The sequence below is a fragment of the Lytechinus variegatus genome, chromosome 4, assembly GCF_018143015.1.
Source record: "Lytechinus variegatus isolate NC3 chromosome 4, Lvar_3.0, whole genome shotgun sequence".
NCBI classification, from domain to species: domain Eukaryota; kingdom Metazoa; phylum Echinodermata; class Echinoidea; order Temnopleuroida; family Toxopneustidae; genus Lytechinus; species Lytechinus variegatus.
Genome location: NC_054743.1, coordinates 4,701,248 through 4,773,336, shown reverse-complemented (window position 1 = coordinate 4,773,336; position 72,089 = coordinate 4,701,248). Strand labels below are relative to the sequence as shown.

Genomic DNA, 72,089 nt, shown 5'->3' with positions numbered 1-72,089 from the left:
AATGTCATCTTCCTCTTACAGCTACATGAAGATACATTCATCTTCGTTTAACACCTACATGAAGATACATTCATCTTCGTTTAACAGCTACATGAGGATAATTTCATCTTCCTCTTACAGCTACATGAAGATACATTCATATTCGTTTAACAGCTACATGAGGATAAATCATCTTCCTCTTACAGCTACATGAAGATAATTTCATCTTCGTTTAACACCTACATAAAAGATAATTTCATCTTCGTTAAACAGTTACATGAAGATAATTTCATCTTCCTCTTACAGCTGCATGAAGATAATTTCATCTTCGTTTAACACCAACATAAAGATTCTTCTTACAGCTACATGAAGATAATTTCATCTTCGTTTAACACCTACATGAGGATAATTTCATCTTCCTCTTACAGCTACATGAAGATACATTCATATTCGTTTAACAGCTACATGAGGATAATGTCATCTTCTCTTACAGCTACATGAAGATAATTTCATCCTCGTTTAACACCTACATAAAGATAATTTCATCTTCGTTAAACAGTTACATGAAGATAATTTCATCTTCCTCTTACAGCTGCATGAAGATAATTTCATCTTCGTTAAACACCAACATAAAGATTCTTCTTACAGCTACATGAAGATAATTTCATCTTCGTGAAACAGTTACATGAAGATAATTTCATCTTCCTCTTACAGCTACATGAAGATAATTTCATCGTCGTTAAACAGTTACATGAAGATAATTTCATCTTCCTCTTACAGCTGCATGAAGATAATTTCAGCTTCGTTTAACACCAACATAAGATAATTTCATCTTCGTTTAACACCTACATGAAGATAATTTCATCTTCGTTACACAGCTTCATGAAGATAATTTCATCTTCGTTTAACAGCTACATGAAGAAATTTCATCTTCCTCTTACAGCTACATGAAGATAATTTCATCTTCCTTTAACAGCTACATGAGGATAATTTCATCTTCGTTTAACACCTACATAAAGATAATTTCATCTTCGTTTAACACCTACATAAATATAATTTCATCTTCGTTTAACACCTACATGAGGATAATTTCATCTTCTCTTACAGCTACATGAGGATAATTTCATCTTCCTCTTACAGCTACATGAAGATAATTTCATCTTCGTTTAACACCTACATGAGGATAATTTCATCTCCTCTTACAGCTGCATGAAGATAATTTCATCTTCGTGAAACACCAACATAAAGATAATTTCATCTTCGTTTAACACCTACATGAAGATAATTTTATCTTCGTTTAACAGCTACATGAAGATAAATTCATCTTCCTCTTACAGCTACATGAAGATAATTTCACCTTCCTCTTACAGCTACATGAAGATAATTTCATCTTCGTTAAACAGTACATGAAGATAATTTCATCTTCCTCTTACAGCTGCATGAAGATAATTTCATCTCCGTTTAACACCTACATGAAGATAATTTTATCTTCGTTTAACACCTACATGAAGATACATTCATCTTCGTTTAACAGCTACATGAGGATAATGTCATCTTCCTCTTACAGCTACATGAAGATACATTCATCTTCGTTTAACACCTACATGAAGATACATTCATCTTCGTTTAACAGCTACATGAGGATAATGTCATCTTCCTCTTACAGCTACATGAAGATACATTCATATTCGTTTAACAGCTACATGAGGATAATGCCATCTTCCTCTTACAGCTACATGAAGATAATTTCATCTTCGTTTAACACCTACATAAAGATAATTTCATCTTCGTTAAACAGTTACATGAAGATAATTTCATCTTCCTCTTACAGCTGCATGAAGATAATTTCATCTTCGTTAAACACCAACATAAAGATTCTTCTTACAGCTACATGAAGATAATTTCATCTTCGTTTAACACCTACATGAGGATAATTTCATCTTCCTCTTACAGCTACTGAAGATAATTTCATCTTCGTTTAACACCTACATAAAGATAATTTCATCTTCGTTTAACACCTACATGAGATAATTTCATCTTCCTCTTACAGCTACATGAAGATAATTTCATCTTCGTGAAACAGTTACATGAAGATAATTTCATCTTCCTCTTACAGCTACATGAAGATAATTTCATCTTCGTTTAAACAGTTACATGAAGATAATTTCATCTTCCTCTTACAGCTGCATGAAGATAATTTCATCTTCGTTTAAACACAAACATAAAGATAATTTCATCTTCGTTTAACACCTACATGAAGATAATTTCATCTTCGTTACACAGCTACATGAAGATAATTTCATCTTCGTTTAACAGCTACATGAAGATAATTTCATCTTCCTCTTACAGCTACATGAAGATAATTTCATCTTCCTTTAACAGCTACATGAGGATAATTTCATCTTCGTTTAACACCTACATAAAGATAATTTCATCTTCGTTTAACACCTACATAAAGATAATTTCATCTTCGTTTAACACCTACATGAGGATAATTTCATCTTCCTCTTACAGCTACATGAAGATAATTTCATCTTCGTTTAACACCTACATGAGGATAATTTCATCTTCCTCTTACAGCTACATGAGGATAATTTCATCTTCGTTTAACACCTACATAAAGATAATTTCATCTTCGTTTAACACCTACATAAAGATAATTTCATCTTCGTTTAACACCTACATGAGGATAATTTCATCTTCCTCTTACAGCTACATGAAGATAATTTCATCTTCCTCTTACAGCTACATGAAGATAATTTCATCTTCCTCATACATGAATTTCATCTTCGTTTAACAGCTACATGAAGATAATTTCATCTTTGCTTAACAGCTACATGAAGATAATTTCATCTTCGTTACACAGCTACATGAAGATAATTTCATCTTCATTTAACAGCTACATGAAGATAATTTCATCTTCGTTACTCAGCTACATGAAGATAATTTCATCTTCGTTAACTGCTACATGAAGATAATTTCATCTTGGTTTAACAGTTACATGAAGATAATTTCATCTTCTTTACAGCTACATGAAGATAATTTCATCTTCCTTTAACAGCTACATGAGGGTAATTTCATTTTCGTTTAACACCTACACAAAGATAATTTCATCTTCGTTTAACACCTACATAAAGATAATTTATCTTCGTTTAACACTACATGAAGATAATTTCATCTTCGTGAAACACCAACATAAGAGAAATTTCATCTTCGTTTAACACCTACATGAAGATAATTTCATCTTCGTTACTCAGCTACATGAAGATAATTTCATCTTCGTTTAACACCTACATAAAGATAATTTCATCTTCGTTTAACACCTACATAAAGATAATTTATCTTCGTTTAACACCTACATGAAGATAATTTCATCTTCGTGAAACACCAACATAAAGATAATTTCATCTTCGTTTAACACCTACATGAAGATAATTTTATCTTCGTTTAACAGCTACATGAAGATAATTTCATCTTCTCTTACAGCTACATGAAGATAATTTCATCTTCCTCTTACAGCTACATGAAGATAATTTCATCTTCGTTAAACAGTTACATGAAGATAATTTCATCTTCTCTTACAGCTGCATGAAGATAATTTCATCTTCGTTAAACATCAACATAAAGATAATATCATCTCCGTTTAACACCTACATCAAGAAAATTTTATCTTCGTTTAACACCTACATGAAGATACATTCATCTTCGTTTAACAGCTACATGAGGATAATTTCATCTTCCTCTTACAGCTACATGAAGATACATTCATCTTCGTTTAACACCTACATGAAGATACATTCATCTTCGTTTAACAGCTACATATGAGGATAATGTCATCTCTTCCTCTTACAGCTACATGAAGATACATTCATTTCGTTTAACAGCTACATGAGGATAATTTCATCTTCCTCTTACAGCTACATGAAGATAATTTCATCTTCGTTTAACACCTACATAAAGATAATTTCATCTTCGTTAAACAGTTACATGAAGATAATTTCATCTTCCTCTTACAGCTGCATGAAGATAATTTCATCTTCGTTAAACACCAACATAAAGATTCTTCTTACAGCTACATGAAGATAATTTCTTTTCATTCTTAGTTGAAAAATATTACGTTACATGAAGATAATATTCATTTCACTCTTACAGCTGCATGAAGATAATTTCATCTTCGTTAAACACCAACATAAAGATAATTTCATCTTCGTTTAACACCTACATGAAGATAATTTCATCTTCGTTACACAGCTACATGAAGATAATTTCATCTTCGTTTAACAGCTACATGAAGATAATTTCATCTTCGTTACTCAGCTACATGAAGATAATTTCATCTTCGTTTAACACCTACATAAAATAATTTCATCTTCCTCTTACAGCTACATGAAGATAATGTCATCTTCCTCTTACAGCTACATGAAGATACATTCATCTTCGTTTAACACCTACATGAAGATACATTCATCTTCGTTTAACAGCTACATGAGATAATGTCATCTTCCTCTTACAGCTGCATGAAGATAATTTCATCTTCGTTAAACACCAACATAAAGATTCTTCTTACAGCTACATGAAGATAATTTCATCTTCGTGAACAGTTACATGAAGATAATTTCATCTTCCTCTTACAGCTGCATGAAGATAATTTCATCTTCGTTAAACACCAACATAAAGATAATTTCATCTTCGTTTAACACCTACATGAAGATAATTTCATCTTCGTTACACAGCTACATGAAGATAATTTCATCTTCGTTTAACAGCTACATGAAGATAATTTCATCTTCGTTACTCAGCTACATGAGGATAATTTCATCTTCCTCTTACAGCTACATGAAGATAATTTCATCTTCGTTTAACACCTACATGAGGATAATTTCATCTTCCTCTTACAGCTTCATGAGGATAATTTCATCTTCGTTTAACACCTACATAAAGATAATTTCATCTTCGTTTAACACCTACATAAAGATAATTTCATCTTCGTTTAACACCTACATGAGGATAATTTCATCTTCCTCTTACAGCTACATGAAGATAATTTCATCTTCCTCTTACAGCTACATGAAGATAATTTCATCTTCCTCATACATGAATTTCATCTTCGTTTAACAGCTACATGAAGATAATTTCATCTTTGCTTAACAGCTACATGAAGATAATTTCATCTTCGTTAACAGCTACATGAAGATAATTTCATCTTCGTTTAACTGCTACATGAAGATAATTTCATCTTCCTCTTACAGCTGCATGAAGATAATTTCATCTTCTTCTTACAGCTACATGAAGATAATTTCATCTCCGTTTAACACCTACATGAAGATAATTTTATCTTCGTTTAACACCTACATGAAGATACATTCATCTTCGTTTAACAGCTACATGAGGATAATGTCATCTTCCTCTTACAGCTACATGAAGATACATTCATCTTCGTTTAACACCTACAGGAAGATACATTCATCTTCGTTTAACAGCTACATGAGGATAATGTCATCTTCCTCTTACAGCTACATGAAGATACATTCATATTCGTTTAACAGCTACATGAGGATAATGTCATCTTCCTCTTACAGCTACATGAAGATAATTTCATCTTCGTTTAACACCTACATAAAGATAATTTCATCTTCGTTAAACAGTTACATGAAGATAATTTCATCTTCCTCTTACAGCTGCATGAAGATAATTTCATCTTCGTTAAACACCAACATAAAGATTCTTCTTACAGCTACATGAAGATAATTTCATCTTCGTGAAACAGTTACATGAAGATAATTTCATCTTCCTCTTACAGCTGCATGAAGATAATTTCATCTTCGTTAAACACCAACATAAGATAATTTCATCTTCGTTTAACACCTACATGAAGATAATTTCATCTTCGTTACACAGCTACATGAAGATAATTTCATCTTCGTTTAACAGCTACATGAAGATAATTTCATCTTCTCTTACAGCTACATGAAGATAATTTCATCTTTCTTTAACAGCTACATGAGGATAATTTCATCTTCGTTTAACACCTACATAAAGATAATTTCATCTTCGTTTAACACCTACATAAATATAATTTCATCTTCGTTTAACACCTACATGAGGATAATTTCATCTTCCTCTTACAGCTACATGAAGATAATTTCATCTTCGTTTAACACCTACATGAGGATAATTTCATCTTCCTCTTACAGCTACATGAGGATAATTTCATCTTCCTCTTACAGCTGCATGAAGATAATTTCATCTTCGTGAAACACCAACATAAAGATAATTTCATCTTCGTTTAACACCTACATGAAGATAATTTTATCTTCGTTTAACAGCTACATGAAGATAAATTCATCTTCCTCTTACAGCTACATGAAGATAATTTCATCTTCCTCTTACAGCTACATGAAGATAATTTCATCTTCGTTAAACAGTTACATGAAGATAATTTCATCTTCCTCTTACAGCTACATGAAGATAATTTCATCTTCGTTAAACACCAACATAAAGATAATTTCATCTCCGTTTAACACCTACATCAAGAAAATTTTATCTTCGTTTAACACCTACATGAAGATAATTCATCTTCGTTTAACAGCTAGATGAGGATAATGTCATCTTCCTCTTACAGCTACATGAAGATACATTCATCTTCGTTTAACACCTACATGAAGATAACATTCATCTTCGTTTAACAGCTACATGAGGATAATTTCATCTTCCTCTTACAGCTACATGAAGATACATTCATCTTCGTTTAACAGCTACATGAGGATAATGTCATCTTCCTCTTACAGCTACATGAAGATAATTTCATCTTCGTTTAACACCTACATAAAGATAATTTCATCTTCGTTAAACAGTTACATGAAGATAATTTCATCTTCTTCTTACAGCTACATGAAGATAATTTCATCTCCGTTTAACACCTACATGAAGATAATTTTATCTTCGTTTAACACCTACATGAAGATACATTCATCTTCGTTTAACAGCTACATGAGGATAATGTCATCTTCCTCTTACAGCTACATGAAGATAATTCATCTTCGTTTAACACCTACATGAAGATACATTCATCTTCGTTTAACAGCTACATGAGGATAATGTCATCTTCCTCTTACAGCTACATGAAGATACATTCATATTCGTTTAACAGCTACATGAGGATAATGTCATCTTCCTCTTACAGCTACATGAAGATAATTTCATCTTCGTTTAACACCTACATAAAGATAATTTCATCTTCGTTAAACAGTTACATGAAGATAATTTCATCTTCCTCTTACAGCTGCATGAAGATAATTTCATCTTCGTTAAACACCAACATAAAGATTCTTCTTACAGCTACATGAAGATAATTTCATCTTCGTGAAACAGTTACATGAAGATAATTTCATCTTCCTCTTACAGCTACATGAAGATAATTTCATCTTCGTTAAACAGTACATGAAGATAATTTCATCTTCCTCTTACAGCTGCATGAAGATAATTTCATCTTCGTTTAAACACCAACATAAAGATAATTTCATCTTCGTTTAACACCTACATGAAGATAATTTCATCTTCGTTACACAGCTACATGAAGATAATTTCATCTTCGTTTAACAGCTACATGAAGATAATTTCATCTTCCTCTTAGCTACATGAAGATAATTTCATCTTTCTTTAACAGCTACATGAGGATAATTTCATCTTCGTTTAACACCTACATAAAGATAATTTCATCTTCGTTTAACACCTACATAAATATAATTTCATCTTCGTTTAACACCTACATGAGGATAATTTCATCTTCCTCTTACAGCTACATGAAGATAATTTCATCTTCGTTTAACACCTACATGAAGATAATTTCATCTTCCTCTTACAGCTACATGAGGATAATTTCATCTTCCTCTTACAGCTGCATGAAGATAATTTCATCTTCGTGAAACACCAACATAAAGATAATTTCATCTTCGTTTAACACCTACATGAAGATAATTTATCTTCGTTTAACAGCTACATGAAGATAAATTCATCTTCCTCTTACAGCTACATGAAGATAATTTCATCTTCCTCTTACAGCTACATGAAGATAATTTCATCTTCGTTAAACAGTTACATGAAGATAATTTCATCTTCCTCTTACAGCTGCATGAAGATAATTTCATCTTCGTTAAACACGAACATAAAGATAATTTCATCTCCGTTTAACACCTACATCAAGAAAATTTTATCTTCGTTTAACACCTACATGAAGATACATTCATCTTCGTTTAACAGCTACATGAGGATAATGTCATCTTCCTCTTACAGCTACATGAAGATACATTCATCTTCGTTTAACACCTACATGAAGATACATTCATCTTCGTTTAACAGCTACATGAGGATAATGTCATCTTCCTCTTACAGCTACATGAAGATACATTCATATTCGTTTAACAGCTACATGAGGATAATGTCATCTTCCTCTTACAGCTACATGAAGATAATTTCATCTTCGTTTAACACCTACATAAAGATAATTTCATCTTCGTTTAACAGTTACATGAAGATAATTTCATCTTCCTCTTACAGCTGCATGAAGATAATTTCATCTTCGTTAAACACCAACATAAAGATTCTTCTTACAGCTACATGAAGATAATTTCATCTTCGTGAAACAGTTACAAGAAGATAATTTCATCTTCCTCTTACAGCTGCATGAAGATAATTTCATCTTCGTTAAACACCTACATAAAGATAATTTCATCTTCGTTTAACACCTACATGAAGATAATTTCATCTTCGTTACACAGCTACATGAAGATAATTTCATCTTCGTTTAACAGCTACATGAAGATAATTTCATCTTCCTCTGACAGCTACATGAAGATAATTTCATCTTCCTTTAACAGCTACATGAAGATAATTTCATCTTCGTTTAACACCTACATAAAGATAATTTCATCTTCGTTTAACACCTACATAAAGATAATTTCATCTTCGTTTAACACCTACATGAGGATAATTTCATCTTCCTCTTACAGCTACATGAAGATAATTTCATCTTCGTTTAACACCTACATGAGGATAATTTCATCTTCCTCTTACAGCTACATGAGGATAATTTCATCTTCGTTTAACACCTACATAAAGATAATTTCATCTTCGTTTAACACCTACATGAGGATAATTTCATCTTCTCTTACAGCTACATGAAGATAATTTCATCTTCGTTTAACACCTACATGAGGATAATTTCATCTTCCTCTTACAGCTACATGAAGATAATTTCATCTTCCTCTTACAGCTACATGAAGATAATTTCATCTTCCTCATACATGAATTTCATCTTCGTTTAACAGCTACATGAAGATAATTTCATCTTTGCTTAACAGCTACATGAAGATAATTTCATCTTCGTTACACAGCTACATGAAGATAATTTCATCTTTATTTAACAGCTACATGAAGATAATTTCATCTTCGTTACTCAGCTACATGAAGATAATTTCATCTTCGTTTAACTGCTACATGAAGATAATTTCATCTTGGTTTAACAGTTACATGAAGATAATTTCATCTTCTTCTTACAGCTACATGAAGATAATTTCATCTTCGTTTAACAGCTACATGATGATAATTTCATCTTCGTTAAACAGCTACATAAAGATAATTTCATCTTCGTTTAACACCTACATGAAGATAATTTTATCTTCGTTTAACAGCTACATGAAGATAATTTCATCTTCGTTACACAGCTACATGAAGATAATTTCATCTTCGTTTAACAGCTACATGGGATAATTTCATCTTCCTCTTACAGCTACATGAAGATAATTTCATCTTCCTTTAACAGCTACATGAGGATAATTTCATCTTCGTTTAACACCTACATAAAGATAATTTCATCTTCGTTTAACTCCTACATAAAGATAATTTATCTTCGTTTAACACCTACATGAAGATAATTTCATCTTCGTGAAACACCAACATAAAGATAATTTCATCTTCGTTTAACACCTACATGAAGATAATTTCATCTTCGTTACTCAGCTACATGAAGATAATTTCATCTTCGTTTAACACCTACATAAAGATAATTTCATCTTCGTTTAACACCTACATAAAGATAATTTATCTTCGTTTAACACCTACATGAAGATAATTTCATCTTCGTGAAACACCAACATAAAGATAATTTCATCTTCGTTTAACACCTACATGAAGATAATTTTATCTTCGTTTAACAGCTACATGAAGATAAATTCATCTTCCTCTTACAGCTACATGAAGATAATTTCATCTTCCTCATACATGAAGATAATTTCATCTTCGTTTAACAGCTACATGAAGATAATTTCATCTTTGCTTAACAGCTGCATGAAGATAATTTCATCTTCGTTACTCAGCTACATGAAGATAATTTCATCTTCGTTTAACTGCTACATGAAGATAATTTCATCTTCGTTTAACAGTTACATGAAGATAATTTCATCTTCTTCTTACAGCTACATGAAGATAATTTCATCTTCGTTTAACAGCTACATGATGATAATTTCATCTTCGTTAAACAGCTACATAAGATAATTTCATCTTCGTTTAACACCTACATGAAGATAATTTTATCTTCGTTTAACAGCTACATGAAGATAATTTCATCTTCGTTACACAGCTACATGAAGATAATTTCATCTTCGTTTAACAGCTACATGGGGATAATTTCATCTTCCTCTTACAGCTACATGAAGATAATTTCATCTTCCTTTAACAGCTACATGAGGGTAATTTCATCTTCGTTTAACACCTACATAAAGATAATTTCATCTTCGTTTAACACCTACATAAAGATAATTTATCTTCGTTTAACACCTACATGAAGATAATTTCATCTTCGTGAAACACCAACATAAAGATAATTTCATCTTCGTTTAACACTACATGAAGATAATTTCATCTTCGTTACTCAGCTACATGAAGATAATTTCATCTTCGTTTAACACCTACATAAAGATAATTTCATCTTCGTTTAACACCTACATAAAGATAATTTATCTTCGTTTAACACCTACATGAAGATAATTTCATCTTCGTGAAACACCAACATAAAGATAATTTCATCTTCGTTTAACAGCTACATGAAGATAATTTCATCTTTGCTTAACAGCTACATGAAGATAATTTTATCTTCGTTACACAGCTACATGAAGATAATTTCATCTTCATTTAACAGCTACATGAAGATAATTTCATCTTCGTTACTCAGCTACATGAAGATAATTTCATCTTCGTTTAACTGCTACATGAAGATAATTTCATCTTGGTTTAACAGTTACATGAAGATAATTTCATCTTCTTCTTACAGCTACATGAAGATAATTTCATCTTCCTTTAACAGCTACATGAGGGTAATTTCATCTTCGTTTAACACCTACACAAAGATAATTTCATCTTCGTTTAACACCTACATAAAGATAATTTATCTTCGTTTAACACCTACATGAAGATAATTTCATCTTCGTTAAACAGTTACATGAAGATAATTTCATCTTCCTCTTACAGCTACATGAAGATAATTTCATCTTCTTTAAACACCAACATAAAGATAATTTCATCTCGTTTAACACCTACATCAAGAATTTTATCTTCGTTTAACACCTACATGAAGATACATTCATCTTCGTTTAACAGCTACATGAGGATAATGTCATCTTCCTCTTACAGCTACATGAAGATACATTCATCTTCGTTTAACACCTACATGAAGATACATTCATCTTCGTTTAACAGCTACATGAGGATAATGTCATCTTCCTCTTACAGCTACATGAAGATACATTCATATTCGTTTAACAGCTACATGAGATAATGTCATCTTCCTCTTACAGCTACATGAAGATAATTTCATCTTCGTTTAACACCTACATAAAGATAATTTCATCTTCGTTAAACAGTTACATGAAGATAATTTCATCTTCCTCTTACAGCTGCATGAAGATAATTTCATCTTCGTTAAACACCAACATAAGGATTCTTCTTACAGCTACATGAAGATAATTTCATCTTCGTGAAACAGTTACATGAAGATAATTTCATCTTCCTCTTACAGCTGCATGAAGATAATTTCATCTTCGTTAAACACCAACATAAAGATAATTTCATCTTCGTTTAACACCTACATGAAGATAATTTCATCTTCGTTACACAGCTACATGAAGATAATTTCATCTTCGTTTAACAGCTACATGAAGATAATTTCATCTTCCTCTTACAGCTACATGAAGATAATTTCATCTTCCTTTAACAGCTACATGAGGATAATTTCATCTTCGTTTAACACCTACATAAAGATAATTTCATCTTCGTTTAACACCTACATAAAGATAATTTCATCTTCGTTTAACACCTACTGAGGATAATTTCATCTTCCTCTTACAGCTACATGAAGATAATTTCATCTTCGTTTAACACCTACATGAGGATAATTTCATCTTCCTCTTACAGCTACATGAGGATAATTTCATCTTCGTTTAACACCTACATAAAGATAATTTCATCTTCGTTTAACACCTACATAAAGATAATTTCATCTTCGTTTAACACCTACATGAGGATAATTTCATCTTCCTCTTACAGCTACATGAAGATAATTTCATCTTCCTCTTACAGCTACATGAAGATAATTTCATCTTCCTCATACATGAATTTCATCTTCGTTTAACAGCTACATGAAGATAATTTCATCTTTGCTTAACAGCTACATGAAGATAATTTCATCTTCGTTACACAGCTACATGAAGATAATTTCATCTTCATTTAACAGCTACATGAAGATAATTTCATCTTCGTTACTCAGCTACATGAAGATAATTTCATCTTCGTTTAACTGCTACATGAAGATAATTTCATCTTGGTTTAACAGTTACATGAAGATAATTTCATCTTCTTCTTACAGCTACATGAAGATAATTTCATCTTCGTTTAACAGCTACATGATGATAATTTCATCTTCGTTAAACAGCTACATAAAGATAATTTCATCTTCGTTTAACACCTACATGAAGATAATTTTATCTTCGTTTAACAGCTACATGAAGATAATTTCATCTTCGTTACACAGCTACATGAAGATAATTTCATCTTCGTTTAACAGCTACATTGGGATAATTTCATCTTCCTCTTACAGCTACATGAAGATAATTTCATCTTCCTTTAACAGCTACATGAGGATAATTTCATCTTCGTTTAACACCTACATAAAGATAATTTCATCTTCGTTTAACACCTACATAAAGATAATTTATCTTCGTTTAACACCTACATGAAGATAATTTCATCTTCGTGAAACACCAACATAAAGATAATTTCATCTTCGTTTAACACCTACATGAAGATAATTTCATCTTCGTTACTCAGCTACATGAAGATAATTTCATCTTCGTTTAACACCTACATAAAGATAATTTCATCTTCGTTTAACACCTACATAAAGATAATTTATCTTCGTTTAACACCTACATGAAGATAATTTCATCTTCGTGAAACACCAACATAAAGATAATTTCATCTTCGTTTAACACCTACATGAAGATAATTTTATCTTCGTTTAACAGCTACATGAAGATAAATTCATCTTCCTCTTACAGCTACATGAAGATAATTTCATCTTCCTCTTACAGCTACATGAAGATAATTTCATCTTCGTGAAACACCAACATAAAGATAATTTCATCTTCGTTTAACACCTACATGAAGATAATTTTATCTTCGTTTAACAGCTACATGAAGATAAATTCATCTTCCTCTTACAGCTACATGAAGATAATTTCATCTTCCTCATACATGAAGATAATTTCATCTTCGTTTAACAGCTACATGAAGATAATTTCATCTTTGCTTAACAGCTGCATGAAGATAATTTCATCTTCGTTACTCAGCTACATGAAGATAATTTCATCTTCGTTTAACTGCTACATGAAGATAATTTCATCTTGGTTTAACAGTTACATGAAGATAATTTCATCTTCTTCTTACAGCTACATGAAGATAATTTCATCTTCGTTTAACAGCTACATGATGATAATTTCATCTTCGTTAAACAGCTACATAAAGATAATTTCATCTTCGTTTAACACCTACATGAAGATAATTTTATCTTCGTTTAACAGCTACATGAAGATAATTTCATCTTCGTTACACAGCTACATGAAGATAATTTCATCTTCGTTTAACAGCTACATGGGGATAATTTCATCTTCCTCTTACAGCTACATGAAGATAATTTCATCTTCCTTTAACAGCTACATGAGGATAATTTCATCTTCGTTTAACACCTACATGAAGATAATTTCATCTTCGTTAAACAGTTACATGAAGATAATTTCATCTTCCTCTTACAGCTGCATGAAGATAATTTCATCTTCTTTAAACACCAACATAAAGATAATTTCATCTCCGTTTAACACCTACATCAAGAAAATTTTATCTTCGTTTAACACCTACATGAAGATAATTCATCTTCGTTTAACAGCTACATGAGGATAATGTCATCTTCCTCTTACAGCTACATGAAGATACATTCATCTTCGTTTAACACCTACATGAAGATACATTCATCTTCGTTTAACAGCTACATGAGGATAATGTCATCTTCCTCTTACAGCTACATGAAGATACATTCATATTCGTTTAACAGCTACATGAGGATAATGTCATCTTCCTCTTACAGCTACATGAAGATAATTTCATCTTCGTTTAACACCTACATAAAGATAATTTCATCTTCGTTAAACAGTTACATGAAGATAATTTCATCTTCCTCTTACAGCTGCATGAAGATAATTTCATCTTCGTTAAACACCAACATAAGGATTCTTCTTACAGCTACATGAAGATAATTTCATCTTCGTGAAACAGTTACATGAAGATAATTTCATCTTCCTCTTACAGCTGCATGAAGATAATTTCATCTTCGTTAAACACCAACATAAAGATAATTTCATCTTCGTTTAACACCTACATGAAGATAATTTCATCTTCGTTACACAGCTACATGAAGATAATTTCATCTTCGTTTAACAGCTACATGAAGATAATTTCATCTTCCTCTTACAGCTACATGAAGATAATTTCATCTTCCTTTAACAGCTACATGAGGATAATTTCATCTTCGTTTAACACCTACATAAAGATAATTTCATCTTCGTTTAACACCTACATAAAGATAATTTCATCTTCGTTTAACACCTACCTGAGGATAATTTCATCTTCCTCTTACAGCTACATGAAGATAATTTCATCTTCGTTTAACACCTACATGAGGATAATTTCATCTTCCTCTTACAGCTACATGAGGATAATTTCATCTTCGTTTAACACCTACATAAAGATAATTTCATCTTCGTTTAACACCTACATAAAGATAATTTCATCTTCGTTTAACACCTACATGAGGATAATTTCATCTTCCTCTTACAGCTACATGAAGATAATTTCATCTTCCTCTTACAGCTACATGAAGATAATTTCATCTTCCTCATACATGAATTTCATCTTCGTTTAACAGCTACATGAAGATAATTTCATCTTTGCTTAACAGCTACATGAAGATAATTTCATCTTCGTTACACAGCTACATGAAGATAATTTCATCTTCATTTAACAGCTACATGAAGATAATTTCATCTTCGTTACTCAGCTACATGAAGATAATTTCATCTTCGTTTAACTGCTACATGAAGATAATTTCATCTTGGTTTAACAGTTACATGAAGATAATTTCATCTTCTTCTTACAGCTACATGAAGATAATTTCATCTTCGTTTAACAGCTACATGATGATAATTTCATCTTCGTTAAACAGCTACATAAAGATAATTTCATCTTCGTTTAACACCTACATGAAGATAATTTTATCTTCGTTTAACAGCTACATGAAGATAATTTCATCTTCGTTACACAGCTACATGAAGATAATTTCATCTTCGTTTAACAGCTACATTGGATAATTTCATCTTCCTCTTACAGCTACATGAAGATAATTTCATCTTCCTTTAACAGCTACATGAGGATAATTTCATCTTCGTTTAACACCTACATAAAGATAATTTCATCTTCGTTTAACACCTACATAAAGATAATTTATCTTCGTTTAACACCTACATGAAGATAATTTCATCTTCGTGAAACACCAACATAAAGATAATTTCATCTTCGTTTAACACCTACATGAAGATAATTTCATCTTCGTTACTCAGCTACATGAAGATAATTTCATCTTCGTTTAACACCTACATAAAGATAATTTCATCTTCGTTTAACACCTACATAAAGATAATTTATCTTCGTTTAACACCTACATGAAGATAATTTCATCTTCGTGAAACACCAACATAAAGATAATTTCATCTTCGTTTAACACCTACATGAAGATAATTTTATCTTCGTTTAACAGCTACATGAAGATAAATTCATCTTCCTCTTACAGCTACATGAAGATAATTTCATCTTCCTCTTACAGCTACATGAAGATAATTTCATCTTCGTGAAACACCAACATAAAGATAATTTCATCTTCGTTTAACACCTACATGAAGATAATTTTATCTTCGTTTAACAGCTACATGAAGATAAATTCATCTTCCTCTTACAGCTACATGAAGATAATTTCATCTTCCTCATACATGAAGATAATTTCATCTTCGTTTAACAGCTACATGAAGATAATTTCATCTTTGCTTAACAGCTGCATGAAGATAATTTCATCTTCGTTACTCAGCTACATGAAGATAATTTCATCTTCGTTTAACTGCTACATGAAGATAATTTCATCTTGGTTTAACAGTTACATGAAGATAATTTCATCTTCTTCTTACAGCTACATGAAGATAATTTCATCTTCGTTTAACAGCTACATGATGATAATTTCATCTTCGTTAAACAGCTACATAAAGATAATTTCATCTTCGTTTAACACCTACATGAAGATAATTTTATCTTCGTTTAACAGCTACATGAAGATAATTTCATCTTCGTTACACAGCTACATGAAGATAATTTCATCTTCGTTTAACAGCTACATGGGGATAATTTCATCTTCCTCTTACAGCTACATGAAGATAATTTCATCTTCCTTTAACAGCTACATGAGGGTAATTTCATCTTCGTTTAACACCTACATAAAGATAATTTCATCTTCGTTTAACACCTACATAAAGATAATTTATCTTCGTTTAACACCTACATGAAGATAATTTCATCTTCGTGAAACACCAACATAAAGATAATTTCATCTTCGTTTAACACCTACATGAAGATAATTTCATCTTCGTTACTCAGCTACATGAAGATAATTTCATCTTCGTTTAACACCTACATAAAGATAATTTCATCTTCGTTTAACACCTACATAAAGATAATTTATCTTCGTTTAACACCTACATGAAGATAATTTCATCTTCGTGAAACACCAACATAAAGATAATTTCATCTTCGTTTAACAGCTACATGAAGATAATTTCATCTTTGCTTAACAGCTACATGAAGATAATTTTATCTTCGTTACACAGCTACATGAAGATAATTTCATCTTCATTTAACAGCTACATGAAGATAATTTCATCTTCGTTACTCAGCTACATGAAGATAATTTCATCTTCGTTTAACTGCTACATGAAGATAATTTCATCTTGGTTTAACAGTTACATGAAGATAATTTCATCTTCTTCTTACAGCTACATGAAGATAATTTCATCTTCCTTTAACAGCTACATGAGGGTAATTTCATCTTCGTTTAACACCTACACAAAGATAATTTCATCTTCGTTTAACACCTACATAAAGATAATTTATCTTCGTTTAACACCTACATGAAGATAATTTCATCTTCGTGAAACACCAACATAAAGATAATTTCATCTTCGTTTAACACCTACATGAAGATAATTTCATCTTCGTTACTCAGCTACATGAAGATAATTTCATCTTCGTTTAACACCTACATAAAGATAATTTCATCTTCGTTTAACACCTACATAAAGATAATTTATCTTCGTTTAACACCTACATGAAGATAATTTCATCTTCGTGAAACACCAACATAAAGATAATTTCATCTTCGTTTAACACCTACATGAAGATAATTTTATCTTCGTTTAACAGCTACATGAAGATAAATTCATCTTCCTCTTACAGCTACATGAAGATAATTTCATCTTCCTCTTACAGCTACATGAAGATAATTTCATCTTCGTTAAACAGTTACATGAAGATAATTTCATCTTCCTCTTACAGCTGCATGAAGATAATTTCATCTTCGTTAAACACCAACATAAAGATAATTTCATCTCCGTTTAACACCTACATCAAGAAAATTTTATCTTCGTTTAACACCTACATGAAGATACATTCATCTTCGTTTAACAGCTACATGAGGATAATGTCATCTTCCTCTTACAGCTACATGAAGATACATTCATCTTCGTTTAACACCTACATGAAGATACATTCATCTTCGTTTAACAGCTACATGAGGATAATGTCATCTTCCTCTTACAGCTACATGAAGATACATTCATATTCGTTTAACAGCTACATGAGGATAATGTCATCTTCCTCTTACAGCTACATGAAGATAATTTCATCTTCGTTTAACACCTACATAAAGATAATTTCATCTTCGTTAAACAGTTACATGAAGATAATTTCATCTTCCTCTTACAGCTGCATGAAGATAATTTCATCTTCGTTAAACACCAACATAAGGATTCTTCTTACAGCTACATGAAGATAATTTCATCTTCGTGAAACAGTTACATGAAGATAATTTCATCTTCCTCTTACAGCTGCATGAAGATAATTTCATCTTCGTTAAACACCAACATAAAGATAATTTCATCTTCGTTTAACACCTACATGAAGATAATTTCATCTTCGTTACACAGCTACATGAAGATAATTTCATCTTCGTTTAACAGCTACATGAAGATAATTTCATCTTCCTCTTACAGCTACATGAAGATAATTTCATCTTCCTTTAACAGCTACATGAGGATAATTTCATCTTCGTTTAACACCTACATAAAGATAATTTCATCTTCGTTTAACACCTACATAAAGATAATTTCATCTTCGTTTAACACCTACCTGAGGATAATTTCATCTTCCTCTTACAGCTACATGAAGATAATTTCATCTTCGTTTAACACCTACATGAGGATAATTTCATCTTCCTCTTACAGCTACATGAGGATAATTTCATCTTCGTTTAACACCTACATAAAGATAATTTCATCTTCGTTTAACACCTACATAAAGATAATTTCATCTTCGTTTAACACCTACATGAGGATAATTTCATCTTCCTCTTACAGCTACATGAAGATAATTTCATCTTCCTCTTACAGCTACATGAAGATAATTTCATCTTCCTCATACATGAATTTCATCTTCGTTTAACAGCTACATGAAGATAATTTCATCTTTGCTTAACAGCTACATGAAGATAATTTCATCTTCGTTACACAGCTACATGAAGATAATTTCATCTTCATTTAACAGCTACATGAAGATAATTTCATCTTCGTTACTCAGCTACATGAAGATAATTTCATCTTCGTTTAACTGCTACATGAAGATAATTTCATCTTGGTTTAACAGTTACATGAAGATAATTTCATCTTCTTCTTACAGCTACATGAAGATAATTTCATCTTCGTTTAACAGCTACATGATGATAATTTCATCTTCGTTAAACAGCTACATAAAGATAATTTCATCTTCGTTTAACACCTACATGAAGATAATTTTATCTTCGTTTAACAGCTACATGAAGATAATTTCATCTTCGTTACACAGCTACATGAAGATAATTTCATCTTCGTTTAACAGCTACATTGGGATAATTTCATCTTCCTCTTACAGCTACATGAAGATAATTTCATCTTCCTTTAACAGCTACATGAGGATAATTTCATCTTCGTTTAACACCTACATAAAGATAATTTCATCTTCGTTTAACACCTACATAAAGATAATTTATCTTCGTTTAACACCTACATGAAGATAATTTCATCTTCGTGAAACACCAACATAAAGATAATTTCATCTTCGTTTAACACCTACATGAAGATAATTTCATCTTCGTTACTCAGCTACATGAAGATAATTTCATCTTCGTTTAACACCTACATAAAGATAATTTCATCTTCGTTTAACACCTACATAAAGATAATTTATCTTCGTTTAACACCTACATGAAGATAATTTCATCTTCGTGAAACACCAACATAAAGATAATTTCATCTTCGTTTAACACCTACATGAAGATAATTTTATCTTCGTTTAACAGCTACATGAAGATAAATTCATCTTCCTCTTACAGCTACATGAAGATAATTTCATCTTCCTCTTACAGCTACATGAAGATAATTTCATCTTCGTTAAACAGTTACATGAAGATAATTTCATCTTCCTCTTACAGCTGCATGAAGATAATTTCATCTTCGTTAAACACCAACATAAAGATAATTTCATCTCCGTTTAACACCTACATGAAGATAATTTTATCTTCGTTTAACACCTACATGAAGATACATTCATCTTCGTTTAACAGCTACATGAGGATAATGTCATCTTCCTCTTACAGCTACATGAAGATACATTCATCTTCGTTTAACACCTACATGAAGATACATTCACCTTCGTTTAACAGCTACATGAGGATAATGTCATCTTCCTCTTACAGCTACATGAAGATACATTCATATTCGTTTAACAGCTACATGCAGATAATGTCATCTTCCTCTTACAGCTACATGAAGATAATTTCATCTTCGTTTAACACCTACATAAAGATAATTTCATCTTCGTTAAACAGTTACATGAAGATAATTTCATCTTCCTCTTACAGCTGCATGAAGATAATTTCATCTTCGTTAAACACCAACATAAGGATTCTTCTTACAGCTACATGAAGATAATTTCATCTTCGTGAAACAGTTACATGAAGATAATTTCATCTTCCTCTTACAGCTGCATGAAGATAATTTCATCTTCGTTAAACACCAACATAAAGATAATTTCATCTTCGTTTAACACCTACATGAAGATAATTTCATCTTCGTTACACAGCTACATGAAGATAATTTCATCTTCGTTTAACAGCTACATGAAGATAATTTCATCTTCCTCTTACAGCTACATGAAGATAATTTCATCTTCCTTTAACAGCTACATGAGGATAATTTCATCTTCGTTTAACACCTACATAAAGATAATTTCATCTTCGTTTAACACCTACATAAAGATAATTTCATCTTCGTTTAACACCTACCTGAGGATAATTTCATCTTCCTCTTACAGCTACATGAAGATAATTTCATCTTCGTTTAACACCTACATAAGGATAATTTCATCTTCCTCTTACAGCTACATGAGGATAATTTCATCTTCGTTTAACACCTACATAAAGATAATTTCATCTTCGTTTAACACCTACATAAAGATAATTTCATCTTCGTTTAACACCTACATGAGGATAATTTCATCTTCCTCTTACAGCTACATGAAGATAATTTCATCTTCCTCTTACAGCTACATGAAGATAATTTCATCTTCCTCATACATGAATTTCATCTTCGTTTAACAGCTACATGAAGATAATTTCATCTTTGCTTAACAGCTACATGAAGATAATTTCATCTTCGTTACACAGCTACATGAAGATAATTTCATCTTCATTTAACAGCTACATGAAGATAATTTCATCTTCGTTACTCAGCTACATGAAGATAATTTCATCTTCGTTTAACTGCTACATGAAGATAATTTCATCTTGGTTTAACAGTTACATGAAGATAATTTCATCTTCTTCTTACAGCTACATGAAGATAATTTCATCTTCGTTTAACAGCTACATGATGATAATTTCATCTTCGTTAAACAGCTACATAAAGATAATTTCATCTTCGTTTAACACCTACATGAAGATAATTTTATCTTCGTTTAACAGCTACATGAAGATAATTTCATCTTCGTTACACAGCTACATGAAGATAATTTCATCTTCGTTTAACAGCTACATTGGGATAATTTCATCTTCCTCTTACAGCTACATGAAGATAATTTCATCTTCCTTTAACAGCTACATGAGGATAATTTCATCTTCGTTTAACACCTACATAAAGATAATTTCATCTTCGTTTAACACCTACATAAAGATAATTTATCTTCGTTTAACACCTACATGAAGATAATTTCATCTTCGTGAAACACCAACATAAAGATAATTTCATCTTCGTTTAACACCTACATGAAGATAATTTCATCTTCGTTACTCAGCTACATGAAGATAATTTCATCTTCGTTTAACACCTACATAAAGATAATTTCATCTTCGTTTAACACCTACATAAAGATAATTTATCTTCGTTTAACACCTACATGAAGATAATTTCATCTTCGTGAAACACCAACATAAAGATAATTTCATCTTCGTTTAACACCTACATGAAGATAATTTTATCTTCGTTTAACAGCTACATGAAGATAAATTCATCTTCCTCTTACAGCTACATGAAGATAATTTCATCTTCCTCTTACAGCTACATGAAGATAATTTCATCTTCGTTAAACAGTTACATGAAGATAATTTCATCTTCCTCTTACAGCTGCATGAAGATAATTTCATCTTCGTTAAACACCAACATAAAGATAATTTCATCTCCGTTTAACACCTACATGAAGATAATTTTATCTTCGTTTAACACCTACATGAAGATACATTCATCTTCGTTTAACAGCTACATGAGGATAATGTCATCTTCCTCTTACAGCTACATGAAGATACATTCATCTTCGTTTAACACCTACATGAAGATACATTCACCTTCGTTTAACAGCTACATGAGGATAATGTCATCTTCCTCTTACAGCTACATGAAGATACATTCATATTCGTTTAACAGCTACATGCAGATAATGTCATCTTCCTCTTACAGCTACATGAAGATAATTTCATCTTCGTTTAACACCTACATAAAGATAATTTCATCTTCGTTAAACAGTTACATGAAGATAATTTCATCTTCCTCTTACAGCTGCATGAAGATAATTTCATCTTCGTTAAACACCAACATAAGGATTCTTCTTACAGCTACATGAAGATAATTTCATCTTCGTGAAACAGTTACATGAAGATAATTTCATCTTCCTCTTACAGCTACATGAAGATAATTTCATCTTCGTTAAACAGTTACATGAAGATAATTTCATCTTCCTCTTACAGCTGCATGAAGATAATTTCATCTTCGTTAAACACCAACATAAAGATAATTTCATCTTCGTTTAACACCTACATGAAGATAATTTCATCTTCGTTACTCAGCTACATGAAGATAATCTCATCTTCGTTTAACACCTACATAAAGATAATTTTATCTTCGCTTAACAGCTACATGAAGATAATTTCATCTTTCTCTTACAGCTACTTGAAGATAATTTCATTTTCGTTTAACAGCTACATGAAGATAAATTCATCTTCCTCTTACAGCTACATGAAGATAATTTCATCTTCGTTTAACAGCTACATAAAGATAATTTCATCTTCGTTTAAGAGCTACGTGAATATAATTTCATCTTCATTTAACACCTACATGAAGATAATTTCATCTTTCTCTTACAGCTACTTGAAGATAATTTCATTTTCGTTTAACAGCTACATGAAGATAAATTCATCTTCCTCTTACAGCTACGTGAAGATAATCTCATCTTCGTTTAACACCTACATGAAGATAATTTCATCTTCGTAAATCGGCTACATGAAGATAATTTCATCTTCGTTTAACACCTACATAAAGATAATTTTATCTTCGTTTAACAGCTACATGAAGATAATTTCATCTTTCTCTTACAGCTACTTGAAGATAATTTCATTTTCGTTTAACAGCTACATGAAGATAAATTCATCTTCCTCTTACAGCTACATGAAGATAATTTCATCTTCGTTAAACAGTTACATGAAGATAATTTCATCTTCCTCTTACAGCTGCATGAAGATAATTTCATCTTCGTTAAACACCAACATAAAGATAATTTCATCTCCGTTTAACACCTACATGAAGATAATTTTATCTTCGTTTAACACCTACATGAAGATACATTCATCTTCGTTTAACAGCTACATGAGGATAATGTCATCTTCCTCTTACAGCTACATGAAGATACATTCATCTTCGTTTAACACCTACATGAAGATACATTCATCTTCGTTTAACAGCTACATGAGGATAATGTCATCTTCCTCTTACAGCTACATGAAGATACATTCATATTCGTTTAACAGCTACATGCAGATAATGTCATCTTCCTCTTACAGCTACATGAAGATAATTTCATCTTCGTTTAACACCTACATAAAGATAATTTCATCTTCGTTAAACAGTTACATGAAGATAATTTCATCTTCCTCTTACAGCTGCATGAAGATAATTTCATCTTCGTTAAACACCAACATAAAGATTCTTCTTACAGCTACATGAAGATAATTTCATCTTCGTTAAACAGTTACATGAAGATAATTTCATCTTCCTCTTACAGCTGCATGAAGATAATTTCATCTTCGTTAAACACCAACATAAAGATAATTTCATCTTCGTTTAACACCTACATGAAGATAATTTCATCTTCGTTACTCAGCTACATGAAGATAATTTCATCTTCGTTTAACACCTACATAAAGATAATTTTATCTTCGTTTAACAGCTACATGAAGATAATTTCATCTTTCTCTTACAGCTACTTGAAGATAATTTCATTTTCGTTTAACAGCTACATGAAGATAAATTCATCTTCCTCTTACAGCTACATGAAGATAATTTCATCTTCGTTTAACAGCTACATGAAGATAATTTCATCTTCGTTTAAGAGCTACGTGAAGATAATTTCATCTTCATTTAACACCTACATGAAGATAATTTCATCTTTCTCTTACAGCTACTTGAAGATAATTTCATTTTCGTTTAACAGCTACATGAAGATAAATTCATCTTCCTCTTACAGCTACGTGAAGATAATCTCATCTTCGTTTAACACCTACATGAAGATAATTTCATCTTCGTTACTCAGCTACATGAAGATAATTTCATCTTCGTTTAACACCTACATAAAGATAATTTTATCTTCGTTTAACAGCTACATGAAGACAATTTCATCTTTCTCTTACAGCTACTTGAAGATAATTTCATTTTCGTTTAACAGCTACATGAAGATAAATTCATCTTCCCCTTACAGCTACATGAAGATAATTTCATCTTCGTTTAACAGCTACATGAAGATAATTTCATCTTCGTTTAAGAGCTACGTGAAGATAATTTCATCTTCATTTAACACCTACATGAAGATAATTTCATCTTCGTGAAACAGTTACATGAAGATAATTTCATCTTCCTCTTACAGCTACATGAAGATAATTTCATCTTCGTTAAACAGTTACATGAAGATAATTTCATCTTCCTCTTACAGCTGCATGAAGATAATTTCATCTTCGTTAAACACCAACATAAAGATAATTTCATCTTCGTTTAACACCTACATGAAGATAATTTTATCTTCGTTTAACAGCTACATGAAGATAATTTTATCTTCCTCTTACAGCTACATGAAGATAATTTCATCTTCGTTTAACACCTACATGAGGATAATTTCATCTTCGTTTAACACCTACATGAAGATACATTCATCTTCGTTTAACAGCTACATGAGGATAATGTCATCTTCCTCTTACAGCTACATGAAGATAATTTCATCTTCGTTTAACACCTACATAAAGATATTTTTTATCTTCGTTTAACACCTACATGAAGATAATTTTATCTTCGTTTAACAGCTACATGAGGATAATTTCATCTTCGTTTAACACCTACATGAAGATAATTTTATCTTCGTTTAACAGCTACATGAAGATAATTTCATCTCCCTCTTACAGCTACATGAAGATAATTTCATCTTCGTTACTCAGCTACGTGAAGATAATTTCATCTTCGTTTAACACCTACATGAGGATAATTTCATCTTCCTCTTACAGCTACATGAAGATAATTTCATCTTCGTTTAACAGCTACATGAAGATAATTTCATCTTTGTTTAACAGCTACATGAAGATAATTTCATCTTCGTTTAACAGCTGCAGGAGGATAATTTTTTCTTTGTTAAACAGCTACGTGAAGATAATTTCATCTTCGTTTAACCCTATCTAAGTTGAGTTGGGTCATCATCTTGCGGTGGATTTATTGTCAACCCGATCCTTCCTTCTTGGCGAATGAGTGTGATTGGCCGGCCCAAACTTTCTGCTTCATTTCTCAGCTCTGCAATTAGAAGTAAGAGAGGGAACACATAAAAAAACATCTGACCTACATCTTAAGAAGAAAAATCACAATCTTGATCCCCGATTCGCTCATTTTATTGTGGATGGTTTGAAGAGGAGGTGAGCTGAGCAGATAACCTCCTCCCCCCCTCAACTTAAGATCTTGGCACTTTATCTGAGTGATCAAGATGGAATATTAAATATGCTAACTAATGCATAAATAGATTTTGGGTCAACTTAGCAAGTAAAATTTCGAAATACTTCTGTTCAAACATTCTTTTAAAAACATCCAAAATTTTAAAGTATTTCCTTTATGTCCTTTATTGTGCCTCATTTTCTTTTCCTTTATAATATTTCTCCATTTCAACATATTTTCTTTGTTTTTCACATTTCTAATTATATTCTCAAATTATTTTTCAGTGAAATTTGCCTGCAATCAAAAGATATAATATCAAGCCCTAACTTTAGCATGCACAAATGCATCTAGACCTTTGCTTATAGAGAATGTAATTTAAATTGCAATTTATCATTACAAAAATCTCTGAATACCAAAGGATATGTTCAACCCCTAAAACTCAGAACCGAATAGTATTTCAGGATTAGTCACATTCAATGACAACTAAATCTAAATGAAATAAGACTTCAAAATGAAAATAGAAGAAATATTTGATTTTTTACACAAAATAAAAGGCTATATAATATGAGTCGTAGAATGTTTCTCATTGATCAGAAACATCAGATGCACTTTCCTTTAATAGCGCAATTGGTTATACGGCATGAAATGGCCTGTCCAGTGGATATAACAACGATTTTTAACATGCTTTTTAGTACGAAGTCCCATAGGTCCATGCAGGTGTCAACAAAGTTACCAATGAAATGACATCAGCTCACATTACTGCAATGCTCGCATTGCAAATAATATTGGACTGCCTTTGTGATGGACCAATGAAGCACTTTATTATAACGATGGATACTTTAAACGGAATGATTTGTTGATCTCCCACAAGTAATTACCAATCTTACACAACACACAAAGCATGCTTATTACCTTTTAATGTAACAAAATGTGCATTCATTGCTATAACATTTTTCTTGTAATATATATCTTATCTCCACCAACAGCCTTGGTAATAGACAATCCACTTGAGAAATTCTAAATTTAGTGCTACATTTACACTGGATTCTGAATTTGCCTGCAAGACTACTACAGAGCTTCCATCCCGCTAAAAGCTGAATCAAACGCATTTACAGTGGGCAATGAAACACTGCATCAACAGCGCATCTAATTGCCATGGCGTATTAACACTGCATTTAATAACTCTGCAGCAAATGACACATTTCTTTCACATCACCTCATAACTTTTATATCTGAAAATAATACACATGACTATTGTTGGCCAGGCTAAAAAGTGCAAAAACAAACCCAAGTTTTGATGCACTGTTGGTGCGGTATTGCTGCTAGACATATTTATACTGGCAAAACTTTGAATCAGCTGCCAAGCTGATGCTAGGCAACAGTGATTTATTTTTCAGTGGCTTTTATACAAGGCAGTATTTCCCTGGAGTAGTCTAACGCAAGATGGCCTACTGACTGTCTGCCGTCTCACAGCAAATCTGCAGCAGCTCCGGAGCAGCTGCAAAGTTGCCATGAGAAAAGACCTCACTATAAATGCAGTATATGAATACCTATATATTCAACTCCAGAGCATGCACTACTTGTTTGACATGATTTTGTTACATGTGACAGAGAAGTATAATTTGAAAGGCAACAAGGAAGTCTGAGAGTGGGGTAGTTTTGAAAAGAGTAAGATGCTGAAGCTTTCTTGGGGACCAGAAAGTCAATATGACAAGGTGCTGAAATATTGTACATAAGGAAAAATATCTCTTATTTACCTTTGTTTTCTCCATAAACTCCTACATTTTCACCTTCCTGAGAATACGCCTCTAGAACCGCTCGGTAGGCGTCATCATCATAAAGAATCTTTGGTAACTCTGGCTTATCAGTTCCATTTGTTGCAGTGATCAGATGACAAACTGTAAGCAGAAAAAGATTTTGGGGAAATAAAACACTGTTTTCAACCAGCCGATCCATGGGCAGAAAGCCCAGGTTCTTGTCCCCCCCCCCCCCTCCAAAGAAAGTGTAAAACTAAGTTTAGGAGAATAAAAAAATTATTCCCTGCCCACCCCTCCCCAAGTCAAGGGGAGATGATGATTGGACTGAGGACTTTTTTATGCTTGTCAGAAAATATTTTGACTGGGAAGGGCTTTCGAAAATGATGGTAACCTTACAAGTACACCTCTTTATTTGGAGTTGAAATTGCTTCTGAAAATGGTGGTGACCTTTGACCTTTAGGCCCGGGGGCCACTTACATTGATGAGCGGATACCATGCGCGACCAAAAAAAAACATGTAAAAAGAATGTCTTTTTCAAGATAAGGGTGTAAAAAACACTAAAATAATAAAAAAGGCTATCTATTTCACTAGGAAAGCTACGTGATTAGGGTCAAATTTGCGAAGGTATAAAAATCAAGACTAAAATGTTTTATAAAGGATGTACTTCAGGAGTCTACATTATGTGTTTAGAGTACGATTTGCGCGAGTTGGATGTACTAAACCCAATGATGTAGGTAAAGGTAAAACCGACGACCGACGTCCCTGATATAACATTGAAATATCCCTGTACTTGTTTAGGGGTTCAATTCAGGAAGTACTTGCCAAGAGTATCATTTGTTTCCAATACATGGGAAGGGTAGGGTTTCACATGCCAATACTTAGGGGTGCATTTTCAGAATATGGAAAATACGTGTTTAGGGTGCTTTTTGAGATCTCATGGTCGTGCATGGTATCCACTCATGAATGGAAGTGCCCCCCCCCCCTGGGCCTTTAAGGCTTTTAAAAAATCCCCTTGGGCCCCCTTCCCCCCCACACACATAAACAATCCGCTAATCCTGGATCTTCTGCTATCGTTGTGTAATACAATACTGACAGTATATTGCACTACTTACATGTATACATGCAGCCAAAAGCTACATGCTACCATTCTAAACATGACAAGGTAAGTGGATTTATACTACTCTTTGAGCTTTTTGGCAGGTATTTTCAGCCATCATTGAAATGATTTAAAACTACAGGGCAATTGCATGTACATGCAATCAAAAATACTTATGAAAACACTTCGGACCCTTACTGGAATATTTATGTATTTTCATACCAGTTCAGGTTATCGCTTGAAGCTAAATGCCAGTTGTTGGGGTAAACAATATTTCAATGGGAGAGACTTCAAAATCTAAGTTAATTGTCACAATATCAGAGCTAGATCTGGTACATTTATATAAACCTACATGTAACTCTGTGAAATAATGAAATCTTAGGTGAAAAATGATCACACTGAAGATCCTCAACACGAATAAGCAGAGTGGGGCAGTGTATTATTATTGCTTGGTAAAAAGACCCGCCACTGGGCAAAAATGCCAGCTATTTTGAAGTTTCTCAACAACTACATATTTTTTTAATCAAAACGTTGCCATATATCTTTTATTCATGCATACAAGCACTTGGGTGGACATTTCATTCTGTTAAAACACATTTTGAAATCATTATCATAACTTGCATTTACATTGAAATAATTCAAGAACAGAGGTTGAATTTGAGAAAATGGCCATAAGATTATGAAAAAAATGACTTTTTCTTAAAAATTGCCTTACAGTATTTAAAAAACTGAGCCCTATAAAAACTGAGCTTTCCAAATCTTTAAAAGATTGGGGAGGAAAGGGGATTTTTGACCAATTAAAAACGTTATCCTATCTTATAAAAACTTGTATGCGCAACAGGCGTATTATGCAAATTTGCAAGCCGTTGATGTCACACAATCAGTATTTTTTTAGTATATTATATAAAATATATAATATTCTAAATTTTGCAGTTTTGTCAGTAAAGAAACTCTTCAGTGAATCAGAATATGTTACAAAACTGCATTTTCTACATGTTCAGGGAGAAACCAAACCATGTTTTAAATGATAATGAAGGAAAAATTAAAATATTTCATATGAAATACAATAAATATATAATAAAATACAAACAAAAATAGTGAATGGGTGAAGTCATCGATCTCCTCATTTCGACACTGACTGGTACGTGCTAAATCAAGGGAGAACTTAAAATGTCATGATTTTTTTATTCATATCTGATTTCGGTGAAAATTTTCAGCATTATGCTTGTTTATTTTTTTTCTCTGTATTCAAATTAACATTTGCTGGGGTGGAATTGCCCTTAAACCCATGACTCCTAAATTCTCTTATAGACCATGAACAGGGACATAGACTCCTGATTAAATTATGTTAGTGAAGTATGAAAGCTCATGCAGTAGAATCTCAGATCTTTGTCAGGAAATGAAATTTTGGAAAGCAAGAGCTTCGCAAAAGTCTATTTCATAAATGTGATAAGGTAAACAAGATTAAAAATATTATAAATTTACAGGGACAAATTATACAAACCATGAGTATCTTTGATGATAACAGTCTCCTGCAGAAGATGGAAACCATGCTTGTGTATTGCATTCTGCCATGAAGCAGCCAGATCCAATCCCTCAGCAATGACTGCCAGATGAGTTGTTCCATTTTGCAAGTTCTTAAGGATACATTTCTGAACTTCCTTGGAATCCTAGAAACAGAGAATGATTAAAGAGAAGATCGTCAAATATAACTGAAATACCTGGATAACAATTTACAGAGATTTAAATTTGCCAACAAGTTGCCAATGAACAGAATAACGTGTTTGGTTAGCATAAATAATTGAGACCAAATAAAATATTCTGCATAGAAATTGTATGCACCTCATTAAACTCTCCCAGGTAAATCTAATTGACAAATTAAAGAGTCATACATGTATTGAGCGGTATTTGGCTGTAATTTGCATAAATTGGTATCATAATTTCGCATAAATAATCTTGAAAGAAACCTTCAACATTCGGTTGGAAGTTCTCTGTCCACAGTAATCGCAACAGTCTTGATGTAGTTTAACAATTATTTGCTCATTGAATTCATTTAAATTCATGAAGTGGTACATTTACTAATAATAAATCAATAAGCAATAATTAATATTGAGCGGTAATTTGCATAATTTGGTATCATAATTTCGCATAAATAATCTTGAAAGAAACCTTCAACATTCAGTTGGAAGTTCTCTGTGCACAGTAATCGCAACAGTCTTGGTGTAGTTTAACAATTATTTGCTCATTGAATTCATTTAAATTCATGAAATAGTACATTTACATGTACTAATAATAAATCAATAAGCAATAATGAAAATGCTTGGGCTTAAAATCCAGTTGAAACGTTGCATAATTCTATGGCAGGAATTGCTGAATATTTGAAAGTGGTATGCATAGAAGCAATTCTGAAGATCTTCTGAAGTAAAGTGCGCAGTTAAATGAGCTTACCTGTCTTTATTGCAACAACATTTGTGTTCATATGTGCATGATAAAACAGCAAAATTTTAACAAAGATAGTTTACTTCTAAAAATATGAAAAACTAGATGGATTTTCGACTGCATCACAGTCTAAATTTTTGCCTTTACCATGCCAGATCAGTAATTCAAACTTACGAAATTTCAAAATAATGACTTAAAGGGCCTTTAATCATTGACGTTGTGACCCCAAATCTACTTGGATCATTTTCACTTCAATATACATACATAAGCTATTAGTTGACACCTAATATGATTATTTGGTTATCATGAGAAAACAAATATACTTTCATTTGTGTGAAGACCTCTATGACTGCTGCCCTCGTGACTCCCAAAATTGAATATGATCATCTGACTCACATATGCACACTTGAGCCAAGTTTGAAGTTGATCTTTTAAATTGCTCTTAACCCAAATAATCCTGGGGTATTTTTTATCATTTCATTACCATGATTACCTGGGGGCCATTATGGCCCCCTCTCGCAGATTGCGTGCTTGCGATGAAAAATGGCACATAAGTCACCCATGATGTAATCTACAAGGTTAGGTAAATGTCACTGAATCTTTTTATTTTATTATATATAAATCAATCATGCTAATTAACATGTTTATGAGAAATTACAATTTGGCTGTAGATTGCTAAACAAGTGGAATGCCTCTGGCCATCTCACCTGCATCACGCAGTTCAATATAGCAGCAGTGCTGACTTTGAAAACTACTCTAACTCGCACAAGCAGTTCAGTGATACATGGTTACTCTTATGTCCACTTTTTATGAACTAGACCAATAAACTTAGAGATTTGATGGTTATTCAACAAAAAACCCGAACATGGCCAAAGTTCATTGACCTCACATAACCTTTGACCTTGATCATGTGACCTGAAACTCGCCAAGGATGTTCAGTGATACTTGATTACTCTTATGTCCAAGTTACATGAATCAGATCCATAAACTTTCAAAGTTATGATGGTAATTCAACAGATACACCGAATTCGGCCAAAGTTCATTGACCTTTGACCTTGGTCATGTGACCTGAAATGCGCACAGGATGTTCAGTGATACTTGATTACTCTAATGTTCAGGTTTAATGAACTAGACCAATAAACTTTCAAAGTTATGATAGGAATTCAACAAATACCCCCAATTTGGCCAAAGTTCACTGACCCTAAATGACCTTTGACCTTGGTCATGTGATGTGAAACTCATGCAGGATGTTCAGTGATACTTAATTAACCTTATGTCCAAGTTTCATGAACTAGGTCCATATATTTTCTAAGTTATGATGACATTTCAAAAACTTAACCTCAGGTTAAGATTTTGATGTTGATTCCTCCAAAATGGTCTAAGTTCATTGACCCTCAATGACCTTTGACCTTAGTCATGTGACATGAAACTCTAGATGGATGTTCAGTAATACTTGATTAACCTTATGGCCAAGTTTCATGAAATAGGTCCATATACTTTCGAAGTTATGATGTCATTTCAAAAACTTAACCTCAGGTTAAGATTTGATGTTGACGATGCCGCCGCCATCGGAAAAGCAGCGCCTATAGTCTCAACTCTGCTATGCAGGTGAGACAAAAATGCCACAAACTTCAATTTTTTTTGTTTAGAAACGCTTTTGGGGATTCTGATTAAACGTAGGTCATGATAATATCACTATCCAATCTTGTTTCTTATTTATTTTATTTTTCTGAATTTCTTATTTCTATGTTTTTTTTACATTTTGTTTTTCATTGTTTTTCTTTAATGAAAATCATGGTAGATACTATGTTAATAATTATCAACATGAAATTAATTATCTTCAGCCAAGAAAAGTCAAACTATGGATACGTTTATGGATTTCGACAACACAAATTATTTCCAATGGATATGTACATGAAATCAAGTTTTTGAGCAATTTTGGGCCTGACATGTACTTAGATGTTAAGTAACTTCACAACAATGAACCTCTGTGTTGTAAATTTGATCTCAAAAGTTGGGCAAGACTTGAAATAAGATAGTCATGAAAATAAGTTGTGGACATATTGCGCAATATGTCGAGGGGGGCCATTATGACCTTCCATCGTGATACACCAAAATCTAAACACATCATCATCTTTCTCATGCACACTTGGTTCAAATTCAAAGTTGATCTATGAATTGATTATTTAGTTTTATTGCAAGAAATATAAGACTGAAAACAGTAGAGATATAAGACTGAAAACATAATGCCCTAGCACACACCTACACCTAGTGGTGGGTAGAAGCAATAAAAAAAAAATATCTGGCAAAATGTGGTGGAACTCTTGCTCTGTTACACAAGAACAGTATTTTTCAAATAGGCAAATCCATTCACCCAAGTCCAATATTCAAGTAATTTTCAATCATGAGTTAATTCCTGACTTATATTTTATACTAATGCCACTTACCACTTGCAAAATTGCCAAACGCACAGGATTTACTTCGAGATTTTCAAATGAACCAGACCCACTTTCTGCATAATGCTGTGCCTCTTTGACATAATTTATGAATTCCACTGGAACACTTCGCTTGAAGTCCATATCTACAGATTTAAGACACAGATAGAGTCAAAACAGTTAATGTCTAATAATGAGATTTTTTAACAGGTGAAGCATCATTAGTATCTAGTGTTATTTTCCACTAATCTATGCATTTTTATCTTATCATATCTTTTAATTATGGTGTACTAAAATACAATTAACAATGATACAATTAACTTTGCCCAAGTCATATCACTTGGGACCACTGAACTCTGTTCAACTATTGCAAACTACGATTAAGAATAAGGAACTAAGTTAAACACATATTCTGAAAACTCTAGGGCCGTATTCAGAAAATTATTCAAATCAACTTTTTGTTTACGGTGGACTTGCCCTTTAAGACACAATTTGTTGTAACTCCAGTGTCAAGATAAAATCTGTATTCGAAAATTATCTAACTTTTCTCATATCTTTTCTTTCTCTCACACTGAGCGCATACAATGTCAGAGCCATATCTGCGTAAAGCTGAAAATTGCGCTTATATATCTCTGCACGCAAGATAATACCTTGAGATAATAGGTATTCTGAAAATTAATTTATCTTTTTTTATCTCAACATCCTTGGAAACAAAGACAAAACGTAATACAAGAGGCAGGGGGCTATCTTATCTTTAAATAAGGTAAAATGCGATTTTCCTTTTGCAACAGGGGTTATTCCTTGCTGAATCAGGCAAGGAGATTTTGTTTTACAAAGGTCATTCCAAAGTTATTGCAGTCTAGGATTTGCTTATTTTTAAGTCATTTATGATCCAATTTTAAATGATGATTATTTTCAAAGATGTCATGGCAAGGAGAATTGCCACGTGTAGTTCAAGCATACGAAAGTGCACAAGGGGGGCAAAGTAGATTGCGCCTTTTGTCAATGATGCGTTAATATTTTCACATACATGTAAGAGACGTTGCTATTGGTTGATCATAGCAAATAAAACATTTTAATGATTGGTCAATGATAAAATATGAGACATTCTTTACAGAGATAAGATAATTTTCAGAATACCAATTTAAGGTTATATTAGCTTCATGTAGCTATTATCTTAATACTGAGATACGATAAAAGATAATAGAAAAATTAAGACAGTTTTCAGAATACCGCCCCTACACAACAAAATTGCTCTGAATTTTGCAATCTTTCGACATACATATTTTATATTTAGGCAAATTTGTCATTATTTCTTACTAATACTCATTATAAAAGAAAATGAGAATAGTCTCTTTGCATTTTCAAGTGATTATAAGTCATTATTCCTCTATTATTCCTTCTGAAAAGGGGCAAGAATTCTCATCGATACATTCAACCTGCTAACTCTTTCTCATTCAGAAAGTATTAAATCAAACATGTTTAGCCAAAACAATAATGGGTTTTTCAACAGTTTCATAACTGAATATAAAGTTGCCCAACCTGCTCTACAGTCAGCAGGCTATAGAATACCCAGCATTCATCCAAAAATGTTGACCTCTTTTCTCGTTTAAGTTTTCATGTAAAAGCCTTTTCACAATGAATTGTGAGTACTACAATTCACATGAATTATCACCTTTCATTTACAGTTATTTGTGCACATAAGCGACCTTAGTGGCACAAGAAACAAAAGTATAGCATTAAAAATTAGCTTTATTTTGTCTCCAGTGAAAATTAAATGCAGGAAAGATGACAAGCACCAGCAAGAGATATACCCCCCCCCCCACAATCAACACAGCCATTAACGTAAACAGGGCATGACACATACATGTGCACACATGAAATGTTGCTGGGCAGGTTTTGCATCTGACACATAAATTTAGCGATATCATCAATATCACTTTAAATATATTTTTGTTAATGAGTTTGCCGAAATTTAACTAAATGTAACAATTGGGGAAAACAATGTTGAACTTCATTCACAATTGATTACTCACATCACAGGAATATCATCTCACATTGATGCAAATTTTCTTCACACATCTAAATTTCAACCTAAAAGTACATACAAATTTATATAGTATTGGCAATATCCTCTCACACATTGGTAAAGTTACTTCACATTAAGCTTCCTAATTTAATTAACCCTTTCTCTGTAAAAGTAATCAGTACCACATCTTCTCCATTCTTCCAAAACATACCTAAGAAATGGTCGAAAAATGATGATTTTGTGTGTTCCGGGAATTCGGTGCAGCATTCCTCCCAAGATTCGTTGTTTGTCAATGACATGAAAGCGTGCCTAATTGCATTCTGCCTCTTCAACCTTGCTGCTTCAAGTTTTACCTGGTCTAACTTGATGGTGCCGTTAACAACTTTGCTCAATAAGTTGAATTTGTCATCTTCAGATAAGCCCTGCAAGAATACAAACATCTGAAAGAAAAATAAAGATATATTATTTATAACTGATGAAAATAAAAAATATAGAAACAATACCACATATGATGAAAAGTCACTCAAAAACAGGATAGGAGAAAACCAACATTGATGCAACCACAGGTCTAGATGTATTCTAGACCCTGGGGGGGGGGGAGGCACTTCCACTGACAAGTGGATACCATTTGCGATCAAGGGGTCTCGAAAAGCACCCTAAACACATATTTTCCAAATTCTGAAAATGCACCCCTTAACAAGTATCGGCGTCTGTAACCCTACCCTTAACAAGTATTGGAAACAAAACGATACTCTTGGCAAGTATTCCCTGAAATGAATCCCTAAAGAAGTACAGCGATATTTTATTGTTATGTCACAGGTCCGTCGGTCGTCGGTTTTACCTTCCAGTTTACAAACCATTTGGTTAAGTACGGCCCCAGCCTCCAGACCTCGCGCAAAATTGGACTCTAAACACATAGTGTTGGGGCAAAAAAAAGACATCATTTATAAAACATTTTAATTTTGTTTTATCATCCCCGCAAATTTGACCCTAAACACGTTACTTTCCTAGCGAAATAGATACCTTTTTTCGTTTTTTTTTTGTGTTTTTGACACCCTTATCACGTTACATATGTAACTTGCCCTATCTTGAAAAAGACATCCCTTTTACGTGTTTTTTTGGTCGCGCATGGTATCCACTCGTCAATGTAAGTGCCCCCCCCCCACCCGGATTCTAGACTAGTGCTGTCTAACTTTCTGCCTCAATTATTGCCAGATCTGATATATAGTTCACATCCAAAATCTTCAAAAAGTTTTATCATGTAATTAGATGTAGTCACTTTTACATTATGTGTACTCACAAAACAAGATTGCTTCTAATTTGTCCAGTGGTTAAAGTTATTTGAAAATGAGCAATGAACTCTACAACCTTTGACCCTGTGACCCCAGAATCAGATCAGTTACTGTAATATGCATAAATGAATCTCTTTTTGAATTTGATCCATTAAATGGTTCCGTAATTTATCTTAAGAAAAATTTTCATGCACACAATGATCTATGGGATCTCTTACCTTTGACATCATTATTCTCAAATATGATCAGATAATTGTCACCCCATGATATGAAAGCCAAATTTCAAACTGAAATAATATAATAGCCAAATGTGAAATTGAACTGTCACACAATTCTTAGCAAATTTCATGTACACAATGACCTCTGTGACCTTTGAACTTGTGACCCACAAATCTAATCAGACCATTTTCACTGCAATAAGCAGACATGTAGCAAGTTTGAAGTTGTCACTAGTACATCAATGGTTCTTTGGTTATTGAGAGAAGTTATTTTCACAAGTAAAATGACCTGTGACCTTTAACCCTATATAGCCCGGGCTATTTTGAAATTGCATAGCGGGGGGGGGCCTATTAGGCCCCCCTCAGATCTCGGCCGTTTATCGACCGATTGCGACAAAATTTGGTGTGTGGGTGTCTCATTATGTATTTTACAAGAATGTGTTGTCAAATTTGTGATATTTATTATCATTTTTTATTTATCTAATTAATTATGCAAATATTCAAATTTTTTCAAGGAATTTCCATTTTTTGTAGTTTTCCATCCATTTTTTAAGAAAATGCAATGGAATCAAGCATATTAGTAGCCAGTCATGTAATCTAAAAGACAGCTCACTCAACTGTATTGAAATTGTATAATTATTAGATTATAATAGTAATTAATTATGCGCATATGCTAATTTTTCTCGATAATATTCTTGCTTCTTTCTGTGTTTCCGAATTCTTATGTATTTCTTTGTTTTTAATTCATTATGTATTTCTTTGTTTTGAAATCTCTATTTTTTTATTGTTTTTTAAATCTAGAATAGTTGGTGATAGCCCAAAAGAAAGTTATGTGAGGAAAAACAGAAAAAAACATTCATCTGACAACACTTCTTGTAAAACCCATAAATTGTACACACAAAAGTCAATGGAAATTGCCATTTTCTGTGACATTGGTCACGAATATGTGCTATATCTCCGCAAGTGTACCCCCGATTTTCGCAAACAGGGTCTCAAATTGTGCGGGAGATGTGAAAGAAAAAAATCATGAAATTTCAGCGTATTATTTTTTTGCATTTAGAAATTATCGCGAAAAATGTCGAGGGGGGGCCTTTTAGGGCTATATAGGGTGGGATAAGCCCGTCAGTCATAAGGACCATAAGTCATAATACTAACTGGTCATAAGGACCGCTAGTCATAACGTGTAAAATCCTATACCCAAAAGCTCGCTAGTCATAATAGGCAAAAGGGGTCGCTAGTCATAAGGTCATAAGGACCATGGGTCATAAGGTCCGATTTTCATAATGCAAGATAAGGGTTGCTATTCATAATGGACCATAAGGGTAATTGATCATAAGGATCGCAAGTCATAATCAACAATGAGGGTCGGAATTCATAATACTAGATGAGGGTCGCTAGTCATAAAAAGGAAGAGGCTACATTGATCATAAGGGTCGCCAGTCATAATAGGGGATGAGGGTCGCCAGTCATAATGGTAGAAGGGGATCGCCAGTCATAATAATGGATGAGGGTCGCCAGTCATAATAATGGATGAGGGTCGCCAGTCATAATAGGAGAAGGGGTTCGCCAGTCATAATGATAGATGAGGGTCGCCAGTCATAATAGTAGAAGGGGTTCGCCAGTCATAATGGTAGATAAGGGTCGCTATTCATAATAGTAGAAAGGGTTCGCCAGTCATAATGATAGATGAGGGTCGCCAGTCATAATAGTGGATGAGGGTCGCTATTCATAATAGTAGAAGGGGTTCGCCAGTCATAATAATGGATGAGGGTCGCTAGTAATAATAATAGATGAGGTTCGCCAGTCATAATAGTGGATGAGGGTCGCTATTCATAATAGTAGCAGGGGTTCGCCAGTCATAATGATAGATGAGGGTCGCCAGTCATAATAGTAGAAGGGGTTCGCCAGTCATAATGGTAGATGAGGGTCCCTATTCATAATAGTAGAAAGGGTTCGCCAGTCATAATGATAGATGAGGGTCGCCAGTCATAATAGTAGAAGGGGTTCGCCAGTCATAATAATGGATGAGGGTCGCCAGTCATAATAGTAGATGGGGTTCGCCAGTCATAATACTGGATGAGGGTCGCCAGTCATAATAGTAGAAGGGGTTCGCCAGTCATAATAATGGGTGAGGGTCGCTATTCATAATAATGGATGAGGGTCGCCAGTCATAATAGTGGAAGAGGGTCGCCAGTCATAATAGTAGAAGGGGTTCGCCAGTCATAATAATGGATGAGGGTCGTCAGTCATAATAATGGATGAGGGTCGCCAGTCATAATGGTAGAAGGGGTTCGCCAGTCATAATAGTGGATGAAGGTCGCTATTCATAATAGAACAAAGGGTTCGCCAGTCATAATAATGGATGAGGGTCGCCAGTCATAATAGTAGAAGGGGTTCGCCAGTCATAATGGTAGATAAGGGTCGCTATTCATAATAGTAGAAAGGGTTCGCCAGTCATAATGATAGATGAGGGTCGCCAGTCATAATAGCAGAAGGGGTTCGCCAGTCATAATGGTAGATGAGGGTCGCTATTCATAATAGTAGAAAGGGTTCGCCAGTCATAATATGGATGAGGGTCGCCAGTCATAATAGTAGAAGGGGTTCGCCAGTCATAATAATGGATGAGGGTCGCTAGTCATAATAATAGATGAGGATCGCCAGTCATAATAGTGGATGAGGGTCGCTATTCATAATAGTAGCAGGGGTTCGCCAGTCATAATGATAGATGAGGGTCGCCAGTCATAATAGTAGAAGGGGTTCGCCAGTCATAATGGTAGATGAGGGTCGCTAGTCATAATAATGGATAAAGTTCGCCAGTCATAATAGTGGATGAGGGTCGCTAGTCATAATAGTAGATAGGGTTCGCCAGCCATAATAATGGATGAGGGTCGCTATTCATAATGATGGATGAGGGTCGCCAGTCATAATAGTGGAAGAGGGTCGCCAGTCATAATAGTAGAAGGGGTTCGCCAGTCATAATGATAGATGAGGGTCGCCAGTCATAATAGTGGATGAGGGTCGCTATTCATAATAGTAGAAAGGGTTCGCCAGTCATAACAATGGATGAGGGTCGCTAGTCATAATAATAGATGAGGTTCGCCAGTCATAATAGTGGATGAGGGTCGCTATTCATACTAGTAGCAGGGGTTCGCCAGTCATAATGATAGATGAGGGTCGCCAGTCATAATAGTAGAAGGGGTTCGCCAGTCATAATGGTAGATGAGGGTCCCTATTCATAATAGTAGAAAGGGTTCGCCAGTCATAATGATAGATGAGGGTCGCCAGTCATAATAGTAGAAGGGGTTCGCCAGTCATAATAATGGATGAGGGTCGCCAGTCATAATAGTAGATGGGGTTCGCCAGTCATAATAATGGATGAGGGTCGCCAGTCATAATAGTAGAAGGGGTTCGCCAGTCATAATAATGGGTGAGGGTCGCTATTCATAATAATGGATGAGGGTCGCCAGTCATAATAGTGGAAGAGGGTCGCCAGTCATAATAGTAGAAGGGGTTCGCCAGTCATAATAATGGATGAGGGTCGTCAGTCATAATAATGGATAAGGGTCGCCAGTCATAACAATGGATGAGGGTCGCCAGTCATAATGGTAGAAGGGGTTCGCCAGTCATAATAGTGGATGAAGGTCGCTATTCATAATAGAACAAAGGGTTCGCCAGTCATAATAATGGATGAGGGTCGCCAGTCATAATAGTAGAAGGGGTTCGTCAGTCATAATGGTAGATAAGGGTCGCTATTCATAATAGTAGAAAGGGTTCGCCAGTCATAATGATAGATGAGGGTCGCCAGTCATAATAGCAGAAGGGGTTCGCCAGTCATAATGGTAGATGAGGGTCGCTATTCATAATAGTAGAAAGGGTTCGCCAGTCATAATATGGATGAGGGTCGCCAGTCATAATAGTAGAAGGGGTTCGCCAGTCATAATAATGGATGAGGGTCGCTAGTCATAATAATAGATGAGGTTCGCCAGTCATAATAGTGGATGAGGGTCGCTATTCATAATAGTAGCAGGGGTTCGCCAGTCATAATGGTAGATGAGGGTCGCTATTCATAATAGTAGAAAGGGGTCGCCAGTCATAATAGTAGAAGGGGTTCGCCAGTCATAATGGTAGATAAGGGTCGCTATTCATAATAGTAGAAAGGGTTCGCCAGTCATAATGATAGATGAGGGTCGCCAGTCATAATAGCAGAAGGGGTTCGCCAGTCATAATGGTAGATGAGGGTCGCTATTCATAATAGTAGAAAGGGTTCGCCAGTCATAATAATGGATGAGGGTCGCCAGTCATAATAGTAGAAGGGGTTCGCCAGTCATAATAATGGATGAGGGTCGCTAGTCATAATAGTTGATGGGGTTCGCCAGTCATAATAGTGGATGAGGGTCGCTAGTCATAATAATGGATAAAGTTCGCCAGTCATAATAGTGGATGAGGGTCGCTAGTCATAATAGTAGATAGGGTTCGCCAGCCATAATAATGGATGAGGGTCGCTATTCATAATGATGGATGAGGGTCGCCAGTCATAATAGTGGAAGAGGGTCGCCAGTCATAATAGTAGAAGGGGTTCGCCAGTCATAATAATGGATGAGGGTCGCCAGTCATAATAATGGATGAGGGTCGCCAGTCATAATAGTAGCAGGGGTTCGCCAGTCATAATGATAGATGAGGGTCGCCAGTCATAATAGTAGAAGGGTTCGCCAGTCATAATAATGGATGAGGGTCGCCAGTCATAATAGTGGATGAGGGTCGCCAGTCATAATAATGGATGAGGTTCGCCAGTCATAATAGTGGATGAGGGTCGCTATTCATAATATAAGAAAGGGTTCACCAGTCATAATAATGGATGAGGGTCGCCAGATATAATAGGATTTATTTATTGGAAACATTTCTTAATAACTTTGGCGCAATCTATCAAAATGTATCACTGCAAGGAAAAGACTCCCTGCAGATTATTCAAATCCAAACGTTAACATATATACATGTATATCTCAATTAATCATGATATCAAATTATTTGGTATAAGATTAGATAGGCCTATCCAGCCATAATGATTATGCATTCTCCTTTGGCGACTTGCTGTTTTGAAATTGACTGCGGTATGGTTTCGAATTGGGAGGGGGGGACTCGGGTTAGGTAAGTTCGAAATGTTTGTGTGTGTTTGTGGGGGGGGGGGGTTAACATTGTACTGGTTTATTGAAAAGGACGGCAAGGGGAGGGATTGAGCCTCTCATGGTCCCGGTTTCCTGGGCCAGTCAGAATATCAAGGAAAAGTAATATTACATTTCAAGATATTGAAGGTCAAGTCGCAAGAAAAATGTTGACTTAACGTTAAAAATTTCTTATAGATTTATTTATTTAATCATTTATTAAAACATCTTTATACAGGATAAAATGTTTAAATAAAACACTGTTTTTCAACACGGTCCTGTTATATCAAGAATATGAAATAACAATAAAAATGCATACAAACTTAATTAAGTTAAAATACTGAATATGCTTAATTTAGAATGAAAGTTGCAAAAAAAATAGAGAGAGCAGGAAGAGAAATAGTGTGGTTTAGTATATGGCAGAAGTAGAGAGAGAGAGAGAAAGAGAGAGAGAGAGGGGAAAGAAAGGAGTACAACAGCATAATACAGAATTAACTAGACAGTTAAGTATACAATAAAATATGGATAAAAGGTCAGTCTACTGTTAATTTAAAAATACTTGTTTTTGTACGACCTCTTGAAATGTAGGAGGTTAGAAATATTATGGAGTTCATTTGACAAGGAGTACCATGTCTTTATTGCACTAAATTTAAAGGATTGCTTGAAACTTTCAATATTTGGCTTATAGGTAATACAGCATTCAGTGAATCAGCATTACGTGTAACCATGTCTATCAGTAAATAGTTCAATATCATTACAGAGTCTAATAGGGGCAAGTCCATATATACATTGGTAGAAGCTAGAATACATAAAAAAATCCCTCCTTGTATCAAAAGATTGTCATAATTTCAGTTAAATCTGTACAACTAATAGAAAATCATATTCTTTCATTACAATACGTGCCGCTCGCCTTTGCAGTCTATTAAGTTCCCTGTTTTTCAATGAACAATTACCCCAAACGGAACGAGCATGATCTATACATGACTGATTATTTTTTTCAATAAAGTATTATGTAAGTCTGGTTTAAGAGTTTTACTTAAATGTCGTAAAGCATTTAACTTATTGATCTACATAGATGTTTGACATGAACATTTCATATGAGATTATTATTAACTTCAACACCTAAATATCTTACAGAATTAACTTGTTTGAGTTGCCATTAAGCTTTATATAAAATTTTCCTTTGTTTTTTGAATAACGAGTTGAAATAAGCATAATACTTATTCTAGTAACATTGATCTTTAAACAATTGTTTATATACCACTTATCAATTTCATGTAAACATACCTGTAAATCGCATTGAATTGTTATGTAGTATTTTATGTCGTATATATTTAAGTTCCTGTTATCCTTTCAGTCATTCACATTCACTTGTTTACAAACTCCCCCAATGTCATCTAAGAATCCAAAAACCCCAATGCCATTTAAATCCTAAACCTTGACCATTAATGACCAACCTCCAGTGATGTCAGCTAACTTCAAGGAAGAAGTAGGACTCACACTTCCAGCCCGAGTCACTTGCACAGAGCATCACCACACCCCTTATACCAGAGAAAGTTTGATAGACAGTTACCTATAGACCAATCAGAACAAGTTAACATCCCCCACCTTGAATTGTTACACCCCAAAACTAATGATATAAATAAGACTGCTTGATTATTGAAGAATAGAATACAGAAGAATACTAGACCCACGCTCATCCAGATAGAGAATCGGAAATGTACACAATTACATAATCAGCAAAAATATTACAAACATGCAGCAGCACTGGCGTAAATCCCGGGGGATGGGGATATACCCCCCCCCCCTTCAAGGAGGGGGAGATGGCCCGAACAAACACCCCACACACACACACACACATACACACACTTTCTACGAAAGAAATGAAAAAAGTATCACAAGAGATAATTGTTCTATTGGTGAAAATTCTTCCTAAAATACCGCTAAACAAATAAAACAATATTATTTAATCATAAAATGCAAATAAAGAGCCAGTTCACCATTTCCAAACGAAATACTTATGTCATTGAAGAGAAACCCCGGTTTCTTCAAATTCATCAATGTTGGGTCTTTGGGAAGGGATTAAGATGGAATGTCAAAAAAATTGAAACATATAATAAATCCATTAAACCATCATCATGATGGGATATAAAAAGATAATATTGGAGGGGTTGCCGTATGGACACACAGTGGCGTAACTAAGGGAGGCATGGGGGGCAGCCCCCCCCCCCCCCCTCCAAGATAGTGCTCAGCTGAACAAAAAACAAACGGGGAAAATAAGAAAAGAGGGAGAATGGAAGAGAAACGTAGCGGGGAAGAGGAAAATATTATTCATTATAATGTTATATTATATGATAATTGTTACATAACATAAGAAACATTGTAATCATACCTTTATGAAACATCATTTGCCAAGGGCCTACGTCTTCATTGTTCCTGGTGCTCGCATTGTCTGTTTCACGAGATATATAAACCTGTTGTACTAAAACATCCCGTTTTCAAGTCAATATAAACCAAATATGTTTCCTAGCACTTGAGTTATCACAGTTTTATTTAGTGACAAAGCTTCTTTTTCATGACTCAAAAAGTGATTGCCCCATGTTAAGGTCTTCGTATCTATGAAACATTTCCTTCCATTATTACGTTCGCTTTAGTGGATTGGTGAGATATGACAGCTCTTCATGAATTTCTAAAATCTGTCTTTAAAATATCCCTTCTTCTAATCTGAATAACAAAAATTTCTGCTCTCGCTCGCATGATTTGGTTAATGAAATACGTATATGGTCCTAGTTAATTCCTACAAAGAAACCTTAGAATGCCCCACTATAGGTCTATATTATTTAAATTTTCAGCTCGCGCTTCGCGCTCGCAATATTTGTCAGATGCGTTTGATAATCAAAATTGCAATGACTGCAAAAAGTGTTTCATGTGTTCAGATGTAATTCTAATAAAATCAGCAAGCGCTTAGCACTTGCATAAGATGACTATGGTGAGATATGCATACTCTAAGTGGATTCCTAAAATATATTTCTTAAAATCTCGCTGTTTGTGGTCTAATTGTGGTCAGTATAACCATGATAACTGGCAATCACTCAGTGATTCAAAGATTTTGCTGGCGCCCCCCCCCCCATGCCGTGACCCACGGTACGCCACTGTGAAAGTTATCAAACCATTGTCCTCATCCACTATTATGACTGGCGACCCTCATCCATTATTATGACTGGCGAACCCCTTCTACTATTATGACTGGCGACCCTCATCCATTACTATGAATAGCGATCCTCATCCATTATTATGACTGGCGAACCCCTTCTACTATTATGACTGGCGACCCTCATCCATTATTATGAATAGCGACCCTCATCCATTATTATGAATAGCGACCCTCATCCATTATTATGACTGGCGACCCTCATCCATTATTATGAATAGCGACCCTCATCCATTATTATGACTGGCGAACCCCTTCTACTTTTATGACTGGCGACCCTCATCCATTATTATGACTGGCGAACCCCTTCTACTATTATGACTGGCGACCCTCATCCACTATTATGACTGGCGACCCTCATCCACTATTATGACTGGCGATCCCCATCCATTATTATGAATAGCGACCCTCATCCATTATTATGACTGGCGACCCTCATCCATTATTATGAATAGCGACCCTCATCCATTATTATGACTGTCGAACCCCTTCTACTATTATGACTGGCGACCCTCATCCACTATTATGACTGGCGATCCCTATCCATTATTATGAATAGCGACCCTCATCCATTATTATGAATAGCAACCCTCATTCATTGTTATGAATAGCGACCCTCATCCATTATTATGACTGGCGAACCCTTTCTACTATTATGACTGGCGACCCTCATCCACTATTATGACTGGCGACCCTCATCCATTATTATGACTGGCGACCCTCATCCATTATTATGAATAGCGACCCTCATCCATTATTATGACTGGCGAACCCCTTCTACTATTATGACTGGCGACCCTCATCCACTATTATGACTGGCGATCCCCATCCATTATTATGAATAGCGACCCTCATCCGTTATTATGACTGGCGACCCTTATCCATTATTATGACTGGCGAACCCCTTCTACTATTATGACTGGCGACCCTCATCCATTATTATGACTGGCGAACCCCTTCTACTATTATGACTGGCGACCCTCATCCATTATTATGACTGGCGAACCCCTTCTACTATTATGACTGGCGACCCTCATCCATTATTATGACTGGCGAACCCCTTCTACTATTATGACTGGCGACCCTCATCCATTATTATGACTGGCGAACCCCTTCTACTATTATGACTGGCGACCCTCATCCATTATTATGACTGGCGAACCCCTTCTACTATTATGACTGGCGATCCCCATCCATTATTATGAATAGCGACCCTCATCCATTATTATTACTGGCGACCCTCATCCATTATTATGAATAGCGACCCTCATCCATTATTATGACTGGCGAACCCTTTCTACTATTATGACTGGCGACCCTCATCCACTATTATGACTGGTGACCCTCATCCATTATTATTACTGGCGAACCCCTTCTACTTTTATGACTGGCGACCCTCATCCATTATTATGACTGGCGAACCCCTTCTACTATTATGACTGGCGACCCTCATCCATTATTATGACTGGCGAACCCTTCTACTATTATGACTGGCGACCCTCATCCATTATTATGACTGGCGAACCCCTTCTACTATTATGACTGGCGACCCTCATCCACTATTATGACTGGCGATCCCCATCCATTATTATGAATAGCGACCCTCATCCATTATTATGACTGGCGACCCTCATCCATTATTATGAATAGCGAAGCGACCCTCATCCATTATTATGACTAGCGACCCTCATCCGTTATTATGACTGGCGACCCTCATCCATTATTATGACTGGCGAACCCCTTCTACTATTATGACTGGCGACCCTCATCCATTATTATGACTGGCGAACCCCTTCTACTATTATGACTGGTGACCCTCATCCACTATTATGACTGGCGATCCCCATCCATTATTATGAATAGCGACCCTCATCCATTATTATGACTGGCGACCCTCATCCATTATTATGAATAGCGACCCTCATCCATTATTATGACTGGCGACCCTCATCCATTATTATGACTGGCGAACCCCTTCTACTATTATGACTGGCGACCCTCATCCACTATTATGACTGGCGATCCCCATCCATTATTATGAATAGCGACCCTCATCCGTTATTATGACTGGCGACCCTTATCCATTATTATGACTGGCGAACCCCTTCTACTATTATGACTGGCGACCCTCATCCATTATTATGACTGGCGAACCCCTTCTACTATTATGACTGGTGACCCTCATCCACTATTATGACTGGCGATCCCCATCCATTATTATGAATAGCGACCCTCATCCATTATTATGACTGGCGACCCTCATCCATTATTATGAATAGCGACCCTCATCCATTATTATGACTGGCGACCCTCATCCATTATTATGACTGGCGAACCCCTTCTACTATTATGACTGGCGATCCCCATCCATTATTATGAATAGCGACCCTCATCCATTATTATTACTGGCGACCCTCATCCATTATTATGAATAGCGACCCTCATCCATTATTATGAATAGCGACCCTCATCCATTATTATGACTGGCGAACCCTTTCTACTATTATGACTGGCGACCCTCATCCACTATTATGACTGGTGACCCTCATCCATTATTATGACTGGCGAACCCCTTCTACTATTATGACTGGCGACCCTCATCCATTATTATGACTGGCGAACCCCTTCTACTATTATGACTGGCGACCCTCATCCACTATTATGACTGGCGAACCCCTTCTACTATTATGACTGGCGACCCTCATCCACTATTATGACTGGCGAACCCCTTCTACTATTATGACTGGCGACCCTCATCCATTATTATGACTGGCGAACCCCTTCTACTATTATGACTGGCGACCCTCATCCATTATTATGACTGGCGAACCCCTTCTACTATTATGACTGGCGACCCTCATCCATTATTATGACTGGCGAACCCCTTCTACTATTATGACTGGCGACCCTCATCCACTATTATGACTGGCGATCCCCATCCATTATTATGAATAGCGACCCTCATTCATTATTATGACTGGCGACCCTCATCCATTATTATGAATAGCGACCCTCATCCATTATTATGACTGGCGAACCCCTTCTACTATTATGACTGGCGACCCTCATCCACTATTATGACCGGCGATCCCCATCCATTATTATGAATAGCGACCCTCATCCGTTATTATGACTGGCGACCCTTATCCATTATTATGAATAGCGACCCTCATCTATTATTATGACTGGCGAACCCCTTCTACTATTATGACTGGCGACCCTCATCCATTATTATGACTGGCGAACCCCTTCTACTATTATGACTGGTGACCCTCATCCACTATTATGACTGGCGATCCCCATCCATTATTATGAATAGCGACCCTCATCCATTATTATGACTGGCGACCCTCATCCATTATTATGACTGGCGAACCCCTTCTACTATTATGACTGGCGACCCTCATCCATTATTATGACTGGCGAACCCCTTCTACTATTATGACTGGCGACCCTCATCCACTATTATGACTGGCGATCCCCATCCATTATTATGAATAGCGACCCTCATCCATTATTATGACTGGCGACCCTCATCCATTATTATGAATAGCGACCCTCATCCATTATTATGACTGGCGACGCTCATCCATTATTATGACTGGCGAACCCCTTCTACTATTATGACTGGCGACCCTCATCCATTATTATGACTGGCGAACCCCTTCTACTATTATGACTGGCGACCCTCATCCATTATTATGACTGGCGAACCCCTTCTACTATTATGACTGGCGACCCTCATCCACTATTATGACTGGCGATCCCCATCCATTATTATGAATAGCGACCCTCATCCATTTTTATGACTGGCGAACCCCTTCTACTATTATGACTGGCGACCCTCATCCATTATTATGACTGGCGAACCCCTTCTACTATTATGACTGGCGACCCTCATCCATTACTATGAATAGCGCCCCTCATCCATTATTATGACTGGCGAACCCCTTCTACTATTATGACTGGCGACCCTCATCCATTATTATGACTGGCGAACCCCTTCTACTATTATGACTGGCGACCCTCATCCACTATTATGACTGGCGAACCCCTTCTACTATTATGACTGGCGAACCCCTTCTACTATTATGACTGGCGACCCTCATCCACTATTATGACTGGCGATCCCTGTCCATTATTATGAATAGCGACCCTCATCCATTATTATGAATAGCAACCCTCATTCATTGTTATGAATAGCGACCCTCATCCATTATTATGACTGGCGAACCCTTTCTACTATTATGACTGGCGACCCTCATCCACTATTATGACTGGCGACCCTCATCCATTATTATGACTGGCGATCCTCATCCACTATTATGACTGGCGACCCTCATCCATTATTATGACTGGCGACCCTCATCCATTATTATGACTGGCGAACCCCTTCTACTATTATGACTGGCGACCCTCATCCATTATTATGACTGCCGAACCCCTTCTACTATTATGACTGGCGACCCTCATCCATTATTATGACTGGCGAACCCCTTCTACTATTATGACTGGCGACCCTCATCCACTATTATGAATGGCGACCCTTATGATCAACGAACCTTTTTCCTCCTTATGACTGGCGACCCTCTTCCTTTATTATGACTAGCGACCCTCATGTTTGATTATGAATGGCGACCCCCATCGTTGATTATGACTAGCGACCTCTATGAACAAAGCCCCTTATGAATAGCGACCCTTATGACTATTATGACTAGCGGTCCTTATAACTAGCGGGTATTATGACCAGTGGTCCTTATGACTGGCGGGTGGACCCCATATAGGGTTAACCTTGATACCCCTAGAGCTAATAAGATCACAGTCACTCCTATCCATACATGATCCAAGTCTGTAGGTGATCTGTGAAATGATTCTTTAGTCATTGCGATAAATAAAAAATTATGGATGGACAAACAGCTCATAGCTGTCCTGAAAAACATAATGCCTCCGGCAACCACGTATGGTGGACGGATGTATACAAATGTATGACTTTACTTAGGACACTAATGTAGACTTTATACGTTACTCAGTCAAGTTAATAGCTTTTCAACGCTTTCAAGACAATGACAGTTGACTGCATCTTTGTTTGTTGGTTAGTGGTTTTGGGGGTATGGAAGAACTGTTGTGTAATGATTTTGACCTCTCTCCTTTCAATCAGGCTATCGGAGCGCAGTTAGTGCAAATTCCATTCTGCATCATTAATTTCCTTCAGCAAGAAATTCATCTATGTTGTGCAGTTTTTTACCAAGGTGAAGATAATGGGTACCCGGAAAGATTTAATCCTTGAGTGCTTCAGTGCCTTTATAGAGCTCACACCACCCAGTGTCATTATATTAAACTTTGTAATTGCAAATTATCTTTTTTTTTAACAAATACATAAATCTGTGAAATTCATGAAAATTTAAGATTTTTTTTCAATTTACCTACAAAATCCAAATCTGGGGTCACTTTTGGTCAAGAGCTGGAGACTTAAGGTATCAGAGTAACATATAACACTTGTTAATGTTGAATATTTTCATATTTTAATCTATACAATATTGTATAAATATCGACTACTCATGTAGACAATGATAGAGGGAAATATCAATCTGAAAGTGTTTACAAACATGCAAAAGACCCACAGAGGTTTTTAATAGGGCCCTAACCTCTGGTTTGGTATTCTATTATTTGACCTTGGCATTTAAAAAGGCAAACTTATGGGTAGATCAACATCACATGTACCGTGACGTAATGACAATTTAAGATGCATTGGGTCGGCTAATAATATTTTGATCAAACAATGAATAACATTCTCTTGAGGTTGTTACCTCAAAGTTTTCTACCTAATATCATTTTTATTTATTTTCATTTCCTTACAAAATGGTGCAGCTTCAGTTTTAGTTTTAGTTTTAGTTTTATAATTTCCATATCAGCTTATCTGGGGTGTGTTTATAAACTAAAAGAGCAACAGTGACCTAGGCAACACTTCACATGTACATTTAGGTACTTACAGATTGTTTCATGGGCTTTCCATGGAGCTCTTCATGCCATGAGAAGAGCCTCAGTAACTTCTCGTAACACCTCTTCGAATACATGGCTAGCTGGAATGTTGATTCCAGTGGCTTAAGTTCCTGCATTGAAGATAAGAAAGAAAGAGTCCTGGAAATTAACACTATATGTTTATAAGAATATTACAATATGTACAAATGTTTCTACCATGAATAGCAATAACTCTTTGACAAATATATAACTGCAGAATGACAGAACATGAAAAATATAGTTGCATAGCAACCACCCCCCCCCCAAAAAAAAAAAGTATAATGTCCAGATCAACACAATTTATCAAATTATTCATTTACATATCTTTATACATGATTATCCTAGTTACAGTGTATATCCTGGTCGTGATATCAAACTAGGACTCTCAACTGCTACTGCCAAATCAGAAATGTAATACAGACCTTCAACTTATAAAATGTTCAAATAATGGCCTCTGTAACCTTAATCTTTGATCTGGTGACCTAAATGTCTGATTTCTACTTGGAGCATTGTCACTCTAATATGTTGATATGATGCAAGTTTGAAGTTGATCCCTATCACATTTATTTTTTTATAAGTGAATATCAATGCAAATTATAGAATGGATGAGAAAATCCTTGCAATCTGATTGGTTGAGAGCTATGCAAGAATTTTTACTGGGCTGCATATCCCGATAATCAAAACGATATCCAATGTAAACAAGCTATCGCCCGAAAAGGTCATTGTGATGTCATTGCGCATGTACTGTTACGTTTTTTTACGTAAAAATTTGAAATTTCCGATCAAGGCAGAATGAATCAAATAAAGGATGCAAAATGATCTGTAAGTACAAATACGGTACCGTAATTGTCATTGGGATTAAAACTGCCTGTATACTCGTTAGTTGAGAAATCCACACGTATGATCTAACGTTAGATCTACTGCCCTGGCTGTGCACAGCCAAATCTGCACTGCAGGCCCAGGCAGCTGCAGGCGCTGGCCCGGGCATACACACACAGCTATTGGAGGTCGGAGGCTGCCTCAAGATCTAGTCAATGCAAAGCTGTATCTGGCATTTTGGGTATAATAATGCCTTTGTGCCAACATATATCCAGTTAAGCCCATATTTATGTTGTCCAGGGTTATCAAAGTGTCTGCTTTACATTTTAAAATTTTCATGCATCCGGTAAAAAAATCATACGTCCGGCAAAATTTTTACATGCGTCCGGTAAATTGAATTTACTGGACGCATGAAATTAACATTCATCCGGTAAATCATTTTTTTTGTGGTTTATTCAATAAATTTTTTCCATTCTATAAAACAGATGATGCATGGGTTTCTTTCATGGGTCAGTGGAACTGTGTGCACTCGGTAATTTTGGCATTATGGTCTAAACCCACGAGGCGCAGCCGAGTGGGTTAAACCATGCCAAAGTTACCTTGTGCACACAGTTCCTACTGACTCACTCTAACCCATGTCATTTGTATATAAATACCTCTGAGACCTTTGACCTCATGACCCAATTTTCTGGCATGATGATTTCTTCAATTTTATTGATTAAAATCATGTAACATCATGTTGTGCATACTTGAAAATGTCACAGACTTTATAATGAAACTTGATGAATCTTCGACCACTCACGGTCAAATGAATACCTCCGCCACTACCAGACCAGGGCTCCATAACACAAAGGTTTGAGATGGATTGCTAATATAAAATAACACTGCTGATTGGTCAATGTTTAGTGTTTTGAACAAAATGTGCATACCACAATGAGCATGATTTGCTATTGCCATTTAGCGATGGATTGCAAACATTTGTGTCACGGAGCCCAGAAATATATTTCCTAGTATCTATTTCCAACAAGAAAAACACTAGACCCTTGATCTTGTGACTTCAAAATCTAGTAAGGTAACTGATTCTCCAAAAGCAGACATATGAACTTGATTGAACCCTGTGATCTTGACATTTGACTGTGAGAGCCAAAAATCTATTCAGATCATTGTCATTTGTTTAAGCCGGGGGGGGGCACTTACATTGACGATTGGATACCATGCGCGACCAAAAAACACGTAAAAAGGATGTCTTTTTCAAGATGGGGCACGTTATATATGTAATGTAATAAGGGTGTCAAAAACTCAAAAATATTGCAAAAGGGTAGCTATATCGCTCGGATAAATATACGTGTTTAGGGTCAAATATGCGGGAATGATAAACCAAAATCAAAATATTTTATATATAGGATGTCCTTTTTGCCCCAACCTTTGGTGGGCAGAGGCATAAAAATGAAAATGAAAACTCAAAAGCACAGAAACCCATAAAAGCTGACAAATATAATAGAATACTTCAGAAATAAATTATGATACTGCACATTTCTTGAAGTCAATCTGTTGAGGATATCATAGGACAAATATACCAATTAAAAACATCAATCTGAATCAGTGTGAGTGTTATATTTGGTTTTCTAACTTCAACTGGCAAAGAAATATAAATAGTTTTGGCTTATTTACATAAAACCCTATTATTCTATAATTTGTGAAATAATTATGTTCACTACAGTACATAGTACAGTGCAAACTCCTGGATGCTCATTTAATTTTATGACTTGGGGACTACTGAACTTGATGAGATTGATAATAACAAAATGTAATCAAATCTAATGTGGAAGATGCTCCCTTCAGCATGAAATATTACAATAAGATACATGGTTACCCGGAAACTCAAGTACAAATGGTTCAATATTTCTGCAGAGGCTAACTACACATATAAAAGATTTGGATTAAAATCATCTTTCAAATTCAAGCTTTCAGAATACCAGTATATGAAATTCATGGGAATAAATTGTTTATTGAAAAGTAACACAATTTTCAAGCATCTTTAAAAGTTATCATGAACAAAATATATGCTTACCTTTCTTGATGAAGCAATAACTCCTATTGCCGCTGCGGCTTGTGGGCGCCACTCAATGTCAACATTTGATGGAGGCTCCTCTGTCTCATCAACATGGTGCATAGTATAGAGAACTCTCCGGCAGATCTGCACCCTTGCTTGAAGTGTTGGCGCCTCATCCACTAAAAGACTTTGCTCCTGTTGGAAAAGGACTCCAGCCTACATTGCCTCCATTGCAGTCAGGCCTTGATGAACTCGCACCAAGACTCGCCGGTAGCAAGAATATCTAAATAGTAATATAAAACAAGTCAATAGTGCACTTTTCTAAATGATCATGCTTCAGTCACCACGCGTAAATGAAATCGCAATTTATATGGAATTAGGCAAAAAAGAACTTTACTTGTAGCCGAACATGATACATGTACCTGAACATCAAATAATGTGTCAACAAGGAAACAAAAGGGTGTATTAAAAGATAATATGAATGTTTGAGTCATATTTTCTAATATTCTGATAGTTCTCTTCTCACAACATTTTTCATCCTTTCAATTTTCAGATTTGAAATACTTGCAATAAAATGCTTTTTAACTTAGTTTCTCTAGATATCCTTTATCCTGACAAGTCTAATAACCAGCCATTCCATCCATTTTTTATCCACACTAAAATACAGACATAAAATTATACAGGTACACAACTGATATTTCAAATCATGCTGTCGATACACTACAGGAACAGATGTATGTATATCTTCTCTGCATAAATACCTATTATCATTACACTCATATATACAAATGAACAATCTCCAAATACATAGTGCAACTGCACAATCACATAGTTCACTCTTACACCTGACCATATCAGATTGACGCAAGGCTAAAAAGTGACTCTATAAATGAGGGTAGACTTGGTACTCTGCAAACAAAAATTAATATTAAAAAAATTACAGACGATTAAAAAAAAATAATTCAACACAAACAATAGTAAATAAATAATGTGAGCAACATGTACTTACCTTTCCTCACTAGAAATGTCCAACAGTGCTTCAAAAATGTTGACACCACCAAGAAGTTGGTAGTCTGCTTCGTCTGAGTTTTCCTGCTGCCAATCTTCAAGGACCATTACAGGAAGTACCGGCAAATGAAAGCTGTCATTTGTTCTAATCAGTTTCTTGAACGTCTAAACCCTGGCATGGGATCTTCCAACTAGCATCAGACCTATGGGCGCCTTCTTGATTCTTGATAGAGGTACTTCTACCACACCTATTCAACGGAGTACAGAGTGATGGTTGTCATAAAATAAGAGCCTTTCATCTAAACTTTAACATTTAATTGACGTGAAATTACCTTAATTGACCTAACCATGTGACCTGTGAAGGAACCATATTAACATAAAATATCCAAACTACATCACCAAAATTTGATTGCCAATGTAGCAACATGTGCCGAGTTACATGCGATAAGGGAGTCTTGCAAGTAAACTTTAAAGGTCAAGTCTACCTCAGAAGAATCAATAGAGAAAAATCAGACGAGCCAAATGCTGAAAATTTCATCAAAATTGGATGTAAATAAGAAAGTTATGACATTTCAAAGTTTCGCTTATTTTGAACAAAATTGTGACATGAACGAGCCAGTTACGTCCAAATGAGAGAGTTGATGATGTCACTCACTGTTTCTTTTTTTATTGTTTGAATTATACAATATTTCAATTTTTACGAATATAAAAATGTGCCACTCTGAAGGAAAAATGTATGTCAAATAGAGAACATGGCTTCAAAAAGTTTCCCTTCTTCAGCCCTTCCCTATACTTGTAGGAAGTAATGTATATCATTATCATCTTGTTTTTCAAAACAAACAAGTAATCCCATTCAAAACTGCATCAAATATCAGTTCACATCTGGCAATGTCACATCTGCATGTACACGTAACATTTCAATTTTTTTCATACATAGTGGCAGTCAGCAATCTTTGAGCATAGTTTACACTCAAATGTACATGTAAGTTAAAAAAGTGAAGTCAAAAAGCAAACTTTTTATGAGAGTCACTTGTTATTCAATCAGTGTTAAATTGCATGTAATTTGCTGAAACTAATTTAAAAACAAGCATCTTGAAAAGGGAAAGTGCATTCTTGTTGCTGTATTTTTAATAATTTGTTTTTCAAATCTAATATGATTTCAGCTGAATAAAAAAATATCAGCTAAATCATCAACAAAAGTAATTGCATGTTCATCTGCCATGCTCAAACTGCATTCATACATGTAGTTCTTTATTACCTCTTAATTTCCCTTCTGCATTTACATTCAGTCTTGATCCTTGGGTCTTTTGCCTTTTCCGCCTCTGTTCGGCCAATGGTTTTGGCGTTGAATGAAATAAAGGCTGCAAGTCATCCAATGAAAAGTTTTTTGAGCTACCAGCATCTCTAAACTGCTGACTTAAGTCTTCCATGTCAGCATCCGCAACAGGGAGCTTGACATATTTACCATCATCCATTGTGAACTGCATGTGGAAGAAAAGAAAGGGGAAAAACGATATTAGGGTAGACTGATATGACAAAAATAAGTTCGTCAATCAGTCCGATAAATTGGTCAAATTGACTAATTTTGCTTAGTAACGTGTTTTGACTAACTATATTTGTACCGTTACTAATTTAAGTTTTCCAATGACTTATTCAGTTAGTCATCCACTTAGATAACATTAATCAATTGACCAATTTGGCTTGGTAATATATTCTGACTTACTTTGTTTTGACCCTGTACTAATTTAACGTTTCCGTTGACTTATTCAGTTGGTAATTCATTCAGACGGTTACTAATTTAAAATTTCCGTTGACCTACTCAGCAAGTCATTGACTCCAAATTCCGTTGACTTATTCGTCAGCAAGTCATTCGCATTCCGATGGTTTGTCCCTGTACTAATTTAAAGTTTCTGTTGACTTATTCAGCTGGTAATTCATTCCGACGGTTACTACCGGTAATTTAAAATTTCTGTTGACCTATCCAGCAATTAGTAATTCATTCTGATAAACTCCGAATCTGTTGACTTATTCAACAATTCATTCATTCCGATGGTTTGTCCCTGAACTAATTTAAAGTTTCCGTTGACTTATTAAGCTGGTAATTCATTCCGACGATTACTAATTTAAAATTTCCGTTGACCTATCCAGCAATTATTAGTCATTCATTCCGATAAACCACAAACTCGGTTGACTTATTCAGCAAGTCATTCATTCCGATGTTTTGTCTCTGTACTAATTGAAAGTTTCCGTTGACTTATTCGGCTGGAATTCATTCCGACGGTTACTAATTTAAAATTTCCGTTGACCTATTCAGCAAGTCATTCATTCCGATAGTTTGTCCAACAGAATTTAAAGTTTATCGGAATGAATGACCAATTGCTGGACTAGTCAACGGATTCATTCTGATGGTTTGTCCCTGTACTAATTTAAAGTTTCCGTTGACCAATTCATCAGCAATAGGCCCATAGTCATTAGATCATTCCGATGGTTTGACTTCCGTTGACTTAATTCTGCTGGTAATGCAATTCCGACGGTTACTAATTAAACATTTCCGTTGACCTATTCAGCAAGTCATCCATTCCGACGTGAGCGCACTGTACTGGCAATGGATCTCGACGCGACTCGTCTAGTTATTAATAACCTAGCCCCAGCTCGATATGGACTTGGTCTGTCATTGATGTAGCACTGAGGCAGTTTAGGAAAAATAAATCTTCAACTTCCAGGTTAGAATTTTAATTTTCACGTAGCGTAGGCCTAGATCTACAGGGTCTAGATTGTAGTCAGAAAATAGACCTAACGTTAGGTCTAGATTACCTCGAGCGCGCGAAGTTCGTGCAGGCTCGATCACTCCACTTCTCACTACCGCTACACTACGCTCCACCTATACGGTACGGTACGTAGCGGTACGTACTGGAGTGGGTACCGTATATAGGCGAAGCGTAGTGTATAGCGGTAGTGAAGTGGTGTAGGCCTGCACGAACTTCGCTTGAGGTAGGTCTAGACCTAGACCTACCTCGAGCGAAGTTTGTTAGACCAAAACCATATCTAACGTTTAGGTCTAACGGTACAGTTATCTTGTTTGGCTAGCCTAACTTTAGATCTAACTTAAATATTAGATCTAAATTAAATAACCACAAATCCAGCAGCTTTTTGCAATCCATCAACCAGAGATCGAGTCTACAGTACAGCCACTAACTTGTTTGATCTATATCTCTATTTAGACCGTACTGCTTTACCAGCAAAGCCAAGTCCTAGTCTAACGTTAGACCTAGCTAGGCATGCCGCATCGGGGCGCTAGATCATGCTGTCGGGCATGTGCACAAAAGTCAATGCGTGAGTTGGCCCCAAGTGTTCCTGCATTTAATAGTGGTTCGTTTAGTTTCGTTTAGCGGGATCTTGACACTTTCTGGCAGCTGAGTTGAACGATGGTCTGACAATGTGACATGTTTCCATGGCATCGCTGGGAAGCAAAACAGAGTTCAGGGCAGTAAACCTATAAAACTATACTTTTGGCCACTAGCCTATGTAATGATTGTACTGTGTGGGACCATTTCTTCTCTGTATTTTTTGGCACATAAACACGATCTATTTTGTTACTTTTTCAGAAATTATAGGGAATTTCTAAGTTTTAAGTACCGTAGATATAGGCCCTAGACCCTAATTTTTTATTATGTTATTAGGACTTGACATTTATGTGTTTGTTATGAGAAATTAAAAATAAGAGCTTTCTCAATTTTGTGGATCTGCCTTGAACCTAAATTTAGATCTAGGTCACATGTTCACTGCTACCAACCATCAGCCTGGGCTGGGGAATCTAGGTAGGCCTAGATCTTCTAGGTCTAGATGTAGCCTATGCCAGTGGCAATTCAGTAATGTTAAAATAAATACACTGAAAAAATCTTTAAAATGTCGGTTTAGTAACCAAAAATATTTCCATATGTAGGCCTAACGTTAGACCTAGTTGTGATTTATTTTTCATTAGGCCTAGGCCTAGTAGATCTATCTTGGGGACTATTTCTTTCATTCACAAGAGCACTCGAAAACTGTAATTTTGAGCATTTTTTGTGTAGGCCCTCCAGAATCCATTGTTGGAAAATACAATTTCAAGAGCATTGCTATTTTCAATCTCTATTTTTAATTTCGAAAAAATAATTACAAGAACTCAATTTACTTAAGAGCCAAGTTACATTATAAATAGTTGTAATGGAAACTGACTGTAAAAAGAATCAAGCATTTGTCCCCAAGATCAAATAGCCAAACATTGCTAACCTTAATTTGCCGCACAGGGAGTAGTAACAGAGAACAAGGTTGTATCATAACCTTGTTCACTGAATAAGTGATCTAGATCTAAAGCTTGATTCTCTAAATTTTCTGGTCCAGTATTGGACCATGTAGAATAGATCTAGGTCTATTCTGACGGGTTTTGACTTGGTTATGAAATATCAAGGGGCGAAGGTCTATATCACAGCTAATATTTTCATGCTAGTATAATTTTACACACTTGTGTTTAGACTAACAAGTTAGCCCAAGATCTATAGTATAGGCTACATGAAACCTAACCTTGGGAGCTTTGTTTAGTCAGTCAGACCAAGGAATGTTAGTCTGATTGATTAAGTTTGTTTAGTAATTTCTTTGACTTTCTCTGACTAGCAATGAAAGTCACTTGACTACAGATTAATCCTATAAGACATCACTTGAATTACCAATATTTATCATTCAAAATGACTAAGTTTGTTTAGTCATTCAGACCAAGAAATATTAGTCTGATTGACTAAGATTGTTTAGTCATCTCTGACTGACTAAAAGGGAAAGTCGCTTGACTAGCAATGAAAGTCCCTTGACTACAGATTAATCCTATAAGACATCGCTTGAATTACTAATATTTATTAGTCAAGATTACTAATATATGTTAGTCATGATAAGTGGCTGACTAATTAAAATTGATCCTATAAGACATTCCATACGACTAATTTTTTTTAGTCAAATTGACAAACTATTTTTTACAGTGTAAAAGTTTGTGTATCACAGCTTTGTTGCATAAAATTCACTGGTGTGCAAAATGTGTTTCATTGCCATCCATTATTGACTACCATAACAAAGTTTTGAGAATAACTGGTACAACCCCTTCAAACTTTGTTTGGCAAAGGTATAACAAAATAATTGAGAGTCCTGGAAATCATGTGAATAAGTGTTGACACTTACACATCGTTTGAATAAGTGGGACACTCAATGTTGTTCTGCCAAAATTCAAAATATTTTATTAGAACAAAAAAGAAACTAACAAAACAAACTGAGTTTGCTGTATTTCACATGCGATTTCTTCTATTCATAAGCTCAATCATGATATGACATCTTGCACAAAGTTAGCTTCCCCAATTTGTAAAAAATATTGTGCGGGATATGAATGAGTTAATGAAGTGTTTGGTAAAAGGATACACCTTCATATGGAGGTGTATACTTTATACATCTCCATGTATTGAGTTATATTATTGAACTGTTAGAGTGTAGAGGGCAGGTCCAAGCTATTGACTTGTGATCGGACATTTAGAGACTTTTAACTTGTAAAAATTGGAATTTACAACAGAGAATCTTTTTAATGGATTTGGAAGGCCAGTTTGGCCTCTTTATTCAATAAAAGAATTATTGGTCTACAATTCCATTAATGGTGTAATATTTTAATTATTATGCGCTGTGACGTACGGGACCAGAAAAAGCTGATTTTTTTTAAAGTTTGTCATTAAAACTCTGTGAATTGGAATTAACTGGAAATCTCTCATTATCATGTTTTCAACTTGAATCTTATCATGTTTCATTAGCCATGAATGAAATGATAGCTAAACTCATTGTTGTTATTATGTAATAGCTCAAAATATAAACATCGCGCTGTGACGTACGGTAGATTTTCCATGAGTAAAACAAAAGGGGAAAGTGAAATTTCATCATAATTTAACTTGATCTAGACAAGAGTAAGTTAAGTTTTCCATGGATTATCATGATATATTACATAGCAAACACTTATAAATATTATGAAAGATGTCTTGCAAATAATTGCGTGCGTGACGTACGGGGGATTTGTCCATGTGTAAAATGAAAGGGGAAAGTGAAATTTTATCAAAATTGAGAATTAACTGGATGCAAACCAAAGTAAGTAAGTTTTACATGGATTATTATGATTGATACAATGTACATATTTATATTGTAGAACATGATGAAACAAAACATAACAAACTTCAAATGACCTTATTATTATGAAAGTTTTACATGTAACATAAGAAATGTTAACGAGTATGATAATATACATTCACCTTTGTTATTTAGTACAAATCATTTAAAGACAAACCTTTTACCAATATTCAACCACTGATATACATGTACATGTAGTATCATTTATTTAAATTTATTCCATCTCTGCTTCTAATTGAAAAATAAATTAGAATTACATACATTATATGTAGGAATCCTATATAAATTATGGTTTGTCCCGTATGTCACACATATCCCGTACGTCACAAATCTTAATTAGCTGATATAATTAGACATGAAATTAACTCAGTAAATAAATTTCAATTTTTGGATGTACTAGTAATGTAAATCAGAATTCTCCAAAGTGTGAAGAAAACTGCTCAACTTTTCCTTAATTACAATCTAAAAAAACATGCCAACTTGTGACATACGGGACACTGCCTATTGGACACCAGAAAATTAACTTAATTCATAAATTTTCAAAATCATTTTTGTTAATGTTTGCATTAACTTATCATGACAAGTCCCTACATAAATATTTACAAATATATGATTTGCATTATCTGCAGATTAAATGTAATGTCCCGTACGTCACGCTAATTAATTATTTCTTGGAATCGTGACCTTGGCATTCATTAATTTTACGTTTTCAGTTAAGAAAAAAATATAGGGCAAAAAACTTCTGAGTATAAGCTTTAAAATGACATATATGATAGATTTAGGCAAAGATTCAATTTTGGCATCAAAGAGGACGATAGCTTGGACCTGCCCTAGAATAGAAGTTACAGAACTATTCCAAATGTTATAAGTTAGAGTCTGATGAGTAATGGGGCTTGGATCTGGGACAGGTTGCCCTCTGAAACGGAGTGAAATGGGTACACCGTCGCTTGGTCTATCACCAGATGGTCTATTAGCCAGTTTGTCTAAACTTCACATGGTCTGAATTCACTTTGTCTACAACCACTTAGTCTATTAACCATTACGTCTAATTTCCATTTGGCTAATTAATGATTCATGTAATAGAACCTTTGTCTAACCGGCCCATTTAGTACAAAACCCATTTCGGCTAATATTCACTTCAGCTAATTTCCACTTCGGCTATTTCCATATACACTGTAGGCGAACAGCCACTTTGTACCACATAGTCTAATATCCATTTAAGCTACACCTACTTTGGCTAATACCATATAGTCTACTATCGTTTAGTCTACATGTAATTTCATTTTATCTAAGTACCGCTTGGGCTAATTATCAATTTGTCTAATTTTTATATGGTCTAAATATCCATTTGGTCTAATATCCATTTCATCTAATAACCAGTTTGGCTACTTATCATTTGGTCTAATTTCTATATGGACTAAAGCTCATTCGGTCAAATATTAAAATGTCTCTGAGACGCACATATTCATCATTATAAATCAGTTTTTGTTGAAACTTGATTTACATTTTACAGTGTAGCTATGTTTTGGAATGAAGCTACATGTATATTCATCTGTAACTCTCTCTCATCCATTGTTCACTCGTACCCCAACAATCACTAATAATCATTACATTTAAAAAGGTCATTAATAGTATCTGTTTTATTATTCAAAGCATCCGTAGGTCTTCCCTTCTTTTCATGACTAATTAGAAGGGACCGATCTTGCATTGCCCCCTCACTCCCGATAGCCATCCAAGGATATAACTATCTAGGTTGATTCCCCCTTGCTAACTACCTTCTGGATCAACCCCCTGTTGCACCCACAAATGTAATAACGCCCACAAATGTAATAACACTTTACCCACAAATGTAATAATTTTTGATCGCCCACAAATGTAATAATGACTTTACCCACAAATGTAATAAATTTGAAGGGATTTTTGGCGAATCTGTTCTAAACTAAAATCCTATAGTAATGCGTTCATATAGCTCAAAAGTGCAGTCTTTTTTTCAGACCGGGTTAATAAAACATCAAAGTATAAATATAAATCCAAAGTCTTTTTTCCAGACCCGGTTGTTTAAAAAAATATAATAAAAGTCCAAAGTCGTTTTTTCCAGACCCGGTTGTTTAAAAAATTGTAATATATGTCCAGTCTTTTTCCTGACCCAGTTATTTCAAAATTTATAATATAAGTCCAAACTAAGATACAATAATGATATTCCTGTGGAAAAAATGGGAATCGAGCTTAGTCTTTTCTCCAGACCCAGTTAATTAAAACTGGTGGAATTAATGTCTTTGTTGTTGTTTCAACTTATACGGTGTATAATGTGAATATATGCACTAAGAGTAAATTGAGAATCAAGCGTAGTCTTTTCTCCAGACCCGGTTACCTGTTATTTAAACATTATGAATAACAGTTTAAAAACAGTATAAAGACCCCATAATCTTATTAATGCTGGATATAGCGTAGTCTTTCAGCCCGACCATTTTTTTCTTTAAAAAAAAAACGCTAATAGTAAGAATAAAAAAAAATCAAAGTCTAAGACCAAACAAACCTTCAACCTAAGAACCTGTTTTAAAAGAGGTTTAGAGTGTTGTCTTTATTCCAGACCTAAAACAGTTACGAAAAAAAATCTTCTAACATAAGACCTTATATTCTTATTCTCGTGGAATAACACGAGTTTTAAAACGTACTCTTTTCTCCAGACCCGGCTATTAAAAAAGTAACTGAAAAACTTCGAATCTAAGACCAAATTTCCAAAGTTTCACCCAGTAAAAATATGTCTTTTTAAAAATAATACTACTACCCCTACAAAACATTGTAATAACGCGTGGGTAAAGCAGACATCCTTTCTCCAGACTTGGTTACTATTTGAAAAATAAAATAGTTTTTACAAATATTCTAAAACGAATACCCAATAATCTAATTACTGTGGAACAACATGAAGACCGATTGTCGAAGATCGACTTTCCTCCAGACACAATTATTTTAGGAATAAAAAATCAATAAAACTCAACCCCCAACAACGAATCTAAGAACCAACAATCCTCCAAATTAATAACATGCATGTAGAAAAGCACATGTTTAGAGCGTTTTCTTTATTCCAGACCCGGTGATTTAAAAAAGATTTAAACAATCCTAAAAACAAAAGACTAATATTCTTATTCTTGTGGAATAACTTCTTCTTCTTCTTCTTCTTTCCTTGGTTGGCAACCAGTCAGGATTGACTATTTTTGCCACAGCTTTTGTTCATTTTCAGTAGCTTATTATATATTTTTTTCCATTCCTTTTTTCCTTCTCTCTCTAATTCTTTTTTTTCTTTTTTTTCCTTCCTTTTCTTTTCTGTTATTTTCTTTGTCTTTTTTTTCTCTTTTTTCTTTTCTTAACGCGAATATTATGCTTAGTCTTTCGTCTGGACCCGGTTATTTAAAAGATAAAGAAATATTGAAAAAAAATGACAGCTGAGACCAATCTTCAAAATTAAACCCACTTAAAATGCTTGGGCTTAGAGTGTTGTCTTTACCCCTCACCGACGTATATTATAACATTTGAAACGACCGGGTCTGAAAAAAAGACTTTGGACTTGCATTATAATTTTTGAATTAACCGGGTCTGGAAAAAAGACTTTGGACGTATATTATAATTTTGAAACAACCGGGTCTGGTAAAAAGACTTTGGATGTATATTATAATTTTGAAAAACCGGGTCTGGAAAAAGACTTGGACTTGTACTGTAATATTTCATTAACCGGGTCTGGAAAAAAGACTTTGAACTTTTGTGCTATATGAACGCATTACTATAGGATATTAGTTTAGAACGAATTCGCCAAAAATCACTTCAAATTTATTACATTTGTAGGTAAAGTCATTATTACTTTTGTGGGTAAAGTGCATAATTACATTTGTGGGTAAAGTGTTATTACATTTGTGGGCGTTATTACATTTGTGGGTAAAGTGTTATTACATTTGTGGGCGTTATTACATTTGTGGGTAAAGTGTTATTACATTTGTGGGCGATCAAAAGTTATTACATTTGTGGGTAAAGTGTTATTACATTTGTGGGCGTTATTACATTTGTGGGTAGGTAAAGTGTTATTACATTTGTGGGCGTTATTACATTTGTGGGCGATTATTACGTTTGTGGGTGTAACACCCCCCCCCCCCCCACTTCAAACAAGAACCTCAGAAAACTACCGTACTCCACAGCATGCAATACCCCTTAGAAAACCATCATCTCGACACGAGACCCTAAAGGTAGGAGGTTTCCGGGTACCATAAGAATACACTCTGTAAAGATACATCTAGTGTCATTGACAATGTATGCTACTTCAGATGCCAAAATTCAGCCAGCGATAAAAATGTAATCCGAGTTGATTATCTCATATTTAGGGTGTATAGAAAGATAAAATCCAGGAGTCTCTATTGACAATAAGGGCAAGTTTATACACCTACTAGAAATTACGATTAAGAGTTGAAGTGAGAACCCATATATTTGTGTTTTGAGATTGCAATTTCCCAATTTATGTATTTCCTATGGGAATGTGAAATTTGTTTCACCTTGACACAATTTTGCAATGTACAGTAATCTGATATTCAAATCCTAAAGAAAAATTATAGGCCTACCATCATTTAGTGTTAAATTTCGTATTTAAATGGATGTTCCTGACATATTAATAATTTTGTTAAAGCTTATGAAAGCTAAAAATTTGGATTTCTGTGTGTGCCATTTCTTAAAGGTCAAGTCCACCTCAGAAAAATGTTGATATTAATCAATAGAGAAAAATCAAACAAGCACAATGCTGAAAAATTTCATCAAAATCAGATGTAAAATAAGTTATGACATTTCAAACTTTCGCTTATTTTTTAACAAAATAACAAATATATGAACGAGCAAGTTACATCCAAATGAGAGAGTTGATGATGTCACTCACTCACTTTTTCTTTTGTTTTTTATTGCTTGAATTATACAATATTTCAATTTTTACGAATTTGATGATTAGGACCTCCTTGCCTGAAGCAAAAAATGTTAAAATAATGGAATTCCACGTGTTCAGGGAGGAATGAAACTTCATTTCACATGACAATTTCATGTAATAAAATACAAAATAGTGAGTGATTTCCCATCAGTTCCCTCATTTGCATACCGACCGAGATGTGCATATAACTGTTTTGTGAAATAAAGCGAAATTTTAAAATGTCATAACTTTCTTATTTTACATCCGATTTTGATGAAATTTTCAGTGTTATATGCTTGTTAATTTTTTCTCTTTTTATACAAATTTTTGTTGGGGTGGACTTTTCCTTCAACTGCACAGCCTACAGGTCAGGAAAAGGCTGAAAATTGGTCTGAATTAATTCTCCTTCATTAATTTTTTTGGAGCAATTAATTAGATTTTTTAATGAAATGTGACATTTCTGTTTGACTCTGAAGGTTACTCTTCGAATCAAGAAGAAAATTAGAAAAACTTACCTTCTTCTCCCGACATCCTATCAAAAAGTAGTTAAACTTGAACTTGATGGAGTGCCCATGGGTTAAGTGAAACTTTTAATAATTCATTACTTTCTTATTTAGGCCTAGTTATTATTTCTCAGATTTTGTTCGAGCTTTCATCTATCTGCTTGTCTGTTGTTTTTTTCAATCAAAACACACAATTAAGAAACATTCAATCATTTAGCTGATTTTTCCTTGAGAATAATTACTTTCTTTTGAGTAGGAATCTAGGATTCAACAGTGACTTATTATACTTATGTAGGCCTCAGAAGACTAGTTAGCAAGTTAAAGAAAACTTGTTAGGACTTAGTCTTAATAGGTTTAAGTTAATGTCAGGCTACTTTTAGGTTGAACTTTGCTCACCTCTACCATGTCGTCTCTGCGTCGGACACCAACCACAGGCTTGTCAAATGCATTCCCAGTCCTTTTTGACCTGGCCCGTTCTCCGTTGACGGTGAGGTGATAAACTTTCAGGACATCAAGCTCCTCATCTCGCTCGAAGACATACTCCGAGTCCGGAGTCCCATCATCCTGCTCACTTGAACTGCTACCGGTACTGGTATTACCTCGCTGTGTCGATGCAGAAAGTGACCACCGCGCGCGAGACCGCCACGAACTCGTCGAACTCGAACTCATATTGCCACTTTCAATTTCAGTCCCTAGGCTACAGACCTAGTCAAAACTAATTAAAACTTATAAAAAATACTTGCAAACAGATACTGGACCACAATAGATGTAAACACTGGACTCCCGATCCCTGGAGTGGAATGTCTGACGACAAAACCAGTACCGCGCTCGCGTGTCTCATCTCCTTAATCCGCCCCTACCGTGAGAACGAAACACAACCCATTGTCTGAATTTGAATAGAAAGCGAACTTGAAAGCTGGATATAGTCTACAAATACGAGCCTCTTTTAGTTAAACAATTTTTACTTCAGCCCCATTTGAGATGGCTGTTCCACATAATACGGAAAAGAAATTAGTATGCCTTACTATATACGTAAACTTTTGTTGGCTCGTCTTTTGCTTATCTTAAAGCTATCACCACTTGTCCTGGAAATTTTAAGTTCTAGAAAGGCGTTATATTAATATCACATATCTTTAATATTTTGAATCACCTAGCTCGAGCACAAAATAAGCAGATTTACTTTACATAGCCTTCTTCATAATTGAGACCTTTCAAAAGAGGGTACAAGCCGTTCTCTGTCTATTTTATGATACTGATTTTCTGCTTAATTGTTTCTTGGGCTCATAAGTCAAGAATCATGGGCTCAATTCCCAGTCTCGATCGATATTCATGAAAATATTTTGTCTTTATTTTTTTCATTGATATATAATTCAAGTGAGAAACTTTGGGAAAAATATTGAGTCCTAAGTTATTTCTAAGCACGAAAATTCCCTTGCTTTAATAGTCTCAGGAGGCGGGGAGGAGGGTGGGGGGTGTTATCATTATTAATGGACGGGGTGTAGATCTGATACGGGTTTTAAAACATACTCGATTATAGTTTGGGTCAAGTTACAAATAAAAAAAATAAAATCAAAACAAAACACGTGTGGGGAATTTTTATGAGCCACAGCCGGCTCATTATTTGTGTTGTACTTTTGGGGGGCCGGTGGGGGGGGGGGCAAGACTGGCCAGCTAGTATTCTTTTTTTTTTTTGGTGAAGAAGAAAGCTATGTATTCGGGTGGCCACGTACACTTTGTCGTCCAATGCCAATGTCAATTCAATTCAATTTCGGTTTCGGTATACCGGTAAGTCACTAAGACCAGAAAAACAATGAAAAACTTCATAAAAATTGAACGGGTCCTCACAAAGTCTATCTCAGTGTAATTATTGCCTTCACACTTCGAAATAAATCATAATCTGTGATGCTTGATCAAACTAAAAGTCAACAAAGGCATTGTGGTCTCACGTAATGATGTACAGGATATTGTTGTTGTTATTTTAGGGGAGACACAGACTCATATAATTCGTAAAATTTAGCCAGGCAGCTATTTAAACTGTCAGCCCCCCCCCCCAAAAAAAAAAAAGAAAAATAATAAATAAAATGCCGGCTTTGGTTAATATATGACCCTCACCCAGGGGCGGATCCAGCCTGCGCCAATAGGGGGCCCGGAATTTTTTTTAGCCATATTTTCCCCGATCGGCCGCTCGAATATGATTTTTGCCGGGATTTTTTGTTTCTTTGAAGGGGTAGTCCTAATGGTCACTTTTTAGCTTTATTCTTATGAAGCATAAATGTATAATACCATAACCCTTATTTATATAATGCGAGCGCGAAGCGCGAGCTAAATTGTTTGGAAATCTTTTCCTAAAATTTTAAACATTCTAGGAAATGTTTGTTTTCCTGAAAAAAAAAATGTGTATGCAAGTTAATAATTAGTACGCACGTAAAGAGTGAGCAGAAATGAAGTGATGGAAAGGTACTGTTAAATACTTGCTTGCAATTAGCCATGAAGACGTTATACATTTTTAAAAATCAAATAAGGGGAGCGCGAAGCACGAGCCGATTTTTTTTTGACATATTTACCTAAGGAATGGAAATTCTTAGCACATTAACAGAATAGGTATATAATTAAACATGCGAGTACGAAGCGTGAGCAAAAAAAATCGAGATTTAGACCTACTGAACAAGACACTCTATTCAATTAGTTTTGTAAATCATGAAAAGGAGGAGTAAGTGGGGATCTTCCTTACATTAATATTGCAAGCGCAGAGCGTGAGAAGAAAAATTTTGTATCCGTTTTGAACTGCTCTAAATTGTACCTGTTGTGGACTGCTTCCATTTAGCCATGAAGACGTTACATATTACAACATTCAAATATTGTGAGCGCGAAGCGTGAGCTGAAAATTTTTTGACTTTTTTACTTGAATAATGGAAATGCTAAGCACTTTTTGTAATCTTGGAAGGACTCTAAGTATATAAACTAAACTTTTGTTTAACAAATTTTCGGCATTACTCCTATTTGTTTAAGATCAGTATGCTCGATCTGTAATGAAAATCATAAGATGAGTATGCTCGATCTGTATGAAAATCATAATTCATAAGTCAGAAAAAATTGGAACCAGCGGGATTCGAACCTGCCATCTACTGCTTTCCGGGCAGCGACTCAACCACCAGGCTATTCTGGTTCACGGCTTAGCCACGATGAATTGGAATTCAAATACCCTCGATCCTCTTCTTTCTGACTCATTACTATTCAAATGCCGTCCGCCGTGGACAATAGATAGTAAATAAAGAGGCTTTTATAGGAGATTATAATTTGTTTAACAAATTTTCGGCATTACTCCTATTTGTTTAAGATCAGTATGCTCGATCTGTAATGAAAATCATTAGATCAGTATGCTCGATCTGTATGAAAATCATAATTCATAAGTCATAAAAAATTGGAACCAGCGGGATTCGAACCTGCCATCTACTGCTTTCCGGGCAGCGACTCAACCACCAGGCTATTCTGGTTCACGGCTTAGCCACGATGAACTGGAATTCAAATACCCTCGATCCTCTTCTTTCTGACTCATTACTATTCAAATGCCGTCCGCCGTGGACAATAGATAGTAAATAAAGAGGCTTTTATAGGAGATTATAATTTGTTTAACAAATTTTCGGCATTACTCCTATTTGTTTAAGATCAGTATGCTCGATCTGTAATGAAAATCATAAGATCAGTATGCTCGATCTGTATGAAAATCATAATTCATAAGTCAGAAAAAATTGGAACCAGCGGGATTCGAACCTGCCATCTACTGCTTTCCGGGCAGCGACTCAACCACCAGGCTATTCTGGTTCACGGCTTAGCCACGATGAACTGGAATTCAAATACCCTCGATCCTCTTCTTTCTGACTCATTACTATTCAAATGCCGTCCGCCGTGGACAATAGATAGTAAATAAAGAGGCTTTTTTATAGGAGATTATAATTTGTTTAACAAATTTTCGGCATTACTCCTATTTGTTTAAGATCAGTATGCTCGATCTGTAATGAAAATCATAAGATCAGTATGCTCGATCTGTATGAAAATCATAATTCATAAGTCAGAAAAAATTGGAACCAGCGGGATTCGAACCTGCCATCTACTGCTTTCCGGGCAGCGACTCAACCACCAGGCTATTCTGGTTCACGGCTTAGCCACGATGAACTGGAATTCAAATACCCTCGATCCTCTTCTTTCTGACTCATTACTATTCAAATGCCGTCCGCCGTGGACAATAGATAGTAAATAAAGAGGCTTTTTTATAGGAGATTATAATTTGTTTAACAAATTTTCGGCATTACTCCTATTTGTTTAAGATCAGTATGCTCGATCTGTAATGAAAATCATAAGATCAGTATGCTCGATCTGTATGAAAATCATAATTCATAAGTCATAAAAAATTGGAACCAGCGGGATTCGAACCTGCCACCTACTGCTTTCCGGGCAGCGACTCAACCACCAGGCTATTCTGGTTCACGGCTTAGCCACG

General features: G+C 34.9%; 1 pseudogene; it reads right to left on the bottom strand.

Annotated features, from left to right (window-relative positions):
- Nucleotides 1-27,280: 27,280 nt before the first annotated feature.
- LOC121413228 lies at nt 27,281-57,456 on the bottom strand (annotated as a pseudogene).
- Nucleotides 57,457-72,089: the final 14,633 nt, after the last annotated feature.